The sequence below is a fragment of the Nuphar pumila genome, chromosome 13, assembly GCF_984573655.1.
Source record: "Nuphar pumila chromosome 13, dmNupPumi1.hap1.1, whole genome shotgun sequence".
Lineage (NCBI taxonomy): Eukaryota > Viridiplantae > Streptophyta > Magnoliopsida > Nymphaeales > Nymphaeaceae > Nuphar > Nuphar pumila.
This window is the reverse complement of record NC_143261.1, coordinates 77,417,121-77,489,209: the sequence shown is the minus strand read 5'-3', so window position 1 is coordinate 77,489,209 and position 72,089 is coordinate 77,417,121. Positions and strand designations below refer to the sequence as shown.

The window sequence follows — 72,089 nt, the reverse complement described above, 5'->3', positions numbered from 1 at the left end:
AAATCTGTACTTTTGATTAATTCGGTGAATACTTTTGTAAAAGTACTCAGATCTGGTATTTTCATGTCGTTTTGTTACAGATTTGATGCTGAAATTGTTCTAGGAGTTGAATACTTTTCTATTTTTCTACTTGATTCTATTATTTTCCTATTTTTTGTGTGATGCACTGATATGTATATATATTTTTCCTCATGTCATGCAATTGTTTATTTGATCATTTGGGAATTTCCTGCTGCGCATGCAGAGGCAATGATTACAATACTGCTGTTTTTTGGATACCCATTGCTTATGAAATTGTTTATGTTGTGGGAGTCTTGCTGTTTGTGATCTATGAAGATCTATCTGGTTTTGTTCCCTGATTCTTACTTTTGGCTTCGTTATCTTTATGCATATTTGTCAGTTAGATCCCTTTTCTGCTTTTGTATATCCAGTGCCGCCGTTTTTCTTTCGGATCCAACAGTGTGCTAGTTTTCTCTAATACCTGTAGCAGTAGATCTGCTATATTGGCGCTGATTTAGACAGCAGATCTAGTTTTATTTCTCTTGTTTTTTCTCAACACGAACAGATTTGGAGATGGTGCTTCTCCATTTCTCTGGTGAATGTTTATTGTCAACTAAACTTGTAATGTATAAGGCTCTGCATAGACACCTCTTTCTGCTGTTCTTTTCCGCCTGTTACTCACCTTTTCCTTTTCTAGCGTGTCGGTTATGCAATTGACCTTTGCAATTCTTATTTAGATATCAGAAGATATTCCATCAAACTCAAAACCAGAGCTCAGATCTAAATGATCACTGCATGGACTCTGTTCTGTTGTGTTAATTTATGTTTGGTAGAATTCTTATAGAACTGAGAAATTGCCATTGAATCTTTTTTTTATGACGACTCTTTCAATTTAAGACGTTTTATCAAAGCGTGGGAGTTGCTAACTTCTCATTTCTTGTGCTGATTTTTTGGGTTTGATATTGTAATGATTTTAGGTGGTTGTTTTTCTATTGTATTTTCCTGAAATTTACCAAGGTGAATTTTATAATTTAAACTGAGATGACAGTCGTCATATACTCTCTCATGCATTAGCGGCCTTTTTACATTGTACCTCTGTTTAAGCCAATGCTTTCTATTCATTTTATAGTTGAAGAAAATGGTGAAGATCTGTTGCCTTGGTGCTGGCTATGTCGGGGGCCCGACCATGGCCGTAATTGCTCTCAAATGTCCAAAAATTGAAGTAGTTGTCGTTGACATATCTGTTGCTCGGATCGCTGCCTGGAATAGCGATCAACTCCCAATCTATGAACCGGGTCTTGAAGATGTCGTCAAGAGTTGCAGAGGGAAGAACCTCTTCTTCAGCACTGATATAGAGAAGCATATCTCTGAATCTGATATAATATTTGTTTCAGTAAATACACCAACAAAAACCAGAGGTCTTGGAGCTGGCAGGGCAGCTGACCTCACTTACTGGGAGAGCGCTGCTCGCATGATAGCTGATGTCTCAAAATCCGATAAGATTGTCGTTGAGAAATCCACGGTACCTGTGAAAACTGCAGAAGCAATTGAGAAGATCCTGACTCACAACAGTAAAGGCATAAACTTTCAGATCCTATCCAACCCTGAATTCTTGGCTGAAGGCACTGCAATTCAAGATCTCTTCAAACCTGATAGGGTGCTGATTGGAGGGCGGGAGACTCCTGAAGGCAGAAAGGCTGTGCAGGCTCTGAAAGAAGTTTATTCTCACTGGGTACCTGAAGATCGGATCATCACCACCAACTTATGGTCCGCTGAGATTTCTAAGCTGGCTGCCAATGCCTTCCTGGCGCAGAGGATCTCCTCTGTGAACGCAATCTCTGCTCTCTGCGAAGCCACAGGAGCTGATGTCTCAGAAGTTGCCTATGCTGTTGGAAAGGATTTGAGAATTGGCCCAAAATTCTTGAATGCCAGTGTTGGATTTGGTGGGTCATGCTTCCAAAAGGACATTCTGAACCTGGTTTACATCTGCGAGTGCAATGGGTTGCCGGAGGTCGCAAATTACTGGAAGCAGGTGATCAAGATCAACGATTACCAGAAGAGCCGGTTTGTTAACCGAGTGGTGTCATCCATGTTCAACACTGTTTCTGGAAAGAAGATTGCAGTGCTCGGATTTGCCTTCAAGAAAGACACTGGGGATACCCGAGAGACACCTGCAATCGATGTCTGCAATGGCCTTCTCGGTGACAAGGCGAACATCAGCATCTACGACCCTCAAGTGACTGAGGATCAAATTCAGAGGGATCTTTCCATGAACAAATTTGATTGGGATCACCCAATCCATTTGCAGCCCAAGAGCCCAACTGCTGTCAAGCAGGTGCACGTGGTGTGGGATGCTTATGAAGCTACTAAGGATGCTCATGGCATCTGCATTGTAACAGAGTGGGATGAATTCAAGAACTTGGATTATGAAAGGATATATGAACACATGCAGAAGCCAGCTTTTGTGTTCGACGGGCGCAACATTGTCGATCCTGAGAAGCTGAGGAAAATTGGTTTCATCGTTTACTCCATTGGCAAGCCTCTGGATCCATGGCTCAAGGATCTTCCAACAATGGCATAGAAAGAAAGAATGGGGCTTATAGTATCTTAGGATATTCATTGCAGAACAGTCAGTTAATTGTTTATGTTCTTTGGTTATGGTTCTCTCTTTGAGTATTATCTTTACATGTCAGTTTTTCTTTTGTGGGGTTTGGCCCAGCTGTCTTATTCCTCTATTGGCGGGGAGTTTTTCCTATTGAAATATGAAAACAATACTATTGGACTACCAATGATTGAACATCATCAAACCAAGTATCTAGATCGCTGATTCTTAGAAATGGATGGTGCAGATGACGTGTTTGTGGCCATCTATCTCATAATGTCCCTCTTTATATTTTGGTGGGAGCGTTGGTAGTTAGTGGCAACTTCCTGATTTTAATTATGTACGATCCATGTGATCATGTACCTATGCATGAGCTCATGATCCTACCGAAAGTTACATTAAAATGATGCTGGTGGCACCCACATACTGTTCAGGATCTAGAATAATTAGATCTTCTAGTTCTAAAGCATCGCCTTCACAAGTTTAATAATATGCTCTTGTAATCATATGATTTCTTTGGTCGCTTCTAGGGGGCGCTTTGTTTCAGGCCCTTTCGTATAAGAGTGGACTCTTTCCCGCAAGGGCTGAAAGGAACGCTCCTGCAGGAATCACAGCTTCCCCCTCGGGATGCTCTTTTCCATGGGGTGGGGGCACGTCTTTCGCAGGAAACCCAGTCCCTTGTCCGTACGCATTTCAAACATCTCTTGCATGACACAGAGCCTTACGCCAAGCTGAACCATCGTCCTGAGGAAAGATGAGCTCCATCATGTGGAGGAAAACTAGTGACGGAGAACGTTTCTGACAGCCAGCCGCGACCTCGCCCGCTGGGAAAAGAGAAGCATGACGCTTCTCACAGCCCGAAAACTGAACCACAGAAATCTGCTCAGCGCTCAAGGGCAAGCATCGTGGAAAGAGCATCATCGATAGGATCTTCCCCTAAGGCCTAGAGTGGTTCATCATGGATACTCATTGCGTCTGGAGATCTCTCCAAACCACCACGATGAAATGCTGATTCTGTTTAAATGGACTCTTCTTGCCGGATTCTCAGGAGAAAATCCCTGGAAACAACTTTAGTATCAATTCCCTTTCCAAGAGCTGCGATCCCTGTGGAAATTTGTCACCCTGGTCAAGTTCGCATCTTTTCAACAGGGACTCTTTCTGATCCCATTAAGCAACGCAGAGGATATGGCCCCTGTTTTTTTACAGTGGTCCATGGAGGGTGGCAGGCCGCATCTTAGTGGCAAATCAGTTGGTTTCAGGTAGGGTTATCGGAAGCGCGATACCATATGGGGAAGCATGTTTTCTCGAAGCGCAAAACATGCAGGAAAGCACTAAAAAAATTTGAGAAGTGCGCTTCTCAATTTAGGAGAATACTGCTTTTCCTTCCTCTTATTATTATTATTATTTTTTTTTTTTTGCTTTTCCCTCGCTTTCTCTTTGCTTCTCCCTTGTTTCCGGTTCATTTCCGAAGTGGCTTATAGTTTGCTACCTATGTCACTTTTTGAGACGATTCCAACTTCGCTTCTAAGTCATCCCACGTTTCTCGCTTCATTAAATTTTAAAAGTACTTCGTTTTCCGCATTGCTTCCCACTCTCGCTTTTTCGAACCTTCAATCGGGTTCCCCTGTGGATCAGGCAAAGATGCTCCTATGCACACATTTGTGTAGCAGTACCTCTAAAGTACATCCCCAAAGATAGAAATGGCGACTGTTAATCATAGAATATTTCATCAAGAAATAGTTTACGGGGCAAAGAATCTGATTTTATTCCCACTACGGATCGGCAAACCATTCCTCTGTGACTTGTCCTATCAGCAAAACAGAGATCCACAATAATGAAGTTCCTCCCCTTCAGAACGAGAGTGGAAGCAGGTAAAGCTGCATAGGCGACCCAAATCTGTTCTTAGTCGGAACCGTAGCGATGCTACTCGGAACAGATTCTCAGTCGTTTCTCTCCGATACTAAGAAGACGAGAGATTCTTTCATCGACAACAACTCAGTTTCGGTGACAGATCTTTCTCGGGCACCGGCACCCACTAACCATCCACGTTCTCAGAACATGGCCCTCACACCCAAGCAGGTTATATGTTTCCCCCCGGAAGAAGACGCATTGTTTGCTACAGAGGTCGACGCTGACACGGAGATTGCCACCTCAGCAGGGCCCCTCTTTGCCACGGTGGCTTCAAGAACACGTGTGAAGTGGACTTTCATGATACCAACGGGGTCTCCGTGTGGTTGGTAGGAGTTGTCATTGTTCGTCTCCTTGGTAGTGGAACTCTGCAGGTTCAAACCCCAGTGGTACGTTGAATAGTAAATGGTGGGTATGCCTAACTCGAGCTTGCCAGCAAGAAAAAGAACAAAAGTCTTTAGCCAAAACCATGAGATTGAGGTGTCATCTCCACGGAGGAGCTTTGACAGGCCAAAATCAGCCTCTAGAGTGTTGTCAGCTGAAGTTCTTTTTAAGTTAGCATAAATTTTAAAATAGGACTATAGAAGCGCTGCTCAAATATTCATAAACCAGGTTAGTACTCATATCATTCATCTAGAGCCTAATTAGGGTTTGTAGGACCTCCTACTATTTCTCTTAACCCCTAGGATTTCTCTCTAGATTTAAATTACAACAATTTTACCAAAATTTAATCGAACCTCTGTTCTCTTAAAATTTTTTTAAGTATTTTTAAATATTCATAACTATTATAGCAGTATTTCTTGCAAAATTTTTCTAAAGACTTGAAAAATAGAACTATTTTAACAATAGTTTTGGCATAATTTTCTAAAGATTTCTGAAAAATAGGATTAGTATAACAATAGTTCTCGCAAATTTTTTCTAAAGATTTTTAAAATTTTAAATTATTACAATCAACATTTTGGCAAAAAAGTCTGTAGACATTTTAGAAATTTTAAATTTATTTAGTAGGAATTATGCCAAAAATTTTATAGAAATTTCAGAAAAAATTGATTTCTATAAAAGGGATACTATCAAAAATTTTCAAAATCCTTTTTAGATATTCGAGTCGATTTTTTTGAAAAACATCTATAAAAATATTTATGATGCAAAGTCGTCCAAATTTTTACAACTCGAATTCAAGTTCGAGACCTTTTTCGAATATTTGAGTTATTACAAAAGAAACTCTTAGATTTTTTTTCTTAGATTCTTAAAAAGGACTGTTTAGTATTTATAGGGTAGATACTGTCCCAAATTTAGTAGAAAAATATAATCTAATATAATAGAATATTTACCAGAATACTACCAACAAAGATTCTTTTATTATACCTCAATATACCGGTTACTACGCAAAAATCAAGGTAAGTTATTATACCAAAAACTTGTAATTTAAAATGTTAGATATATTCTGGATACTTGTATCAGAATTATAGATGTAAATTATGTTAGCATTTGCAGACCCTGATCCATGTTCACATGCTTTGAACTATGTTTACATACATTAAATCTTGTTTGCATGCATTAATTCAGGTTATTATGCCTTGAATGCTTGTTATATAGATTTTGCTTCAATAATGATATTAGAGTTTGATGAAACCCAACAGGCTTTGAATTAAAATGTCTAAAGTTATTGTTTATGAAATAAATTATTTTGGACAGGCTATGGCAAATGTTCAAATAACATTTGTTGTCATGGGGCATGTTATGAATGTATAGCATGTGATTATTATTGAAAGTATCATTGTACTAAATTTTTTCCTAATTACAAGTTGTTAAATGAATCATGCTTACAGATAAACTTAAAGTGATTTTCTGCCTTTATTGGCGAAGTGCTTGTGTGTAAAAAGAATCATTAAATGTGTTGAAAAACCTAATAAAAAAATATGTCATAATATAACTATGGCTTACCTTGGAGAATGTAGGTAGTACAAGCCTCGAGTGACATGTGAAAATGTTTTAAAGAGCGATAGATTTTCATGGGTCTCTAGTCACTAGTAGGTTTTGGAGACCGGGGTAAATGATTGCCCTAACTTCTACAAAAGTTTCAAAATGCATCAAAGTCAATGTTTTAGTGGCTCTTGAAAAAATTCTCTCGATTGTAAATTGTTCTCTTTGGAATCCGTACACTAGTCATTTGGGATATTTAAAATATACATGGCATAATAAACCCCCAAATGATCTTAGTTATACGATGACTAGTGCACTGTGCATACTACAAGGTTAATAAATATCGAAACCAAAACTCTAATAATGAATAACTACTTGCAAAATAGTGGACAATGTCATTATTTGTATTAAATACATGAATTGTTATTTGTTTTAAATGCATGAGTAGTTACTTGCATGATATTGAATACACTTGTGCTTATTTTTATGATCTAAATATGAATTGTACAAGTAGAGTTAAATCATGATTTCTGAATATAATATAATATAATATTTTATTTTATTATTACCAGTAATTGGTATTTACTTACCAGGCTATTATAAGTCTGACCCCGTTTTATGAGGAATACAGGTTTAGGTATGGTGTAATTTATATTGTAGTGGATATTGGACATGAGCGACATCAAAGAATCTATATTTTCAAGATCTTGAGATTACTTTAGGATTTATTTTAAATTTTAATCTTAAATATTTAAATTGTTTGGACCTTGTGTAAATGACTCTTTATATAATGCTTGTTTGAATTTAAATTTTGTCTTTATTTATATCATAATTTGTAGAATGTAACCCACCCAAAGTTTTAAACAAAAGCTTAAAACGTGTTCTACCATTTATTTTAAAAGAAAATGGAAATTTTTAATCTTTATGCATTTTTCAAGGGTTTTAAAACTCAAACCGACGACCATCTGATTATATGTAGGGGTGTCAGCGGGTTGGGTCTGGTTCCTACCCAAATGAAACCAAACTTAGACTAGATTTTTGGGTATGTCATTGGGTCCGAATCTAAGTTTAATCGGGTCCACTGTAAGTAAAACCATTCTCGGTCTCGATAAGAACTACATGAACGTTCAAACCCAGACCATATCCGGTAAAACCATATTTTTTGCTATTTTTACATTGAAAAATTAAGGGTCTTAATAGGAACTAGGGTTAGGTCCGAGTCCGGTATAAAATTTAACAAACTATACTTCGGGTCCTCGTATTAATCAAACCTTTAGGTGTTGAGCCTGATCTTAATCGGGTCATCTTATTTATCACCATACCTGAAACCCTATAGGGTTTGGTTCAGGTCGGGTCCGGATAAACGAGGCTTAATTACGTGGGTGGTCTTCCCAAGTTATTATTGGCAACGAACCTAGAGCTCGTGATGTTATAAAGCAGGGGGCTCCTCTTGTCTGGCAAGAGCCGTTAATTCACGCCACCTTGTGTTGGGAAGTTGCAAGTCCGAACCCCAAATGGTATGGTTGTATAACTGGTAGGGGTGTGCCTAACCCCAACTTTCTCTGTTAAAAAAAAAATTGCCTTCCCATGAGAATGACAGACTGGTAAAACAATTAGGTCCGAGCATCTTAAGAGACGACGTAATTCTCTCCCAGCTCATGCAAACAAGCCCTACGGTTTTGAGTCCAGATCAAGTTCTTAACGAGCTAGGGTCGAAATTAACCGGCAGGGAGATGATCAATAGTGGTTAGATATGAATCAAGATTGGATCACAGAAATGTAAATATAAAATTTCGCTTCTTTCAATAAAACTGGTAGGGGTCTGAAGAACGACACCCACCTAACCCCCAATTTCATAAAAAAAATATGAGCTCCATCATGTAGAATGACACCCACCCGTATGCAACAATTTTCTGTGTTTTGTGGCCTAAATACTTTGTGGGCCTGGTCAGTAGCTCTGAAGTTCCCTAGTCCATTCCCTCTCAATCCACCAAAGCTAGCTGAGCTCGAGTTCTGACAAGTTCTACTAACCCAAGCTTGAAACTATCGTTACAACTTGGTTTATAGCTCAAGCCATGTTTAAGGCTCCTTTGTGGCACGTTTGAATCATCGTCCATGCCCGTCCCTGGGATGCACCGAGCGAAGGCACGCACACTAGGGGTGGCAATTTCTGACACGACCCGCCAACCCGACCCGCCAACCCGCCTCTTAGGCGGGTTCAGGTTGGGCTTAAGCCAACCCGTTTAATAAACGGGTCGACCCGCGTAACCCGTTTATTAAACAGGTCGGGTTCGGGTTGGGGGTATGCCAACCCGCCAACCCGGCTGACCCGTTTAATAAACGGGTTAGGCGGGTGGGTCAACCCGCCAACCCGCCAACCCGACCCGTCAACCCGACCCGCCAACCTGATTACCTGCCAACCCGATCCGTCAACCCGCCAACCCGACCCGCCAACCTGACCCGCGAACCTGAAAACCCGTTTACCCGACCCAACCCATTTATTAAATGGGTTGGCGGGTCGTGTCGGGTTACCCGTTTATTAAACGGGTCGGGTTCGTGTTTGCCACAGCTGACCCATTTAATAAACGGGTCGGGTTCGGGTTCGGGTTGAGGTATGCTGACACGCCAACCCGCCAACCCGACCCGATTGCCACCCCTAACGCACACACAAGACAAGTACACAATTACATGGATTTGAACATGGTTAAGATCAAGGTGATCCTATGTCCACGGTATCCCTCACCTCAACACTCACACAGTGGGGATTTAATTTCTTTATCACATGTTTATATAAGATGATGTATAGGGTTCCGTTTGGCCTAGACTCTTTAAAGTAAAAAAGACTCTCTTTTGTGGAACACGTTAAACTTGAGGACTCTTTGAGATATGATGCTTGTGAAGGACTCTTATTGGATAAGATTGTAAAGAACTTAATTGTAGAGTTCCTGTGACCAGGTGTCCACGTTTGGTTGAATGTTTACATCTTGCTGGGATGGTTACAGATAGACTCCATTTTCATTTGCAGCTTCTGGAATAACTGAATCTTGCTGTTTCTAGAACTCTTAAATTACGTGGCATCTATTTGATGCCAATGTGATATTGGATTTGGAGTCGATAACTGGATATGATACTCTAACATCCCCCCCCTCAAACAAACACAAACGGGTCGGGTTGGATATTGAGTTTGAACCTCAATGCCTGAAACTGTAGAACGTGGAGAGATTTGGTGATTATGTTGTCTAGCTGGTTGGATGAAGGAATATGTGAAACCAACCTTTAGATGAGCTTTGGCAACATGATTACGAACAAAGTGCACATTGATTGGCAATGAGGTACATGGTTGATATGTTGTCACACCATACTGAAGTGCACCCACCACACTACGATACATATGGATCGGATCATTGAAGGATGTCTCTTCAGACATGGGCGGATGTGCAGGGTTGGCTGTTTGGACTGGACTCTTTACAATGAAGAGACTCTTAATTTTGTGGAACACGTTAAGCTTGAGAAGTCCTATTTAAGATACATCTTGCTTGGATGGGTTACAGATAGACTCCATTTCATTTGTAGCTTCTGAAAGAATAGAGTCCTGCTGTTTTGAGACTCCTTAATTACGTGGGATCCATTTGATGCCAACGTGATATTGGGTTTGGATTTGGAGTCCGTAACAGGATATATGGTACTCTAACACATCTGTGTGCTCACACAAACGGAGGACACATGAACGCAATATTGGTGGATGCTTATTTAAGTGTCTGTGACTGCTGTGTCCTACGAAACAGTGACAGACAAACACACTAGAACAAAAAAACATTTTTTGAGGGCACATGTACAGGGCGCATGACATTGCATCCTGTCTTATTAGTGGACATGCATGGACATCTCGGTGATCCTGTCCACGCGCGTCCATGATTCAAACACGCCCTTAGGCATACCTGACCAAGCTTAAAAAATTCACATGGCTCTTTCTCAGGTCAGCTAATGTGCAGCTTAGATGATGGCACCATCAAATCAAACTTATGCCCAGCTGATTCATCCATGCTCAGAAACGCTAAGGGTTGAGGCGTGGTACCTTTAGGTGATCAAGCTACTACTTTACAAAGTACTCGGGCTGCAGAAAACATAGAAAATCAGTAAGGTAATGTGTGTAGTGATTTTTTGAGTAAAACATAGAAAATCAGTAAGGTAATCAGTTTAGTGTTATTCCAATTTGAATGCCATTAGCTTAGTTTAATTAGAGTAATTAGCTTAGATTAATTTAAGGTAGCCGATTCTTGTTTTCATTCAAGTAAGTAGTTAGTAATTAATAATATTACGTAGTTAGTTGTTGTTTCAGATTTGACGTCCGTACAATATATAGGTTCTTTTAAATTAGTTCAATTAGTTATTAGTTGATTTATTAAATTAATTAGTTTCTTGAATTAGTTTGTTAGGAATTAGTTTTTGTTTAGTTAGGTAGTTTTGCTATTGTTTCTTTTAGTGTTAGTTCTTTCAAGTTTGTTATTAGTTAGTTCTTGTTTTTAGTTTAGTTTAGTTAATTCAACTCTTGTTTTTGCTGAATTTGTTAGTCATTAGTTAATAAATTCTTAGTTTTCCTCGTACTGCTTTGTTTTGTGTTTTTGTGTTTTGCAGAAAAGCATCGGACGTGCGCTAGAGGCTTTTTTGTGCCTTGAAAGTACCCTCTGAATTTCTCTCAAGCCCTCAAAAGTGCCCTCAGGGAGCCCTTAGAGGGACCATAAAGTAATATGCAAATAAGAAGAGTAAAAGAAAGAGACTACAAAGGACTCAGAGCACTGAAGACACCTTTTGTTTTAATTTTAGAATAAGTTTTATTTTATTCAATTCAATTCATTTGGGGTTGTAATAAAGAACTTTATTTATTTGTTTAAGCCCTTTGAGTAGGGCAACACTCACTTAGTTATTTTATTTAATTAATTCTTTTGCTTTTCAAGGCAATAAAGTGTAGTTAAATTGTGTGTTGAATGCGAAGTATTTTCCATTCTCTGAGATCGACCTAGACTGTACTACTCGTGCGAGCCAGTTTTTATATTTTTGGTGTTTGACTTTCACACTAGTTTTTCCTAAAAATATTGTTTTAAAAATTATTTTCCAAAACTCACACCAACTCCAACCCAAGATCCAGATCCTGACCTAGTCATAACTGAATACTGAGTCGGTCTGAATCTTGGACCTGATTCAAATCCAGACCCGATCTCAATGTGTCTTAGATCAGATCCAATCCATATCATATTAGACCCAGACTTGGAACCTGGTGCAAGTTTTATGAAATAAGTTTAAAAGATATATTTTTGATAAAATATTCTGTGAAAGCCAGATACCAAATAATAAAAACCGGCTTACACTAGGGTGAAATCCGAGTCGAACTCAGGAAACAAGATGAAAAGCTTTGTGTTTCACAAAAATGCAATCTTTATTACCTTAAAAGTAAAATAAAATAAAGTAATAGAATGAGAGTGCCGCCCTCTGTGAAGGGCTCAAATAATAAAAATAATTACAGTCCTTATTATAAACTGACTTAAATTAAATAATCATAAAACAAAAAGAAAAGAAAAAGAATAAACAAAAAGAAGGGGGCTTCTTTTGCTTGAGCTCTAGTCCCTTGATATGCTATCGCGTCCCTCTGAATCAACGAGCTATTAGTATTTGATCGGTAGGCTTCTGTACTCTTTGTTCACTTGAAGAAGGCTCTCTTGAGGGGCCTTTAGAGGACCTTTTAGGGACCTTTGGGGGATCGAAAGGCCTTTCTAAAGGCTTATCGCACAGCCAAACACTTCACTGCAACACAAAAAAGTACAAAAAAAAAATAAAACAAGGAAAAAAAACTATTCCTAAAACTAATGTTAGTCAAATCCAAAACAAAAAAAAAGAATCTAACAAACTTGTAACAAATCAAAGTTTAACAATTAAACTAACATGCAACAAACTAATTAGCTACTATGAAACAAACTAACTAACTTAATTCTAGAAACACGTTAGATAAGCTAATTAACTAGATTCTTAATTAACTAATTAAAAACATGAAATATAAAGAAATCTAGTGCAACAAATTAATTAATTAAACTATTTTTAAAAAAGAAACTAATGCTGAATCATGGATTTAACTAGCTAGTAAGGGAAAACATGGGCTAAACTATGAATTAATTAATCCTTAAACTAAAAATTCAAAACAGTCTAATAAAACTAAAACAACACGTTAAATCAAATAATTTATAAAACAATACTAAATAACTAAAACCTATCCAACACAGTCTAATGAAGATATTACTAAAAACTTGGCATATGCTAACTAACTAATGTTTGAATAAATCAAAACACGTCTGGACTAATTACTTATAAAAAGCGACAAAACTGATTTCACTGCTAAGTAAAGAAAATATTAAAACAACTTAATTAAATGCTAGCGTAAGGCTACACAATGAAATAAAATCTAATATGCACTAATTAAGTATAAAATATTCAGGCTACTATGAAAACTCGTTAAAAATATTGTTACTAGCCTATGACTAATCAATTATAAAATTTAAAAATCTAAAACAATCTAGTTAAACGAAAACATTGATTCAAACAACTTATACTAATCTATACTAGGAATTTAAAGTGTACTAATTAGATCTAAAGACACACGTTAAGTTAAAACTAACTATAAACAGACATTAATAACGATCAAACTAATTCATTATAAGATTAAAATTACTCTAATTATGAAAACGCTGACTAGATGATGCAGCTAGCTTTTAAGCTATTCAGATCAACTTGCACTGCTGGCAGATCAGCCAAGTATGCTTTTAATAGCCATGCGAACTCAAAAAAAAAAAAAAAACTTAAACTTGAATCAGCTATTAATACTGCATTAGATATACACAGAGCTGTGCATTCCAATTTAGCATTAAGATCGCTTTCAAATTTAAGCCATTAGTTGTCAAGAGCATTGTTGAATACACCAAGTTGTTAGAGTAGATAATCAAATGCAAACCAAGGAAATGGAATGAAAAACCCACAAGTCCAAGACCTTGTGATGGAGATGGAGCAAGTTTTGATTAAAACCAAGAAAATGAAATGAAATAGAAATTATGAAACTGGCAGGATTCATAGCTTCAAAACAAATGCCAAATTAATGGTAATTCTTTAAGGCCATATCGATGCCTCTAGGGCTGGTAAATGAGCTGAACGAACCGAGCTTGGGTTGTCCAGGTTTGGCTCATTAAGGGTACATTCTTGCTCGGGCTCATCTCATGAGCTCGTCACAAGCTGAGCCGAGACTCAGCTCATTACAAACCGAGCTTTATGAGCCTACCACGAGGTAGCTCAGTTTCCAAAAAAAATGTTTTGTAAGTATTTTTTAAAGCATGATAATATATAAAATATACGTAATACATATAATACATGCATAAACATATATAATATATGTACTTTTAAGGACGAGCTGGCTCGTAGCTCAGCTCACCGAGCTAACTTTCTTATATGAGACTAATGGTGAGCTGCTTGTCTCATTTCCCAGCTCTAGATGCCACTCAGAGAGAGAGAGAGAGAGAGAGAGAGAGAGAGAGAGAGAGTTGTCTTAATAATGGAGCTGCTATTCTTTTCAATTTTGTAACCCAAAGAAACCTTCGTTTACACTTCTTTATTCACATGAGAGAACTTGTTCTTTGAACAAACGTATAGTATTTGAAGTCATTCAGATGTGGCAAATCCTTTCTTTCCAAACATGGTTTTAATTGCTACAAACTGAACCAGAGCTCGTCAATATGGCATTGTAACATGTCTCCCAAAACTTCAAGAATTTGGCATCAAACAGAGACATGGCATGCGTACAGTACATATTGAATTTTTATAATATTTAAAGATTCTTTTAATTAAATATTTGAAGCTTTATCTTCATTGGCCAAGAATTTCTTATTTGTAGGCATGAGACAATCCAACTTGTACTTGATAAGGTCTAGACTCTCTAGATCCCTTCCTTAAAGGGATCAGACTTGAATCTGCATTCGGCTTTCAGAAACCAATAGCATCCTGTCCAAAACCTCACATGCTATTTTCACGTTGGGATTCTTAAATTAGGTCCACATGTATTCAGACCGGATATGGATTTTCTAAACCTGATTCTCATTATATTTGGATTTGGATTGGAACCTGATCATTATTTTTAGGTGAAATCTACATCAGGGTCTTATCAAAGCACTCCTGATTGTTTTTAAAGAGTCCCTCTCTCTCTATAGCTGCTTCAAAGAACTCCAATCTTCTCTTTTCCCAGAGCTTCAAGGAAGAGAGCTAATGGAGAAGAAAAACGAGCTGCTCAAAGAACAAAGGCTAGGGTTCAAATTCAGGCCCAGTGACCGAGAGTTGGTGGGCCACATCATCTCTGAAAAAAAAAAGATGGCTCTCAATGGTGATGCATATGAGTATAACGACGTTATCGCCAGCGTTGACGTCTACTCCATGGCACCACCTCAACTCATAGGTTGGTTATCTCTCTCTCTCTCTTAGCTAAGAACAAGAGGTTTCGGTGGGGTTATCATTCTTTGTTTGACAAGAAAGATTCCGATCGATTAGGGCTAAGTATCAAGAACAGGGTCAACTGCTAAAGCCACACTTTGAGAGCTTTATTTGTTCTGTAATGGCTGGTTTTAGACGAAAAGCATTAGAGCTCAAAGATGCAGCTGATGACACTTTGGAAATAATAAAGAGAGCATGGCTTATTATCTATACTCTGGTCATAGTTTGTGGTTACAAGGCTATCGCAAGGTCTTTGAAAACAATTTGGAGCCTTGACGTAGATTTACCTAGACATTGTTTATAAGTTATACAAAACCTATTGCCAGGTCTCCTTCAGGTCTGCAAACGGATTTCAGATGACAGTGGTACAGTGGCAATGGTGGATTATATATTTTGTTCTTTTATACTTTTTTTTCCCTTTTCTTGAAAAAAAGAAACGGTCTGTATAATACTATTACATATATGTATTCTTTCATTGTTTTGACTATGATAATGAATGCAGATAAGGCAGTGTATGGGGAGAACGAATGGTACTTCTTCACCCCAAGATCAAGAAAGTATAAGAACGGGAAGCGCCCAAGTCGGTCCGTTGGAGATGGCTATTGGAAAGCCACCAGTGCCGATTATCCCATACTTGATCAGAACGGCCAAAAGATTGGGACAAAAAAGACACTTGTCTACTACCAGGGGAAGGCACCTGGTGGCACCAAGACTAATTGGATCATGCATGAGTTTCGGACGGTCGATGATTCTGAAACAAACACCACCATTAAAAGGGAAGCTGGTGATATGACGGTGATCTCTCTCTCTCTCTCTCTCTCTCTCTCTCTCTCTCTCTCTCTCTCTCTCTCTCTCTCTCTCTCTCTTAATCATCTTGTCCATAAAATCCTGGATAACCTATATGCGATTTTACGTATGCATCTTAGAGACCTTTCCTTTCATCTGAACAACGTTGGTTTCTTCTAATCCAGCGGATCCTGGTTGAACTGTCTTTGTTGTTTGTTGCTAGCTGTCTCTAGTTTCTTTTTCTTTAGCTTTTGTTTTTTCTATATTTTAGTGTTGTTTTCTATTTTGTTCGGTTCATGGGTTCAACATTTTGTTGATCTTCATGAGTATTAATGTTGATCTTATTTCGTCTCTCTCTCTCTCTCTCTCAGCTTTATTTTTTAATAACTAATAATCGAATGTTGTGCAGTTGGATGATTGTGTTCTCTGCAGAGTACATGAGAACAAGAGGAGGTCGAGAAATAAGGTTAGTGATACCAAAATTTTGAAGATAGAGGATGAAAGTCAACCACTAAGGAAGAAACAAAAAGAACAACCTAAGCATGATATTGGCAACCTTGGTGGCGTTCAAGTTCTTTCTATGGAAGGAATTGAGTCCAACATTTCTCTTAATGGTAATGATCAACCACTTGCTTTCAAATGTAAAGAACAAGAATGTGTGGAGCTTCATTATTTGCATAGCCATAATTTGAGAATGCTTCTGTCATCCATGGAGACAACAAGAACTGCATGTTATAATGGAGACACACCCTCAACAAGCACCCAACCAAGTCGACCCACATCATACATTGAACCAAGCTCAGTACCATTGAATGTTCAGGGAATGGAGACGGTAGATCGCTTTGCACCAAGCCCATTTGCGCCAAATAATGATCCCAATTGTTCCATCATGGGAGATATGCCTGAACCAAATCATGTGCCCAGTAGTTCCATAATAATGAACTCTTATACACCAAATTCTAGGCTTTGCCATTCCAACAGAAGATACCCATTTGCATCAAATCAGCAGCCAAGTGTTCAAACAATGTGGGAGTGGGAACCTTTTGCACCAAGTTATCAGTGTAGTGGTTCCACCATGAGTTATCCATTTGGATCAAGTAGCCAGCTTATTGGTACATTAGGAATGGACCCTTTGGCGCCATATCCTCATCAGCGTAGACTTTCCAAGATGAGACATCCAATTGCATCAAATAGTCAGGCTAATGGTACCATAATGCCTCAGTTCACCAACTCATCTGCTTATTGGTTTCATAACTTTGGACAAGGTTTGGTCCAATCATCAGCTGAGTGGTTCGATAATGGCGGACCGAATCCAGCAATCTGGAGCAGCCTACCACATGCACAACCTCTATCAACAACCATTGAGCTGGCTGACCCTGCAACAACAACGCCGAAGCAATCAGGTGGTGATACCGAGTTGAGCGACCTGGCTGGACTGGAGTTGTGTTCTGATGAAGATTTTTCTCAATCACTTACTTGCATCTGTCCTCATTGCCACTGGAGAAATCCTTAAATTTTTTCTTGCTTTGTTTACTACTTGAATTTCACAAGATTTACTTGAGCTCCTGTTTGTTTCTCTTATAATATTCAACTTCTGTTAGTTTCTCTTATAATATTATCCTTCTCTAATAATGTAGTCCCATTACTTTCTACCATCCTTCTTAGGTTACAGACCTTTGTGTTTACATATGCTTTCTAGTTTCACATGCTTCGTCTAGAGTTTTTTGTTTGGTAGTTTGATGTATGATTGTTTCAAGTGATTGTTTAATGATATATGCAATATATATTTTGTTTATTCATTCTGTTTCATCAGTTAAATTGTAATGTATTGATTCACTATCCATTTGATATGCTACCATACTCATTGTCAAGGCTCATTCATGGACCTGAGATTATCTCCTATATAAATAAGTGGCTGTTATGAGACTGAGCAATGCCATATTGTTACATAAGATTAACTCGGTTGATAAACAAATTGCATAGTCGAAAATGGTCAATCAAACAAGAATTAAATGCTTAGATCAATTGTCGTTCATCCGTGAGAACGTGTACAAGCCTCACTAATGGAAATATACATTCTAAATAGTTCAAGGGACAGATCTAGCAGTTTCTCTCTCTCTATGTATATGTGTGTGTGTGAGAGAGAGAGGGGCGGTCAGATTAAGCAGGGATTGGTTGCCATTTGAATAAAGTTAATGTATTATATTAACAAAATTGACTAAAATTCTAAAGCTTGAAAGCACGCCTTTATGCATCAGATCATTAGTTGGTGCTGCAAGAAGAATTTTTACCAATTTTCATGTAATAGTGTTCACATAGAAAAAAGTACAGGCATTAATTGCTAGGTGTGCTCCAAGTTTTGTTTTGCCCCCATGCGCACCCTGCCTAAATCATAACCTTGTAATGTGTACCAAGATTTTTAAAGGTGTAAAACATGAACACCCTCAATTATTTTCAAATTTTTTCAACTAGAAAAATCATAAAGTTACTTGAAAAACACTAATGAAAGTATCATTTTTTCAAAAAGAACTATGTTTAATGACTCCATAATGTTAGATTGAGTGAGGGAGATGTCATTTACCCCATACAAAATGAATGCACACATTACCTGCTGCCTAAGTCACACGGACTTGGCTATAAGGTCGACGCACCCGCATTGACACGCCCTGGCACTGGAGCAAACACGGGTGTGGCTTTGGACACAGGGCAGACATGGTCAACCCACCGGGGTTGAGTCCGACAACATTTTGGATTCGATCAACTTTGATCGAGTCCATTTTTTGTCCATTTTAAAAATTAATTTGGACTCGGGTCGAGTCCAGATCTGGATCTGACACAGATCCAAAACAGTGGAGGGGTCGGGGCTCGACCCTTAAAAGGCACAGGGGGAGGGGAATACCCCCTCCCAAATTCTTCTTATAGAATTCGAAGGTTAGAGTCCTCTCTCATCCGAGCTCTAGCATGCCACCGACGACCCTTTCCCACCGCCCCTCGACCCTCACTTTTCTCTCCTGTTTCCCGGCCACCCGACGTCGACAGCCCACGATGCTCGACTCTCCCTCCAGCTTGTCATGTTTCGGCATCCCACGCCAACAACCCCAGGCACCATCTCCCAACGCCGATGACTCTCCTTTTTCTGGCCACCTCTCTCTCTCTCTCTCTCTCTCTCTCTCTCTCTCTCTCTCTCTCTCTCTCTCTCTCTCTCTCTCTCTCTCTCGTTGTCTTCTTCTTCTCCCTATTTGCGCAGAGAAGAGGCCAAGCGCTTCCCTGCCATCCCATTTTCGCATGGGAGGGGTCGAGCCCCTCCACGGTTCCTCAATTTCGCAGGGGAGGGGCTAAGCCCCTTCCTACTGCCCTGTTTCCATAGTGGAGGGGCCCTGCCTCCCCGTTCTTTCTGTTCGCAGGGGAGGGATCGAGACCTCTCCTCTCTGTCCTCTCCTTCATTGCCGGCAGGCAGGGCTTGTCGGCCCTCCTTATTGCAGGATAGGCAGGGGCTTGACCCCCTCTTTCCTGCACCCTTTGCTCGCAGAGGAGGGGTTCGGCCCCTCCCTGCGCCTCTTATTTTGCAGTGGAGGGGATCGACCCCTCCTCGTGTTCGACAAGGGGCTTTGCCTCCCCTTGTTGCTCGTTTGCTCAACATGGCAGAGGCATCGCCCCTTCCACACGTGGGTCTTCTGTATAGGCGATGCCCTCCGTCGATTGGGCTTTTTTTGCAGAAGCGATGCCCCTGCCCCTGAGCACCCTTAGGTAGAGATGGTCCTCGCCCCTGTCTCTTCTCCCTCTCACAGGCAGGCAGGGCAAGGCCCTACCTTCTTGCATCTCATCCGATAGAGGCTTCACCCCTGCCGCTTAGTTTTTTCAGCATTGGCTGGAGCGACGCTCCTACTAGTCGCTCGCTCTCCTACAACGCATGCAGGCGCAAAGAGACCTTGCCCCTTCCTACTTTTTTTATTTTGTGTTCAGTTTTCAATTTCACTTTTCTTTTTAATTTTCACTTTTTAGATATAATGGCGAGTTTTAGTGGTAGTGTCAATGCAATTGGTTCAAGTTCTAACTCTGAATTAGAAGTTTCTCAACCACTTTGGAGGCTGGTGATAAAAGGGATAAAAGCTAGTGGTGGTGGCGAGAATATGCAGTTTCTTTGTAATCTATGTAAGACTTCTTTCATTGGTTTCATCCAAGTTTCGCTTTTATGCAGTTGTGGACCATCCAAGTATTGGTATGTAAATCCAGAAGATTTTGACTTGGAGGGAGAACATGATTTGCATACTCTCAATATGGACGACCTCGATATTGTTCTTCCCTATAATTTAGATGATGATGCAGATTTATGATAGGTTTTGTTGTTATCACACTTACAAGCTTCTTTATGTGTTATATTTTGGTAAGTTTGTGTTGTTACTTCAATAGAATTACTTTTTTATTTTTGCTTTAAAGTTTTTAATCTTATTATTGTTATATATATATAACCATGTACCCGTGTCTAAAATTTTTAAAATTGCTTTGCACCCATACCAGCACCCGTACCCGCATCCATGTGACATAGCCTTCTGCACATCTACAAAATGTGTGGACCAATGTAGACTGATAGGTCTCATAAAAAATGTGCTAAAATGACCTTGTTTGTTTGCACATTTTTTCCTAAAAGCCATCTGATTAATGTAGTTTGATGGCTCCTTTTTGGCCTATGCAATGATTTGCACAAACCAACTTTCTCTATCTATCTATATTTTATTTAACAAGTTTCATTTAGCACGTACTCATCTCTCTTTCTCTCTCTCTCTTTATATACACACACACACACACACACATAGGCCACATGTTTGTGCCAATAAATACCTATGGTCAAACCAAACATATTGGATGAGCCTGCAAAAATGGTAACCACTAGCATTCTACCAGTGGTAGTGACCACCGCTAAAGGCGTTACTAACATCCGTCTACATTCTGCCTTCTTTTATTTATTTAATTGTTATTTTGGTCTGTTTATGTAGATAGATTTATATTATAGCTATGTGAGAATTAACATTGGGATCACTGGAGGATACCAATGTGATATTAGGTTTTTCAGGCAATCTAACAATTGATGGTCATAAATGATTTAATACTTTTCAACTAAAAAAATATTTTTTTATCAAAAAAGCATGATCCAAGAATTGATTCTTGATAAATTGACCATGCTAAACATATTTACAATGTTCAATTGAGTAAAATTTGACATACATGGATGTGAACATATTGTTTGCGGTCAATTGTATGTACAATTGATTTTGCAAATCTTACTTTTTTAACAAATTTAACTAGATAGATGTGATTTACATAGTTTTTTAGTGGAGATCAGTTTTTCAATTGTTGAATTCGGACACGAGTATGCTTTTCTGCAAAAAGTGAAGGCTATAAAAGCGCCAAAATTCAGTTGACTAAGTTGAATACATCTCTTGTTTTAGATTGAGTCATAATAACTGGCATCTATGAGGCCAATGTGGTTTTTCCTCAAAAACACATGATCCAAGTGTAGATTCCTCGTAAATCGACAATGCCCAACACATTTATAAGGTCAAAACTACTAAAAAACACCAAAAGAGCAGAAAAATCTATTTAGCATATTTCATTTAGCACGTACCTATTACTCATCTAAAATCCTCATCAATGTCTCGTAATTCAAGTGTGTTACCAATGAAGAAAAAGATTAAAAGGGAGACTGATTTCATAGGAGAGTGTAAAAATTTTATAGGAGACTCTTTATACGATTGATAACAATTACACCAAGGTTTCTCCCTCAATATCCAATGGCAAAGACGTCATCACAAAAAGGGATAGCTTACTTGTACTCTCCCTTGAGAAGAAATAGATCAAAATATTGGCTTCCCGCTAATATTCGTCGCTAATTTATATTGGCCTCCAATTTAGCGACAGATTAGGGACATATATTTATCCATCGCAAAACTGAATTGATCGATGTTTTGCGACAGATTATAATTTGTCGCTACAATAGCGACAAAATTAGCAATAGATGTGTATCTGTCGTAAAACCAAGTCTCTGCGAATTAATGACGACCTCACGACAGATCATGGCATTTGCTAATCCATCATAAATTAGCAACAAAAGTAGCGACAAATATGTTCCGTCACTAATTAGCGACTAGAAAATTGTGATGAAAGTTATCAGTCGCTAATCCATCGCATAACTTTTTAGCAACAGATTACGCACGTCGCTAATCTATAGATTTCTTGTAGTGACTTGTACTTGATAAGGTCTAGACTCTCTAGATCCCTTCCTTAAAGGGATCAGACGTGAATTTGCATTCGGCTTTCAGAAACCAATAGCAGGTAGCCAGATCTTGTCCAAAACCTCACATGCTATTTCCACGTTGGGATTCTTAAATTAGGTCCACGTGTATTCAAACCGGATATGAATTTTCTAAATCCGATCTCATTATATTTGGATTTGGATTGGAACCTGATCATTATTTTTAGGTGAAATCTACTTCAGGGTCTTATCAAAGCACTCCCGATTGTTTTTAAAGAGTCTCTTTCTCTATAGCTGCTTCAAAGAACTCCAATCTTCTCCTTTCCCGGAGCTTCAAGGAAGAGAGCTAGATGGAGAAGAAAAATGAGGTGCTCAAAGAACAAAAGGTAGGGTTCAAGTTTGCGCCCCGTGACCGAGAGTTGGTGGGCCACATCATCCATGAAAAAAAGAAGGCTCCCAATGATGATGCATATGAGTATAACAACGTTATCACCAGCGTTGACGTCTACTCGATCCATGGCACCACCTCAACTCATAGGTTGGTTATCTCTCTCTCTCTCTCTCTCTCTCTCTCTCTCTTAGCTAAGAACAAGAGGTTTTGGTGGGGTTATCATTCTCTGTTTGACAAGAAAGATTCTGATCGATTAGGGCTAAGTACCAAGAACAGGGTCAACTGCTAAAGCCACACTTGGAGAGCTTTATTAGTTCTGTAATGGCTGGTTTTAGACGAAAAGCATTAGAGCTCAAAGATGCAGCCGATGACACTTTGGAAATAATAAAGAGATCATGCCTTATTATCTATACTCTGGTCATAGTTTGTGGTTACAAGGCTATCGCAAGGTCTTTGAAAACAATTTGGAGCCTTGACGTAGATTTACCTAGACATTGTTTATAAGTTATACAAAACCCATTGCCAGGTCTCCTTCAGGTTTGCAAACGGATTTGAGATGGCAGTGGTACAGTGGCAATGGTGCATTATATAGTTTGTTCTTTTATAGTTTTTTTCCCTTTTCTTGAAAAAAGAATATGCATCTTCAAGTCTTGTTTGGTGCAGCAAGATTCTTGAACTTCATCAAGTATAAAAGAAAAATAATAAAAACAAGATACTTGTTGCTTTTCTCTGCGTATTTGTATAATAGTATTACTATTCAAGTCATGAAGTATTGTCAATCTTTGATTAAAGATTCTCTCTCTATATACATATGATTTCTTTCGTTGTGACTGTGATGATAATGAATGCAGATAAGGCAGTGTATGGGGAGGACGAATGGTACTTCTTCACCCCCAAGATCAAGAAAGTATAAGAACGGGAAGCGCCCAAGTCGGTCCGTCGGAGATGGCTATTGGAAAGCCACCAGTGCCGATTATCCCATACTTGATCAGAACGGCCAAAAGATTGGGACAAAAAAGACACTTGTCTACTACCAGGGGAAGGCACCTGGTGGCACCAAGACTAATTGGATCATGCATGAGTTTCAGACGGTCGATGATTCTGAAACAAACACCACCATTAAAAGGGAAGCTGGTGATACGACCAAATGATTTAATACTTTTCAACTAAAAAAATTTTTTATCAAAAAACATGATCCAAGAAATGATTCTTGATAAATTGACCATGCTAAACATATTTACAATGTTAAAATTTGACATATATGGATGGGAACATATTGGTTGCGGTCAATTGTATGTACAATTGATTCAACTTAGTTGCAAAATCTTGAAACGCTTCGCCTTTTATTCAAAATTCAATAATATAGATGCATGTCACCTAACAATAAAAGGGGAAAAAATGAAAATTTACATTGCTGCATGTGATCATGGCATACTTGAATGGAGTCATAGCCATAAAAATTTTTGCTTTACTTTGCTAACCATATGAATGCAAAAAACAACAATGGCAAAAAAAAAAAGCTTCAAGTATATACGCAAAATATAAATAAAAAAAAGAATGACCAATGTGCCAAGCACCCATTCTCCATCATAATCATCATTGTCATAGTTGGTACATATGAACAAGAGAAGGTGTACCTTGGATGTATAATATACAAAATTTAAGCCATTAGTTGTCAAGAGCATTGTTGAATACACCAAGTTGTTAGAGTAGATAATCAAATGCAAACCAAGGAAATGGAATGAAAAACCCACAAGTCCAAGACCTTGTGATGGAGATGGAGCAAGTTTTGATTAAAACCAAGAAAATGAAATGAAATAGAAATTATGAAACTGGCAGGATTCATAATGGTAATGCATGATAGCAAGGCTGGTAGCTTCAAAACAGATGCCAAATTAATGGTAATTCTTTAAGGCCATATCGATGCCACTAGGGCTGGTAAATGAGCGAAACGAACCGAGCTTGGGTTGTCCAGGCTTGGCTCATTAAGGGTACACCCTTGCTCGGGCTCATCTCATGAGCTCTTTACAAGCTGAGCCGAGACTCAGCTCATTACAAACCGAGCTTTATGAGCCGACCACGAGGTAGCTCAGTTTCCAAAAAAATTGTTTTGTAAGTATTTTTTTAAGCATGATAATATATAAAATATATGTAATATATATAATACATGCATAAACATATATAATATATGTAGTTTTAAGGACGAGCTGGCTCGTAGCTCAGCTCACCGAGCTAAATTTCTTATATGAGCCTAATGGTGAGCTGCTTGTCTAATTTCCAAGCCCTAGATGCCACACAGAGAGAGTGGAAGAGAGAGAGAGAGAGAGAGAGAGAGAGAGAGTTGTCTTAATAATGGAGCTGCTATTCTTTTCAATCTTGTAACCCAAAGAAACCTCACCCCGTATGAAGATCTGATCGTGGTGGCTCAGCCTGTCATACCTATGATCATCATGCGGGCGGCATAAAACTCTGAGGCTTAAGACTCCTGCACCTGAAGCCTATGTTGGGCATTGGCTTGCAAAGAGGAGAGACCCCCATGGGAATCGAACACTGACAACCCATTTAGCGGAGAAAGCCCCACCCCACAATGCCAACCCCCCTTGCGGCTAATAATGGAGTTGTTATACATAGTAAATAGAAGGGAGAGACCACTGAGGTGGTATCTCTTGTGGTGAGCGGGGTCTTATTCCAAGATGAAGGCCCAGGTTCGAATCCCTCTGCTACATGGGGCTTAAGAGATATCTGGTAGGGTCTGCCTAACCCATTTGCCTTTCAAAAAAATATAGATGGGCGAGATCAGAGGTGTGTCTTTGAGAGAGAGATCTAGTGGAGAATGTGGGGTCAATATGGCCTTTAGGAGAGAAAATATTCACATATCTTAAGATTTACACGTGTCATGTAAGTGACACTTTATTTTTATTTTTTTAAAGACGACTAGATATTTAATGACTCATCCATATAGATGGGCTTAGATAAATCTTTTTTTTTTAGATAGGCAAGTTGGGGTTAGGCAGACCCACCAGTTATTCAACATTCCATTGGGTTTTGAACCTGCAACGTCCCACCACAAGGTATCTAACTTGCGCTGAGAGCTCCTACCAACCAAGCGGAGCCCCCATTGGTGGCTTGGATAAGTATTGTTTATATTGATTTTTATGACAAATAAATAATTAAAGATATACAAATATGTGTATTTTAAAATATATGACTAAATAACTAAAGGAAACAAATACCCTTTCATATAGTTTAATATATATTTAAATTAAAATATAATGGCTCATCTATATGGACAAACTTATACTATGTTAATTTTAATAATAAACAAGATTAATAAACACATAGAAAAATGTATGCATTTCAAACACATTTTGTCTAGAAAATTATGCATGGGGCTGGCCCAACCCCATGAATAAGGTTTTTTTTCAATGACAAATGAGAAAGTAGTAATTAATGGAGATATTTTAAGAGAGAGAGAGAGAGATTTTCATAAGGAGTGCATCCATTTTATATAGCAATTAGGAGGAAGAGAAGGAGAGAGGGAGAGTGTTATAAGGTAACTCAATGGTTTTTGAATAATTATACGAGTTCTTGTTTGAAAAACTATACAAAGAAGGGCAAGCAAATTTTTAATGACATTTTCAGAAAGACGACAAGGATGTCAATTTGGACAAAGTAATGAATTAGCGTCTGATTTTTTAATGCCTACTACCCTTACTTCTGTTTTTATAATATTTAGGATTAGGATTTAGTAAAATATATAATGGCTAAATAAATTCTTAATTACATTCTCTAAACGCATGACATCAATGTCATTTAGAAAAATGCAATAAAGAGTAATGTTTTTGGCACCCATTACCTTTGCTTCCACTTCTAAGATTTTTTTATAAGTTTTATAAATCTAAAAAGTTAAAAAACTCAATAGAACTTGTATTAAAAGAAACCCACCCATTTATATTTGACCTAATTTACTCATAATCAATTAACTTTTACAGGTCTGCATCTGAGTAATATTTAGACCCTACCCATTTGGTACGAAGCTGCTTTTTTAATTAAGCATCTTAAGTCATATAGGTCCATAATTTTCAGTCATTCATGCATTACATTCATACATACATCATATGCCAGATTCTTGATTAAAAGTCTCCAGTCAGGTGCCCTAGGAACATGGTTCTCTGTCTGCTGGGCACTACATGTCATGCGCATGACATACATTAAATTATCTTTTTAAAATGATAAAAATTGAAAACAGAAAATAAGGGCTTTGGTTTCCACCCATAGGGTAGAGGAACACAAAAGCAAGATTTTTGTTGTTTGTAGGGATGGCAGTGGACCGGGGCGGAGGAGGGGAACAAGGTCTCCACTCCTGCCCCGTCTCAAAATTCTGCCCTCTATCTCAGACTTCATTCTCGCACAGGTTTTGATTTTCATTTTCATCCCAGTTTCATATCTTAATTTCATCCTCAGCCCAAACAGAGCAAGTCATTGTGGAACCTTATTTCTCCTTGGTCCACTATCATCCCTAAAGGTATTTTAGTTATTTTACTAACGGGGATTAAGGACGGAGCGGGACAGGAGAAAACATAAGTCCTTCCTCGCCTCCACCCCGAAACGGATTTTGATTTTAACCTCCATCTCCTTTTCATGTCCTCCATTCCTGGTACAAATGGGGTGAGGCGGGGCGGGGCCCCATTTTCCTCCGATCCACGGACATCCCTAGTTGTTTGTAGATCACTTGGATAAATTTTCATACAAATGCATTGATTTTATATAACAATTAGGAGGAAGAGAGGGATAGTAGAGAGTTGTATATGGTAACACAAGAGTTTTTGAATAATTATTTTTATTTGGAAAACTATATAAAGAAGGGCAAACAAATTTTTAATGATGGATGTCAATTTAGAAAAAGTAATGAAGCATCTGATTTTTAATACCAACTACCCTTCTGTTATTATAATATTTAGAATTAGGATTTAGTAAAACATATAATGCCTGAGCAAATTCTTAATTACATTCTTTAAACACATGGCATCAATGTCATTTAGAAAAATGCAATAAAAGAGTAATATTTTTGGCACCCATTACCCTTGTTTCCACTTCTAGGATATTTAGGATAAGTTTTCTAAATATAAAAAGTTAAAAATCTTAATAGAACTTGTATTAAAAGAAGCCCACCCATTTATATTGGGCCTAATTTACTCGTAAATGAATTAACTTTTACAAGGCTGCATCTTAGTAATATTTAGACCGGCCCCACCGATTTGGAACGAATCTGCTTTTTTAATTAAACATCTTAAGTCATATAGGTTCATAATTTCCAGTCATACTCGAACTCATAATCCAAACACGAACCTAAATCTATACCCGAATTATGGGGTTGGGTTAAGGTCGACTATCTGTTAGACCCGGTTAAAAAATGGGTCTACTTAGACTCAAACTGATTTGCACTTTAACCCATTAACTCGTTTGGATCTTCAAATTTAATTATGCACAAACCCAAATAAAATTAGTTCATGTTTTGGTCAAATTGTTAAACCTGATTCAAAAAATAGGTTTAGTAAGACCCAACCCGAATTATAATGAACCCGACCAGGTTATACCCCTAGCCTCCATATTAGTAACCTGATCTCTCTCTCTCTCTCTCTCTCTCTCTCTCTCTCTCTCTCTCTCTCTCTCTCTCTCTCTCTCTCTCTCTCTCTCTCTCTCTCTCTCATAGGATTCCATATTAATAGTTTTCATTATCTCACCCTCCTTAAGAATTCATTTAACGAATCATTGAATAGCTTTCCTAATTTCTCTCTTTCTACTAAAATGCATTAGCCACAATCAACTTACTAAATAAACATAAAAACCACAATACTATCCACGCCATTTTTTGAGTGTGACTTATCTCTTATAAAAATGAAAGAAGATAAAAATTTAATAAATGGCATTCAACCCAAAACACTGTCATTTTTTAAATGTTGCAATATATACACAACTAGGTTTTGATTCCCAATTGCCCCTCAATGCTCCTTTATAAGTAGTATAGAAATATAGAATTATTTGCCACATCTGACTAAAGGTCACTAGGTTGGTTGGATATCCAATGCAACCGAAAACCAATCCATTGGTAGGGATGGCAGTGGACCGGGGCGGTGGACAAGGTCTCCACCCTCGCCCCGTCTTAAAATTCAAACCTCCATTCCCGCACGGGTTTTGATTTTAACCTCCATCTCCAGTTCAAACGGGGCGAGGTGGGGCCGGACCCCGTTTTCTCTCGGTCCATTGTCTTTCCAAAAGAAGGATTGGGGACCGGGCAAGGCGGGGATTGGGACGGAGGTGGGAAGGGGTGGGGTTAAGCATAAGTCTATCCCCGCACAGGTTTTGATTTTAACCTCCATGCCTCCGGTCCAAATGAGGCGACCCACCCCCACCACCACCACACACACACCTGGTCCACTGCCATCCCTACCCATTGGCATCCCTGCGTACAAGTAGTACCTTGCTTGAAAACCCTGTCATTGTTCATTCGTTAATTTTTGTAAATTCCAGTTTATGCTGGTTAAGTAGAAGTCATCTATAATAGTAACAACAGGCAATGACGAGCCAACAGGGGCTCCGCTTGTCTGGTAGGAGTAGCTAGTGCACGTCACCTTGTGTTGGGACGTTGCAAGTTCAAATACCAATGTGGTACAGTTGTATAACTGGTAGGGGTCTGCCTAACCCCAGCTTGCCTTTCAAAAAAAGACGGGCAATGACGTAGATGATACTATTTTTTAGCATAATGTCATATATAGCAACATGTCTAGAAAATATGGCAAAACATGGTCTATTTACCTACAAAATAACACAAATATGGCCAATTTACCTAAAAAACAACACAAATATGGCCAATTTTTTTTTCTCTTTACAGTTTTTCTCTTTGTCATGCCGTTTGATTTTCAAGCTACAACTAACATGAAGCTTGCTTTTTTCATGCGACAACCAACATTGTACTTGATTTTTCAGGCCACAACTTACATCATGCCTGATTCTTTAGAAGACAAATTAGAAAGTGAGCACCTAATTTTTTAGAATACAAGGGCAAAACTATCAAGAAAATAATCAATTGGCCATATTTGTCATATTTTCTAATTCTCAGCCAATCTTGGCATTATACCCAAAATCTAGTTCCACCTACATCTTTGTCAATAATAAAAAAGGAAAATCTTAAATAATGCACCTAAACTTTGGGAAATAATAAAATACACACCTAAGTTTTTCATATTGTTAAACACACACTTAAGTTTTTTTGTCGTAAAGGCACGTACTGATTTCCATTTGAACCCATTAATCCGTATGGATTTTCAAATTTGGCCATACCCAAAGCCTAACAAATTAGGTCAGATTTGGGTCTAATTGTTAAACTTAATTCAAAAAACGGTTCTAATATAACCCAATCCGAATCACAACCGAACTTGACCCAGTTACACCTCTCTCTCTCTCTCTCTCTCTCTCTCTCTCTCTCTCTCTCTCTCTCTCTCTCTCTCTCTCTCTCTCTCTCTCTCTCTCTCTCTCTCTCTCTCTCTAGCCTCTTGGTAAGATTCTCATTTAAGTAACTTTCCTAATTTCTTTCTCCCATAGGATAGCTTTCTTAATTTATCTCTTTATACTAAAATACATTTAGCCCCAATCAACTTGGTAAATTATTATAAAAAACACAGCACTATCCATGTCATTTCGCAAAATGTTGTGTGACGTGGATATCTCTTAAAAAAGTGAAAAAATAAACAAACACAAAATTCGGTCATTTTTAAAAAGTTATAATATAACTAAATTTTAGCTTCTTTTTATCCCCACATTGCTCGTTTATAAGTAGTAGAAATATAGAATTATTTCTAAAGGTCAGTCTGTTAGTTGGATATCCAAAACAAACCAAAACCAAGTCATTAACATGTATAGTACCTTGCTTGAAGTTTGGACCTTGTCAAGGTTCATTCGTTGATTCTTGCCTTTCTCAGTTTCTGTTTGATAAAAAAGAAGTCATCTATAATAGTAATAACGGGCAATGACATAGATGGCACTAATTTTTGGCATAATGCTATGTATGACAATGAAGTAGAAAATATGGCAAACATGGCCAATTTACCTACAAAATATTATAAATATGCCAATTTAATTTTTCTTTTTACTGTTTAGACCTTTTTCATGGTGATTGATTTTTCAGACGACAAATTACATGGCATCTGATGTTTTTCATGGTGCTTTATTTTTTCAGGAGACAATTTACATCACACTTGGTTTTTCAGGCGACAACTTAGAAAGTGAGCGCCTAATTTTTTAGGCGACGAAAGGGCAAAACTATCAAGTAAAAAATCAGTTGGTCAGATTTTTCCACATTTTTCTAAATCGCAGCCAATCTCGATATTATGCCCAAAAAGTTAATGTCATCTATGTCTTTATCTATAATAAAAAATGGAAAAATCTTAAAAAATGCACCTAAACATTGGGCAATAATCAAATTCACACCTATGTTTTTTATATTGTTAAATGCACATCTAAACTTTTTCGTGGATAATTAAAGAAAATCCCCAGGTTTGATTCCGTTAAAGTTGTTAGAATATCACCAAAACTTTAGGTGTGTTTTTGAAAAATCTTTTTTAAAAATATTATTTGGAAGGTAAATCAGTAATTTTATCCCATTACCTCAACTTGAGTAAATGATAACCAAGTTAATTTGATGAAAATGTGTTTTTTGATTAACACGTCATAAATTTAGGTGTATTTAACAATATATAAGACTTAGGTATGTTTTTTTTATTATTGCTAGAACTTCTTGGTGTGATGAAATTTTTCAGGCTTTCCTAACTTTGCAGCAAAGAATTCCCTCTTATAGGTTTCAAACTCGTGACATCCCATCAACTTGGTGGCATTTATAAGTCCCTCCTACCATATGAGCAAAGCTCGTGTGGACAATTTCTTGGAAAAAAATTGTTAGTTTACTTGGTTTAAGCTTTTGTGGAATATATATTGCACCTCATTACAAAAAGCTACACTGTTTGTAATCAACATATATGATCTATGGTCTTAATCACAGTGAGATTCTCTTTCATGGTTATATTATACAATTACCTTTATTTGAGAGCCTTGAACTGCTGTGTTGTGCTTCCACAATTAGCATATTGCATTGCAGTTTCCCCGACAGGCCAACACCCCTCTTGGTTGTTTGAAAGCAGTATTGTTGCTAAAACATTACATTGAGGACCAATTTCGTAATGCCCCCATTTCAAAACCATTCACAAGAGGGTATTTTGACAACTCCATCCCAACTTCAAATTTTGGCAATGGAAGATAGAACAAAATTCTGGACCGACCCTTGGATGGGAGATCCTCAATCTCCATAGTACCGCCAAATGACATTAGAAATGTGAATAACAAGTCAGGCTGTTAGGTTGAGGTGTGAATATTTCCATATAGTGACAATCATCATTTGAGCAACAGTATATGGAGAGAGTTGAGGCTTCTACGTCCCTGGAATTTTGAAAAAAAAAATAATCCCACCTGTGAACACCCCAAATTTTTCAAAAAAAAACAAAAATTCCTTTTTTACCCCTAGCATTCACCTTCTGAGATATTCAGAAGGGCAATTGTGTAAATATTCATTCATTCTCGGATTCACTGGTTGAATATCCGAAATCCATACAATTTTCATATCTAACCCAATCTCGGATCCAGATCTGATATCCGAATCCGTTTCTGAATAAGGATCTTCTATTTTTCAAAAATTCAAAAAAAATCAATTCTTTGTATTTTCTCAGATATTTTATCTGAATTCAGTCTTAATTCAAGATCCAAACCCAATATTTTTCTCAAAAATTCAAATCCAGACCCGTTTTTGAAACCCAATTTCTGAAATTTAACCCTATATTTTTTTAAAATCCTCTTTTGTAAAAACCTCAATTTTTAAAACAAATATTTTATAAAAATACTTCTAAAGACCTCGTTTGGATCCCATCTTTCAAAAATCCTCGTATTTTCCTTGTATATTTTTAGGTTTTCCCTTCAAAAATATAAAAGGATTTAAAAAAATATTAGCTTAAACCCCTTTTTTTTGAAAAATCTTGTAAATGAACCCTCTTTTCGAAAAAAATTCAAAACTTAAAGGACCTCTTTCTAAATTTTTCTAACGGCCTGCCCGTTATAAAACAAGTAGAGGGGGTCGACTCTCCTTCATCGCCTCTCACCCCTCCATTGCATCCGATCTCTTTCTTCTCCTTTCCTCTTTCTCCTTCTTTCTCTTTCCCATGTTTCTTCTTCTCTTCTTTTGGTTTTTCCCACATCCACTGAAGGAAGTCGACCTCATTGCAGAAGCTCCACCAAGAAGGAGGATCCCTCCCAAGCTCCGTTACGGTAAGATCTTCCCCTCTTTTGATATCTTATGAATTTATTCCTTTTATTTTTCAAGCTTTTGCATTATTAATTCCTTATTCTCCTCTCTAAGCATTCGTTGTTCATCAAAAGCATATCGTATATCATCGAATTGCCTATAGCAATATCGATGTTATACCTCTGCAACAGCATCAATGCCTATTAAAGGCTACAATGCATCGTGGTTTATCCTCTGTTTTAATATATATCGCTTTCATTTTTTTTTCTTCTGTTTCTTTTTCTAATTTTTGTTAAATACATTATGCTCCCTTTTGTTCCCTATTGCAACTTTCCCTTTTCTCGGTTTAGCATCATTACTTTACCTTCATTTGATATTCTCTGCATCATTTCGTTATCTTTTGATCTTCATTCACATGTTCGGTTCAAGAGAAGCATGGGTGTAGCAAATTATTGATTCATCATCTGTTTTCATCTCATCGCATCTTAATTGTAGCTGGAATGTCACATTTCATTCTGCATACATTCTTATCATCTGTGTATTATTCAGCATCATCGTCTTCCCTTCTCTATATCTATATCTGCATTCTGCAAAATACGTCTACACAGTTAGTTTCCATTATGAAACCCACCATGAGCCCCACTGCATTTCCATTTACCTTAGGATCACAGTCATACCCCTGCATTTAGATCACTTGCAAAAACCAGTAAATAATTAAAGATTCATTGCCAAATATTTTGAGATTCTAATGTATAAGAAATGGTGTTGGTCTTGACGTTGGCATGATATCCAGTTTTGCTTGACTAATTTGTCGTATCACATAAATTGATATTGGGAGATTTTTTTTTGTAATTTAACTCACTATACAGTGGAACGCCATGTATTCTCAGATAACAGGAAGAAGAATATTCCGACTTTTGTGCTGAAATATCAAACCACAGTTATAGGCTCCAGTCCAGAGTTACTCTGTCGTGAATCTCACAACATTGGAAGAATAATAGATGTGAAATAAGTAATGAATCAGTGAGGAATGGGAGGTCAGATATTTGGGAAATGTTCGCTGGCGTCCTGGAAATCAACATATCAATATGGAGAAACACGATTTATGGTGATTGATCTGTATTCTTAATAAATGTTAAACTGATGCTCTGCATTTTTTTTTTTACTTTATCAAAACCTGTGGGGTGTTCGATGAACATATCCTGCTCCATGTTCATTCTGATGATGATGCAAAGTTACTGTGAAATTTCAAATGTCAGCGTGGGAAACTCCTCCAATTTCTTGAAGCTTAGACATTGAGGGTGTTAATTTAAAAAAAATCTGTTGATATATGCCTGTAATGTTTTCAGAGAAATTTTGGGATGTCCATCTCGATATGACATCCAGGTAATTTGGTGTGCTTCCACCTACATAAGAAAGAAAGTAATATCATAGATCACCGAGCTCATGTCTGAAGCAGGGTAACATGGAGGGATCACTCCAAGTCTACCATTTTCAGTCATGATAAAGCCATCACATGGCATACCCCTGTTATACCTGTGCTTTTCGGCACAAGCATTCACACTTTTCACAAACCCACACCTATTGCACTTGCATAAAATCCTGCAATTTCCTATTGTACTTTCACATTTCCTGTGATTTAGTTTGATAGCCTCATCTCCTGTTTTGCATTTTATTACTACATTCACTCCCTCATCTCTTGGCATTTCATCTCACCTTGCAGCATACCCAGCACCCTCATTTACTTCACTTGCACAGCATCTCCACAGGGAACCTGCATTTCTTGCTGCAACATCCTTGCACTATCATCCCCTGTGTGTGATTCCTCTGGTTGCAATATATGTATGCAACTTCTGTTACTGATTACTCACTTCCTACAACATCCATCCTCAACCACTTCACCTCACCCTTTCACTGCATTGCCACATCCTATGCACAGCCTCACACCTATGTGTTGCATGTTGCCACTTCATCACCAACATACTACCTACTGTTGTGACCCGCCATTTTCATCCCATTACTAGCCACCTTCACAGCACTATCAACAACCCCACCGCACCTCTGTAGCTTCCTACACCACCACCTCAAGCATCTACATATATGTTGTTGCGCCAATGTCCCCTGTGCACAGCATTGCAGCACACACGCAACCACCTACACTTACCTTGTTGCAACCTCCAGCATATCCATAACACCTTCACTTGTGCTATTGTAAACCACCTTCATTGCTTATCGCCTCCACTGCAATATCACCTACAGCAGCAATATTTTAGCCACTTGCTTGCTGTACAGCAATGTTTATACTACACCCTTCACCCCTCTTCATCACCATTTCCTGCTACAACACTCTCCCCTTTACACCTGTTGCACTTTCACCATGCCATAGCACCCACCTCATTCACCATTTTCTACACCCTCACTACTACACAACACCTGGGCACCCTTCAGCACAAGCATGCTGCCATCTTCACCTATGACACCCTTCATGGTGGCTTGTTGTCATCACCACCACTGCACTTGCAGCAGAATACGTGCACTTCACCTGTCTTCTGCAGCACATCTTCCACAACTCTTCCACCTGAATATGCATTGCTACAATTTCCTGCTATACCTGACACTCACTTTCATTTGTATCTTCACATGTTGCACCTGTATTTTCGTATTACATTTTCCATCAGTATCAACCTTGCCCATGCATGTTCATATGCATTTTATCATTGAATATATGCATTACATTACCTATGCATTCTAAAAATGCACATTTTCTCTTTAACATGAACACTTGTATATGTATCTCCTTAATGGATACATGCACATATATCTGTATATACATTTCCTTCATTGGCATATGCATCCACATGTGTATATACATTTCCTTTGTTAATATAGACATCATACTTAGCCATCATATGCATTTTAGTTCCAATATAACATCTTAATTTCCTTCCATATTTAGCATTTTGCTTTATGCTAACTCTGTTTTGCAGGAATACATGGAAAATTTAGATTCCTTTTCTTATATTAGAGATTTTGATATTTTCAAGTTCAATTCAAAGTTGTAATAATTAGATATTAATGAGAATTTTATCTTTTCAGTTTAGAGTAGAATGTATGAGCATATAGATCTCATAATTGCATGTAATATCTCATTTTATCTTTACTTTTATTTCAAAAATCCACAATGGTGAAACACGAATGACACGTGCACATTTCTGATAAGAGGTAAATAATTCTAAGTAGATGATTCACATTTATGGCCATAGTCAAAATGTGAACAATACTTAGGATTTTTATTTTTTATGGAATAACATTTGACCTTCACTTAGGTCTCTTTTGAAAATCATCATATTTTTCTGAAATATTTTTCCTTTATCAAAATTTAATATGTAAATTAACTTAAGATATATTTGTAGCCATAGTTATGGATATATTAAAAGTTAATTTCATTTTAAATCCTATAAAGGCACCAAAATTTATTTTATTCTTGATTAAAATTTAAATATAGATTATATTATAATATACTTATAACCATATTCATGAATGTATTATAATTCTAATATTATTTTAATTCTATTAAAGAATGAAATATGCTTTTAAATTCTAATTTTCAAATCCTTTCAAAGCATTCATCATTTAGGATAGAATTGCATTCTTTTTTAAATTATTTCAAATCATTTTCTCAATTCCAAGTAATTTCTGAGATAAATTTTTAAATGTAGTTCTCATTTCCAAATTCAATTCAGTTTTCAGATTCTCTTCTGATTTCAAATTTCAAGTTTGAATTCAACATTCTATTCTCAATTCAATTTCAATCTTGATTTTGAAGTTTAAATTCAAATTTCAAATTTCAAATTTCCAAATTCATTTCCAAACTAAAAAATCAATTTCAAAATCAATTCAATATTCCAATTTCAAAGTTCAATTCAACTTTGAAATTTCATTCTGATTTCAAATTTTATTTTTCAATTTCCGATTTCATCTCAATTCCAGTATCAATTTCAAGTTCAACTCTTATTTTTCAAATTTCATTTTTCAATTTCAAGTCTTCCTTCTTCAATTCAAATTTTAATCTATCTTTGATCTCAGTTAGGATTTCAACTTTAGAATTTCAAATCTCCTTTACCAAATCTCAAATTCACTTCAAATCCCAAGTATAGATTCAAATCTCAGTTTTTCAAATCAAGTTCAATTTCTGAATCTTTTCTTCAAGGATATTTTCAAAACTTATTTCAAATTTACTTGAAAAAACCCAAAATTTCTGAAGCATTTTATCAAAAGCATGCATCTTTGCATTTTCATAAGCACAAGCATGATTCAATGTGCATTTAGGATTTCAAAATAATCATTTAGACAAATTTAGGCAAAGCAAAATGCATTAATTCGATCATTGATTCAATTACTCTTGGTAAAGACGTCAGGAACGGTTGAACCTCGTACCGACGAGCGAATCCCGTCTCTCTATCATTTTCTCGCAAATATTTCAAAAACGGAGGTGAGTTAAATTTTCAAAATCTTTTTCAAATAAAGGTCAAGTGAGACCTTGCAAAAGAGTTTCCTTTCTTTCTTTCTTTCTTTCTTTCTTTCTTTTCTCTCTCTTCTTTCCTTCTTTCTCTTTCCACTTCAAAAAGGGAAAAAGGGCTAAAAAGGAAAGAGGGAAAGTAAAAAAAAAAAAAAATTGCAACGATCACACCACCCTCATATGCTATAGACTAGTATGGGAAGAAAAATCTCCCGATTTGCTTCCTTCTTGTGATGACCGACATTGTAATATCGGCCATCAAAATCAAGTAATGAACGAAAGAGGCTGTACTTCCCCCACTGCATGCTTATCAAAAAAGTTATCAACACGATCATACATGATTATGTACCATCTTCTTGAAATGCTTTAAGGGTGTTCATCTTTGTGAACCTTTAGCCAGATAACCACAATCTGTAATAGTCCAGCAAATAGTAATTGGTTCAATGTGTATCGGAACCTCTTTAGAAGGAAAACAAGTAACCAAGGGTGAAACTAAGCAATACCATTTTTGTATTTCTCATTGCTGGACACAAACCTGAAACTAATGTTAACAATCACAGGACCATCATTTGGATTACTCATGTCTAATCTTGAAACAGTGTATGAGCACACGCACGTGCTGAATTTTCATCGCATCTCTGTGTGGTGTTGTATGTGAAGCTAGGTATGGGTATTACTATTGTGGATAAGAAAATGCACTGATCAAACGGATGGTAAACCCGTGTTAACTTCACAAATTTTATTCAATAATATCAAACTAAATAAAAAAAAGTCCACAACCATATAAAGAATATACAGAAGTACCACTTGGCTAGCTTGATACATTATGAAACATACATGTATCTTCTATGCACAGTTACTTGAAATGCAGATTGTTTGGCATCAGAAAGGAGCATGGTAAAAATTGAGACTTTGAAGAACAAGTGAATCCGCCCTCTCCACCAGATTCTTCCAACATTTACACGGTGGCTATCTTTGCGCAAGGTTCCTCAATAAATGTCTCAAACTCCTGAATGATATGTACACATTTTAGCAAATAATCACAAAGCAACAAACAGCCCAACTTTCTCAACTCTGCAATTAGCCAAAGATTTTATAATGTATCCTCTTAGGGACTCCTGATAGGATTCAAATTTTCCAGACATGCAACAATGACTAGGCTACCTGCACTGGTTACCTAAGTTGGTGAAGAATCGCTACTGATTCTATCACCAGAAAGTCAATAACGCTGCTTGCTTGAGCTACTACTCACTCTAATATCCGAGGAAAAATCTGCAAGACTGTCTTGATAATAACAGGCTTGATTTTTTAAAAGGAACATGAGAGAATGAGAATGCATTGCATGTTATCTGAAGACAGTGAAAGTGCTCTGACTTCTCTTATAATGTTATATGAAATTCAGAAAAATCAACGTACAACAGAAAGCTTTCACAATGCAAGATGCTACAGTAAACTAGAGCTGGAAAAAGAAAATCATGCAGAGTAACTTAACAACTGACAGTAAGCAATTCTAAGCACAAAATGAGAGGTTATGTTACCCTCTTGATAAACTATAAAAACAGTTAACAGTTAGATGCACACAATATCACCTACTGTATACAGGATGTGATAAGACGCAGCACTTGGAAGCTTCACAAGTCAACACCCTCATCGAGGCCAGAAGAGTTGATCATCACATTTGAATCAATCTGCTTGTCAAACTTCTTCCTTCTTCGAGATTCAAATTCTTCAAACCCTTCCAACTAAACAAGGAGAAAGGATGACTCGTTACTTGTCAGAGAGGAATTTTTGCCAAGCAATCCAATAGAAGGCAAAAAAAGGACAGTATAGAAAACCATAAGAACCTACTTGCTGAAACTGTTCCATTGAGATCGGGTTATCATGAAGTGAAATATTCTGCAGAGATTTACATTCCTTCAATAAATTCTGAGGTATCTGCACCAGGAAAAAAAAAAGAAAAATCTACTTACATATGGAGCTTTTGTTGACTGAAGTTAATAATAGACAATGCAAAGATTGCAGCAACTAGGTTCCAAAATTTGTGCTGATTTGAACCTATTTGAATGAGGGAGCAACACCAACCTACATTCTGAGGGTCCTTACATGTATTTGACTCTCTATTCATCACTTTTTAGATTTTCTTTGGGGGAACAAACTGCCTTTTCACTTCACCATATGAGGTATACTCAAGGTTGCTAGACTAGGAAGCCGATGCGGGAAACGATACGGGAAGTGGAAGCGAGAAGCGATGAGTTTTAAAATGTATAGGAAGCGGGAAGCGAGGAATAAAAAAAAGCAATATAAGAATTGATTGGGAATATAAATGGAACACAAATAAAAACTAAAATAAAAGTGATTATTCTTAAATTTCATGATTTTTTAGTATAAGAATTAAATTTATAACAAAATCTAAAAATGATGACTGCCAATTTAGAGAAAGCACATGGAAGTGAGTGAGAAGCGTGAGAGAAAACACATAAAAAACACGAAAAGTAGAGTGAGAAAACATAAAGAAGAATAGATGAAGCATGTGAAAAGCATAGGAGAAGCGTGGTAGAATTGAGATTCCCATCAAGTTTCGGAAGCGAGGAGTATCAAGCTTCCGAAGCGAGCTTTCGGGAAGTGGGCTTCCCACCTATCTAAGAAGCTTCTGGTAACTCTGGTGAAAACTACCTCAGGTTTATGTCATACTGCATGATTGTCTTTCTATAAGAAATGCAAATTATAAACATGCGCTAAAACATGAAGATATATATTCAACCATATCTAGAGCAGGAAGCTATGCCTAGATACTGTGTGGACCACAACTAGAAGGCCAAAGACTGTTCTCTTGAAAATCCTCCGGGCTACTTAACCAATTTGGGACCTCTAATAGCCATAAAATTAAGGGGAATATGGATGGAATTGAAAAAGAAGTATTTTCTCGGTTACGGGTCATGGATCTGAAGATCCAGGACCCGTGACATCCACTTCTTCATTAATGGCATTATGTAATATTGATTATTGTAATGAGGGGTATTTTAGTACCCTAAAATTTTGTAATCACTTGTTAATATGAAGGAATACACAGCAGCCGACCCTATTGCTGAAGGGGTATCGGTTTCTCCCAACTTCTCTTTCCCTTTCTCTCTCTCTCTCTCTGTTTTTCAGATCTCACGAGTGGAAGGACCTGGAGATTCAAAATCTAACATGGTATCAGAGCCACGCTTCAGTTGAAACTGGAATCGATCTCAAAGGTACGTCTGATAGATCTATCCTTCTCGATTTCTTCTTCTAAGTCAAGAACATATCCCTCCGTTCCCTATTTTCATTTTTTTTTTTGGTTCACGAACGACCCATTTTTGTCTCCCCACATTCCTTTCTTCTCTATCAGATCTGATATCAATCAGATCTGAAGATAATCAGATCTGACTTCTTCTTCCCACAGTCTTCTTTTCGCCTCTTTCTATTTTTCTTTTACCTCCGTGGTGGCTGAACCTCGGTTCCCCCACAACCTTCTTTCTATCCCCTGAGTAACTCAATCCAGATTTGGATTTTCGACTGCACAGCCTTCTTTCTATCCCTTGAATAACTCAATCCAGATTTTCGACCCAAATACCTAGTTTATCGCGGTTGATAACAGCGTGATCTAATCACGCAGGGTCCTATTTCTCATTCTGTCACTCGCATACCTAGTTTATTGCTGTTGGTAGCAGCGTGATCTAATCACGCAGGGTCCTATTTTGATTCAGCTGCATCCTTAATCAAGCTGATACATTCATTTTCTGTTTCATTCATATCAAATCAGAAATCTGATTGACATTCAATTTCTGTTTCATATCAGCAATCTGAATTAGTTTCTGCAGTCTGATAGCATCGATCTGAGTTAGTTCCTGCAAAAAAAAAAAAACTGCAGGTGTAAGCAGATTGTGCTGAATACTTTTTTAATTCTGTGAAACATGAATTCACTTCCTAGTCAATCAGTTCTTTCTTCCAGTTTTCTCAGTCAACTCGTGTCTGAAAAATTAAATAATGGTAATTTCTTGACTTGGAAGAGGCAAATCATACCTTTCATTAGGAGTCAGGATCTTTCTGGACACCTGGATGGATCTATTCCAGTTCCTCCTGAGTTCCTATCACAAGAAGAAAGGGACAGCAAAGGGGAAGCTACTACTGTATATGTTAGAAATCCTGAATTTGTGGCTTGGATGAAAAGAGACCAAGCGCTTGTTGCTTATATTACATCAACACTGTCACAAGAGGTTCTTGTAGCCATTCCAGATGACTGCACTGCCATGCAACTTTGGAACAGACTAGTTCAGACATACTCACAGGTTTCTCAGGCCAAGATTATGTTTCTTAAAAGAGAATTTCAAATGTTAAGAAATGATTCCATGTCCATCATGGAATACTTGAACAAAATGAAGGTTATCACAGATCAGTTAGCAGTTGTTGGAAGTACAGTTTCTGATAAAGATTTGGTACAGCAAACCCTCAGTGGATTGGGACACGACTATCATATGATTGTCACTTCTCTATTATGTTTACCTGAGCTGCCCAACTTTGAAGATCTGCGCGCAAAATTGTTACAATATGAGATGAATCTAAAGGGATTTTCTGAAGAATCATCTATGCAAACTGGGGCACAAGAAGTTCTTGCTACAGGGGTTACTTATGCACGAGGACGAGGAAGCTATGATATCAAGGGAAAAGGAACACAAGGGAGAAGTAGCCATGGCGGTCGTGGATTATTGCCTACACCCAACTCATATACCAACTCACAAAGACAGAGGCCAATCCCTACTTGCTTTCTGTGTAATAAAAGGGGGCACATCAAAGCCAACTGCTGGTTCAATCCCTTAAATAAAGGAAAATCAACACAAACTGAAGCAAAAAGAGGCACAGACAGTACAAGGACCAATGGAGAAGTAAAAGAGTTGTTGTCAGCCTTAGCAGAATTGAATCTGAAACAGAATGAGCAAGGTACTTGGTATGTGGACTCTGGCGCAGCGACTCATGTTACTGGTGATGCAGGTAAGCTCCTAAAACTTGTTCCTTACATTTGTAGAAGTAGTATAGTTACTGGAGATGGATCACACCACTCTGTCTCGCATATTGGAAACTCCATCATACCCTTGCCCGAATCTTCCATCAATCTTTCAAATGTTCTTTATGCTCCTAATATCAAGAAAAACATTGTTTCAGTTTCTAAACTTGTTGATGATGTCAAAGCCTCAGTTGAATTTACTCCTTCTTCTGTTCTTGTTAAGGATCTCTACACGAAGGAGACGTTCGCTAGAGGAAAACGACAAGGCAATATGTATGTTTTTCAAGAAGATCCTTCAACACATGTTAGCTCTGCAGATCCAAACTTGAAGCTCCAATCATCGTTGTCTTCTGAAAATCCTACCTGCGTTTTTAGTGTCTCTGAAATCAATAAGCCAAATCTTTGGCATGGTCGTCTAGGTCACTACAGTAGTAGTTTCATTGAAAAGCTTGTTTCGAATAATCTTATTCCCAAGTCAAGTCTAGGAATAAATGTCAATGACAATAAATGTTCTAGTTGTCTCTTATGTAAGAGTCATGTTTTATCATTTCATTCTATCAATAAAAGAGCTTCAAGACCTTTTGAGACTATCTGTTCTGATGTTTGGGGGCCTGCTCCAGTTGCTTCCATGTCTGGAACTAGATATTATCTTTTATTTGTTGACAGTTATTCTCGATATTCCTGGATATTTTTCATGAAACATAAATCTGAGACTTTCAAGTTGTTCCGTAACTTCCATTCCTTTGTCAAAAACCAATTTTCTGAAAACATCCTAAGTTTCCAATGTGACGGAGGAGGTGAATTCTCTTCCATTGACTTTACTAACTTTCTTCAAAGTAATGGGATAAGAAAAAAGGTGTCTTGCCCACACACACCTCAGCAGAATGGGATTGCTGAAAGAAAGCATCGCATATTGTTGAGAGTGCGATGAGCATGATGCATGACAGTAATCTTCCGATCACTTTATGGACAGAGGCTTTTCATTCTGCAGTTCATGTGATAAATCGATTGCCCATGACTATTTTGGAAAACAAGTCTCCTTACTTGTCTCTTTTTGGTATACACCCCAACTACTATGATTTGCATGTCTTTGGATGTTTATGTTATGTTCATGTTGATAGTTCAAGGAGACATAAGTTTCAGGACAAGGCTTTAAAGTGCAGGTTTGTGGGTTATGCTGATGACTATAAAGGGTACAGGTGCTATGATCCGGTGAGCAAGCGCATCAAAATATCAAGAAATGTCATCTTCGATGAATTGAATTTTGATTGTCGATGTACTAGTTCTTCAGAATCAAAACATAGAGTTGAGGCTTATTATCCTTGGTTGAATTATGAACTTCTCTCAGGAGCTAGTGATGCTTGCTCAAATTGCATTCAAAAGGATAAGAAACTTGTGTCTACTGATGGAATGATTGATCATGAAAATACAGACTCAACTTTGAATCCAGGAAGGTATAAAGGTCTTGTCTACACTCGACGAGAAAGAGAGTCACCCACCATAGTTGATTCAGACATGGACGCATCCTCAACATCCAACATTGTTGATACTAGAAGATCCACACGTTCTCGCCATCCAATTGAAAGGTGGGTCAGTTATGAAAATTTCTCATTAGATTTTCAACTCTTTCTAACAGCCTTGAATAAAGAAGATGAACCCACAACGTTCTCTCAAGCATCAAATTCCAGAAGATGGATTGAAGCAATGAATGAGGAGATGGAAGCTCTACATGAATGTGGTACGTGGGATGTCGTATCAAGACCACCTGACAGAAACGTTGTTGGTTCGAAATGGGTGTACAAAATAAAGTATAAACCGGATGGGACTATAGAGCGATACAAGGCGAGACTTGTAGCCAAAGGTTTTACACAGGAGCAAGGAAAGGATTATGATAAAACCTTTAGTCCAGTTGTGAGGATGGGGACAATCCGAGTCATACTTTCTTTAGCCATTGAACACCAATGGACCATTAGCCAACTTGATGTGAAGAATGCTTTTCTTCATGGAGATTTGAGAGAAGAAGTTTACATGGAACAACCCACTGGTTACGCAGAAGGTAATCCTACAAAATATGTCTGCAGACTAAAAAGGGCGATATATGGATTGAAGCAGGCATCTCGATCTTGGTTTGACAGCTTTTCTCTTGAAATACAAAAGTATGGTTTTAAGAAATCTCTTCTTGACCACTCCTTATTTATATTTAAGAACCAAGACACAATTACTCTGTTGTTGATATATGTGGATGATATTATCATCACTGGCAGTTCCAATGAGCACATTGAAGAAGTCAAACATCTCTTGAATCAGAGGTTCAAAATGAAGGACCTTGGCAAACTACGGTACTTTCTTGGAATTGAAGTCGACAGTTCCTCTGAAAAAATGACTCTCACTCAATATAAGTATACCATTGATGTTCTCAATAAATCGGGTATGAAAGACTGCAAGCCCTTGAGCACTCCTAGCGTTCTTCATCAAAGGCTTAGCTCTCAAGACGGAGATCCATTTGATAATCCCACACAGTACCGTAGCATAGTGGGTATGTTACAATACCTCACTTTTACTCGCCCTGATATAGTCTACTCGGTGAATCAAGTTTCTCAGTTTATGCATGCCCCATGTGAAGGGCATATGGAAGCAGTTAAACGGATACTACGATATCTGAAGGGAACGGTTGGGGATGGTCTCACATATAAGCGAAAGACAAATGGGCAAAGTGCACATGAGATCACTATTTATTCTGACGCGGACTTGGCGGGAGATCCAGATGAACGCAGATCAGTATCAGGCTATTGTGTATTTGTTGGGATGAATTTGGTTTCTTGGAGTAGTAAGAAACAAAAGGCGGTTGCCAGATCCAGTACAGAGGCTGAATACAGGTCAATGGCAGCCGCCACTGCTGAGGCTACTTGGGTTAGACATCTACTGACAGAAGTCGGAGAATCGATATCTCGATCACTTCTTCTGTGTGACAACCAGAGCGCCATTAGTATGTCTTTTAATTCAATCCATCACAGTCGTGCCAAACATATTGAAATAGACCAGCATTTTGTGAGACAAAAGGTAGAAGAGAAAGAGATTGAGCCTGAATTTGTTCGAACTACAGATCAAGTGGCGGATATATTTACAAAAGGATTGACAAAAGACAGATTTTGGATGTTAAAAGGCAAGTTGTTCATGATTCAAGATCATGCACAACTTGAGGGAGGGTGAAAAGAAGTATTTTCTCGGTTACGGGTCATGGATCTGAAGATCCAGGACCCGTGACATCCACTTCTTCATTAATGGCATTATGTAATATTGATTATTGTAATGAGGGGTATTTTAGTACCCTAAAATTTTGTAATCACTTGTTAATATGAAGGAATACACAGCAGCCGACCCTATTGCTGAAGGGGTATCGGTTTCTCCCAACTTCTCTTTCCCTTTCTCTCTCTCTCTCTGTTTTTCAGATCTCACGCGTGGAAGGACCTGGAGATTCAAAATCTAACAGGAATATAATGAAATAAGAACCTATGATTAGCTTTTCAGGAAATTCTCCACGTGGCCAAGATAATACTAAGCCAATAGATTTTGATCTCCTTCCATAAGTAGTTGCTTCAGCTTTAGCCACTCGAACTCTTTGGATTGTTCAGAAGATCCTTTAAATCAAATTGATACACGCACACACACACAAAAAAAAAAAGAGTTTTTGTTATTTGTATTAACAGCTAAGAACAAATGAACATGCAATTGGTCCAAATTTGAATCCGATTTTGTGTGATGGTGGTGGGTGAGATGTGGTATCTCCAAGATTTCCAGACTAGAAAACGAAAATGGAAAATGATATAGGAAGCGGAAGCGAGAAGCGATGCATTTTAAAATGTATAGGAAGCGGGAAGCGAGGAATTTTAAAAAAAAAAGCAATATAAGAATCTAGTGGGAATCGAAATGAAACACAAATAAAAAATAAAATAAAAGTGACTTCTTAAATTTTATGATTTTTTAGTGTAAGAATTAAATTTTTAACAAAATCTAAAAATTATGACTGTCAATTTAGAAAACACATGAAACTGAGTGAGAAGCGTGTGGAAAGCATAGGAGAAGCGTGAGAGAATCGAGATTCTCATCAAGTTTTGGAAAGGAGGAGTATTATGCTTCTTAACCGAGTTTCTAGGAAGTGGGCTTCCCACCTATCTAAGAAGCTTCCAGTAACTCTGGGTATCCCTTCAATGATCAAGCACCATTAAAAAGTATCATTCACCATGCCGAGACCAAGCACGTGCACACACACACGTACATAGCACACAATATGTATGTATGCCTATAAATGTGTGTCCATTCCCCAACATGGAATGTAATGACACTGGATAACATGTAAAATAGTTATCATTCCTGAGAGAATGAACATAACGTATGAGAGTTATATATCTTTCTATAGGCGCCTGTTCCAAATCCCAGCATGGAATTTAAGGACGGATTAATATGTAAAATAGTTGGTCCTTCATAAAACATGAGGATAAACATAACGCTATTCTGATACAGTATAGAATGAACACCTAATCTGGCTTCAGCCCATTCTCTTTTTCAGCGGAACGGTCTGCTAATTCTTTGATTCTAGTTAACTAAGTCGTAAGACGGGTCTGAAATAAGAAATAGACCAACAAAGCTAAAATTCTGATAAACAACCATAGAGAACATGCCTCGATGTGTGGATTCATCAATTTCTAACTTGGAAAAACAATCAGTAAAGTTTTTCTTCATGATAAGAAGTGCAGATATGTATATGGCTACAATAATGGACCACTTGTCCAGCATAGCATACATAGGGAGGGAAGAGTCAAGCTACAAATATTAACAATCATTTAACATCAGCTGCTTAAGGAATCCAAAAACTGTATTACTTCAAAGATTCTCCAGACTACTTAATCAAGTTCACAACTAGGAAAATGGACAAGAAAATGCATTATCCCTTCTATAAACAAGCATTAATGCAAGGAGTTGTTTACTGCACCAACTTTTTCCATAGGCCTAGACATAAAAAACATGGCACCATGGAAAATTAGTCAAAGGTGAACATCATGCATATGATGTTGCCAATGAATGTCCATGTTTGTCTATGCATATCTGCATGCTTGAATTCAAGAACATGCATGTGTGTGTGTAACTTAGGAAATTTTGCAATACAGAATGTGTAAATTAAGAATCTTTGCAATACAGAGGCACGTAAGTGGAACTCTTTTCAAGACCATTGGATTCTAATACCCAGTTCTGAAACCGAGGAAAATCCAGTATGCCTGAAGTGAATACCATGCTAAGTAGATTGATGTACTTTAAGCACCTGACCTAAAATAATCTGGGTATGGGCCCAAGCCCAAATGGGATGGGCTAGGCCAAGAAACAGAAATATCATACACACTTGAGCCTAGCATGTGAGCTATCTCTTGGTAGGCTTACCTAGCCACAGATTGTATGGTGGGCCTTCAACATGGAACAAGAATAATAGCACTGGGCCTAGACCTGAAACCATAATCACCTAAGCCAACTAAGGCTTGGGCCTCATCCCTTGCAGGTCCAACTCATGCCTTGACCATCTAGATTATCACAACTAGCCAAACTGACAGACATAGATGGCATGACAACATGCCTGTCTGTTATCCCCTTTGGCACCTGGAAAGAATCAGAAGTGTGACTGAATGCGAGTCTCCAAACCCTAAGTAACTCCCTATAGTTAGAGTCTCTGAGGTACTTGGCAAAGGAGTTCCTCCCCACAAAATTTCCAACCAATGGTGGTGCTGAGGAAATGTGTCGCTCCTGTTGCAGTGTAAAGAGCTGTTAAGAGAATCTTCCAGTTCTAGAATCAACCATTACAGACCAGTAGTGGATCCATTAGAGGATAGCAACAGATGAGTAAGTGAGTTATGCAAAATGATGATAGTAATAATTGAAATCAAGCAAACAACATGCAATAGCTCAAAAAAATCGTTGTGCTAAAAAAGTCAATGCACAAGATGAAATCACACTGTTTCACAAACAACTTGGGCATTCTGATCAATATACCAGATATTTTTATACCTGATGCAAATTGTTACCATTTAAGCAAAGAGATTTCAGATGAATAAGGTAGCAAATTGATAAAGGCAGCTCTTCAATGGAGTTTCCTGTAACATGATGGCATGGTCACAAAGAATAAGAAACAAGAAGTATATTTGAAAGTTCTGCAAGAAGAGCTAAGGAACAAGTAAAGTTTAGTCAACGAAATTAAAAAAAACTAAATTTGTGAAAGGTTTTCAATCACTAGTATGAATCCTCTGCCAGCCTCACACCCAGCCATTCCAGTTAAATAGCTCCAAACTGCTGCAAATTATGCAAGTAAATGCCTATTATGTTTTCACTCTCATGATATGTTAATAAACCAAGATTTATCACAGAATAAGACAAAACTTTTGGCTTCAAATTTAGATGAAGATCATCTAAGTCAAAGACTGTTAAGATCAATGTATTCTTTTGTGTGTATATATATACATATATGTATATTGTTTGCACATATACATGTTTATGTATATATCTTTATATTTATATATAATTATATATATTATATTTATTTATTTATTTACAATAAATATATATAGGGGACTAAGTTAAACAAGTTGAGAGGTTTCTCCCTTTGGTTAATTGAGAGGGAATCTTCCCTCTCTTCCTCAACTCCTTCCTCTCCTTCTCCTCTATAAAATGAGATGTGTGTGTATATCAGTGTTGTTAAAAGCGTTGAGGCGTAGCGAGGCGCTCCACCAAAATCTGAGGCGAGGCATAAGCCTCGAGGCGCAAAGCGTAAGCCTCAAAAAAAAATTAAACTTAAAAAAAATTATAAAAATTATCTAAAATTATAAATAAATAAGAAATGCTTTATTGATGAAGCGCCAACCAACACGAAATAAAAATCTCAAATAAATACAAAAAAAATATGAGATTAACATGTAAAAGTAACATTAATGCAACAACTTGATCTATATAAGTATCTAATTGCATAAATATGAGCATTCATTCAATAAAAAACTAACATTAACAACAAAATGCATATTAGCACTAACAACATCATGTCATAATTAAAAAAATGCATGTTAACATTAACAACCAAATGTTAATGTATTTGTCCAGAATTCTTCAAAATGAGAATGTTAACATTCACAATTACAACTGAAAGTCCCAAAAAACATATAAATGGCCAATAGCTCTATGATATGAATTAGGGCCCAGGCTCTTGTTGTGTCTCGTCATCATCAATATTTAAGTCTTCAATACCATCATCTGAAGAATCCATATAAATAGGTTCTTCTTCATCTTCATTCTCTGACTCTTCATCATCTACACTTTCTTCATCCACGTCCTCAATTACTTCTTTTGCTTTTCTTTTTCCTTCAATAAAAAATCATGTATTAAATATTTATGTTATGTAATTAAAAAAATACATTTATATTCATAGCTAGGTAAAAGGAATATAACTTTACCTCAATCTCTTGAAGACATGTCTTGCCTAGAACCACTTTGTGAAACATGAGGGGAAGTGATTTTTTCAATAGGCACATGCTCAATGGCATTTATGTCGAAGTTCGGATTCAACCATGAATCCTCCAACCAATTGGGATCACTAGGCAACACTGGATCTTCCTTCTCCATAATCCACTCATCGTCTAAGTCTATATGATCTAAACATATAGAGTCTTTGGTAGCCCTCATCTTCATATTTCTCTCTCTTAATTTCATATTGTACATTACAAAAACCAATGCATTCATCTTCTCTTGTTCAAGTCTATTCTTTCATTTTGTATGCACCTATAATTTTAAATCATTGATAATCAAATATAAGATAATTGAACATATAAAAATGTATTTCAAAAATAAAATACAAAGTCACAAACCAATGAGAAAGTACTCCAATTCCTCTCACAGCCCGATGCACTGCATGTCAAACTTAAAATTCGAATTGCAAAATTCATCAACTCAGGATTTTCGTGCCCAAATGAACTCCACCAATCAGCTACATTCAAATAAAATAATAAAAAAATGATAAAAACATTAATAATGTCATAATTAACAAAAACATAAAAAAATATTGACAAATAACAACATAATTGCAAACTTACCAGGACTTTTTAATTTTCTTGTTGTACCAGCTGCCTCTCTGCCAAACAAGTCCTTTGCCTTTTTAAATGCATCGATTTGTGTTGTAATTTTCAACCAAATATTTGCATCAGAAACTAATTTTTCAACACAATCATAAAAGTCACCCATAACTTCTCCATCAGGGTTGAAGTTGTCAGCATAATGAAAATGTAGATTTAAGGCTTATGAAGTTGCAAGTCCCATCGTCTATCAATGATATCCCAAATAGATTTATATTTTCTTTCGACATTGTCAAGGTTTGAAGCAATTTCCTCATTCGCTCTATCCATTGCCTTATACAAAAATCCCATAGCAGGTTCGTCTGCATCAACGAGTCGCAACACTTTCACAAGAGGTAGTGTAGCTTTAATTGCATATGATATGGCAGCTAAAACTTATGATCATTACGAACAATATAAGAAATGTTCTTAGCATCAGATTTCTTATAGTAATTAGATGTTTTAAAATTTGAAGATAAGAACATCGACTTTAACTCTTTCTTATAACACCCAATACTATGAAGTGTAAGATATGTTGTGGCAAAACGAGTGACGGCTGGACGCAGAAGTTCATTCTTCTTTGTGAATTTTCTCATTAAATTTAATACTCATGCATGACTATAAATGTATCTTGTAATTTTTTTTGCCTTTTTTCACTGTATCTTTAAAATTGATATCTTTCCAATATCTTCTAACATAAGATCCAAGCAGTGGGCTGCACATGGTGTCCAAAAACATGTTTTTTCTGCTGTTAACATATTTCCAGTTGCCACATAATTTGGTGCATTATCTGTAATGAATTGCACCACATTACTTTCACCAACTTCTTCAAACAACTTACACAAATTTGCACCAGTTTTTTCCATGTCGCTGATGTCAACGGATTTCAAAAATACTGTCCTAGATGAACTGTTCACAAGAAAATTAATTAAGTTTCTTCCTTTTTCATCTGTCCAACCATCTGTCATAATACTGCAACCAACCTTTGGCCACTCTTTTATGAACTCTTTCAAAATTTCATGAGTACAATCTACATCGTCCTTCAAAATCCACGTTCTGATTTCATGATAAGAAGGCGGTTTTGAACCCTCGCCCATAATTTGTAATAGCTTCTACCATTGCACCAAAATATGGACTGCTGCAAAGATTAAATGATAAGGCATTTGCATAAAAAAATCTACCAATGGCACGACATACATTTTTTCTTTCATCCCTTTTGAAAGCAGTGTTTATTGTGATTTGCCGTGCTTCTTTGTTCACAAAAAGGTCCATAGGACCAGCTGTACTTGTTTTTGCATCACTACCTGATCCACTAGTTTCTTTATTCACATTTTCGCTGGTTGATGATCCAAAATAAACACTTCTCCCGATATCCAACTTGTTTTGTTCTAACTCTTCTTTCTTTAGCCTCTGATCCTTTAGATGATTCTGAAAAAATCTTTTCACGTCAGGTGAAACCGCTTCGCACATGCTTACACCATGCTTTGTGTCAGCTAAGTGATGTTTTAGCCTATAGATGCCTCGTGTACTCTCTTTATGACAGTAATTGCAAATTACATGCCCTACGAGTTTGGGATCTTTAGTAGGATTTGGAACTTTAACTCCATGATCCCATCCTACATCTTTTGCCATTGTTCAACTGCAAAAATACATAACACAAAATATATATTAACATCATGCATTCTGCTGACCACATTACATGAAAACAAATGCAAAATAGGCAATCTTGGTGTATAAGCTATATAGGAATCCTAGAAAAAAACATAAATGAGCAACAAGAGCTACGTTGCTCATGTGTGCCAAAGTAATAGAAACAAAACAATGACGGCATAAATAACTCTTCTGTAATGTAACCGACTAATATACAACATGCTAATTGAAGGCATAGTAGTTAGGAAGTTGCAAATCTATCAAAATATAATGTGAGTTGAAAGGTTCTTTAAGTATTTTGTCCATCTTAACCAGGTTTGGTCCGTTGCAGGTTTTGTAAACCAAACCCATGATTGTGATCTCTTTAGTTCTTTTAGTTGAAAGAAAGCGAAAAGATGGCTACTTGTGCATGTCCAGAGACTAGAGTATTTCTGTATTTGAAGAGGCAAGGAATAACATCCAAAATATTTTGAATCCGTAGTTACTAAACTAATACATAAATACAAACAAGGCTAAAAGGTGACAAGAAAAACACAAGTGACAGCATGGCAAAAAAGTCATTAATAAGACAATAGAAACAGAAGCCAACAGTAAAATATTCATATAATGAACCTACTTTTTAATTTAAATTAGGCTGAGTGCGTCTAGTGGTCTAAATAGTTGACATGATAACCTTTCATAGTAGAGAACCAAAGAGTGATGGGAAGAGTAAAACAATCTCTCAAGAAAAAGAAAAAAAAAGATGGGAACAGTAAAACAAAGCAAAAAGCTAAGCAGATGAAAAATCGACTTAACTTCAAATCCCCTAAGGCCCTAATATTATTTGTCACCTGGAAGTTCAGAGACATCCAATTCATAACAAGAAGTATGGCAGAAGTATATTGCTTGTCATACAATAATCAAAGAAACAAACTTCTAAATTTTTAGCTACAAACTGAAAATTCATATCATGAAGAGAGAATTCAGACTTATACTAATTCACAGACAAAAACATACACAGAATTTTTTTTCTTTAACATCCAAAAAGTCGATGGCATCGGCCTGCTCGTGGTTTCATCATTCTGAGGGCCTTCATGGCATCAGCCTGCTCGTGGTCAGGCTATAACAACACACTTTCAATCCCTCTTTTCCTCCATTTAGTGAAGCAAGCATAGTGTTTTGCATGGCACCCATAACCACATTTAGGTTCCAGTCATCCATATCGCCATTCCTGTCATTAGGACCTCACTGATGCAAGTTGTTTTCATCAAATTGGACCCTGTGTAAGTTATCTACATCATCCATTTAGTGAAGATTGGCATTTGAATAGACAGAATCCGACTTATGTGCAAGACTTTTTGTTGATTCAAAAATCAATAACCATTAATAAAAACATGGTTTTTTTGTTAAAGAACACTTCAAAATAAATTGAAAATCATGGTTTTTTTTGTTAAAGAACACTATCAAAAGATTGATTTCTATTAAATCAACCGTGCTGAACCCATTGATAGGGCCAGATTGATCAAAATAACTTAGTACCAATGAGATCCCAGAGGGAGTTATGACCACAGAGGATGATATAGGGATGAGTGGAGTCGGGTCCCATAAACGTAGGTTACACGGTTTCACAAAGAACAAATGACAAAAGAAGAAGCTGGGGAAAAATACACAGATCTTCGTCGACCCATCACGGAGAAGAAGAAGCAAAGAAGTTTACCTGTCACCGGAAAACGCAGAGGTCGCCGGAATGGACGGCGGTGGTGGTGAGTCGCTGGCCGATGGCGAGTGGTGGCCGGCGGCGAGTGGTGGCCGGCGGGTCGCCGATGCCTTCTCAGCAGAGGAAAGAAGAAGGTGGAAGAGGCGATGACCGGCGACGGGTGGTGGCCGGCGGCAAGTGGTGGCCGGCGGCAAGTGGTGGCCGGCGGCGAGTGGTGGCCGGCGGCGAGTGGTGGCCGGCGGCGAGCAGTGGCGGGGGACGGAGTGGAGAGAGAAGGGGCGAGGGCTTTCCCTCGCCCCGAAGCGCCTGTCTTTTTTAAAGACAGGTTCTCGATCTTTCGAGAATACGGGCCCGGATCCAGGTCGAACTCGGGTCCGGGCCATCCGATTTCTTAATGCGCGCCTCACTTTGAGGCGTGCCTCGCCTCAAGGCGTACGCCTCAAGGCGCATGAGGCGTACGCTTTTGCAATTTTGCGCTTTTTAAGTGTGCCTCAAGGCGAAAAGGCCCTCGCCTCGAGGCGAGGCGCACTTTTTGTGCCTTGAGGCGCGTTTTTAACAACACTGGTGTATATGTAAGTGTGTGAGAGTGATGGGTAGTATTAGGTATTTTATGTTTTGAGAGTTATGTAGTGAGGAATTTATATAATTTTTTCTTTTGTATCTCTAGTATCCATTATGACTAGAGTTATTCAATGTGATTTTTCTTTTGCATTCTTAATGTCCATTATGAATAAAATTATTCATTCACTTTTTCATGTAACCTTTTCACTCTCATGTTTTTGTCCAAATGTTTTATGTTATTGGAAACCATTATGGGGTGCATTGGGATATGTATCATTTTGTCACATAGTACCAAAGCAAGGCATCATGGTTTTGGAAAAGATTTATATTTATGAATGGTATGGATTCAAAGATTGTATTCCGCTATGTATATTTTGTTGTTCTATCTTTATATGAATGGTAGGTGATTTTTCTAAATAGGTTATATTAAAATTAAATGTTTTTCGTTTGAAATTAGAATATGTAAAGATTGTTATATTTTGATATATGAAATATATGTTTTGAATTATGAATATGTAGTGAAAAATGATATTTTGCAATGATATATGATTTCTTGAAACCATATATGTGTTCATGTTTTGCAAAATATTAAATTTCATGTTTGATGTCTCTTAATGTACGTGTATACATGGGCTATCTTGGATGGTTAATATATTGTGGTGTCTCTTAAGGTTATTGTTTAATTATGAGACCAAGATATCAAGCTCTCATAAAGGTCTCTCTATTATCATATGAATGTGTTGTTCCACGTATGGTTGATTGATATGGCTCTATCATTATATATCTTATTGAGTAAGATTATTTTCAAATTAATGACTTGTGGAATTCTTGTCATGTGCCTCAAGTACTTTTTATGAGTATTGAATGATATAAGCATGATTTGTCATCATGTATTCGAATGCATATTTTAAAATATTAAATGTGCTTCTCTATTGTGGTTTGAATCCTTATCTTAGTGGATTCTTGTGTTTATGATTTTTCTTAGAACATTTCCTCAATAATATTTTACATCTCTATGTATGTTGTGTAACCTTAACGGGCTGATTTGTGTGGCTTCTCTCTTACGCTTTGATATTTTTGTATCATGCTTCTTAGAAATTTCATATTTGTTGCGTTAAAATAAAATTTCTTATATGACATATGTGGGTTCATAATTAGAGATGATTACGTATGTTATTTTTATCTTTATGAAGTTCTACATGCTTGCTTTCAATTGTCTCATAGTAGACTTATCATTTAAATCTAACCACATGTCATATGTGTTATTGATTTTTTGTATTTGATGAACTTAGTGCACTTGTTTCTCATTGGTCGATTTATGATCTTTTGAAAGATCCTCATAATCCCATCACCTCTATATAGAGGGCCTATATTAGGCATCACTTGTTATTTGCTTATTCAAGATTGTGAAAATTTGTCATAAGAAATCATGTATTGCATATAATTGCATCAATTAACATATTGTTGTGCACATGATTGCACAAATTTTTATGAAGTTTTTACCTAACTTTATTGGACTTGATTTGAAACTTGTTTTCTCAAATCGGATACTTGATATGAACTCACCTATTTGGAAATTGAATTATGTGAGTATGTATTGCCTTTTTATGACATTTGGATTGTCCATCACAGAATTTTATATATGTCATTTCGCTTGGCCATGTTATTTGTTCAGAGATGTTTGTTGGGGTGAGTTGTGTGCGCCTCATTTTATGTTAGTTTAAATTGTCAACTTGTAGTTTGACTCTAACTAACAGGTGTTTAATCTCTGGATTTGTGAGTGTGTTGTATCACTCATTTGTTGTATGGCCATCGTTATTGTTATGGATGCTTATAACTTTGTTTATCTATTATTTGAAACCATAGTGTTTCGAAAGATTGTTAAAATTGATATTCTTATTAATAACATTAGTGTGTTTACATTACAAAATTTTTTACCTTTAGTGTTTTATCCTTGTTATGCCTTTCATTTAAGTGTCATTATATATAGACAAGAGATGTTTATCAATGTGGTGAGGTATGTGGACCAATTGAAACTGATGTTGTTTATAAGAGATTTTGGTTTATTAGTGTGGTGAGGTATAGGAAAGGATACGAACGCGGTCGGGGTAGGCCTAGGAAGACATGGATGGAGGCGATAGGAAAGGATATGAACGCTTTGAACCTCACCGAGGACATGACATTGGATAGAAATGATTGGAGGAGAAGGATTCATGTGGAAGACCCAGAATGATTTTCTTTTTTTATTCATATCGCCGACCCCAATTGCTTTGGGATGAAGGCGTAGTTGTTGTTGTTGTTGTTGTAGTGTGGTGAGGTATGTGCACCAATTGAAACTAATGTTGTTTACAGCTTTACAATCATTTGTAAGGTGAGTTGTGTGCACCTCTTGTGGATTGTAGTTGTTTTATATTGTTAGGGAGCCCTGTTTTGCCTGTGCATGTTTTATATTGTTAGGGAGCCCTGTATTTCCTGTGCATGGTCACATAAATGATTGTTGCTGGCATTTGTGATTGATCTCTTAATTTGTATTGTGAAGGAGCCTTGTATTGCTTGTGCATGGTCACAAAGATGATTGTTGCTGACACTTGTAATTGTGTTCTTGTTCTAATAGCTTATACACTTAAAATTTAAAGTTTGGAGGTCTAGTGAGGTGATTTCTTGTGGTGGTCAAACTAGTGTTTTGATTTGCAAAATTCATTCATTATTGTGTATGAGATTTTTAAATCTCTTCGTAATTTTTTTAAACTCATTTCCTCTTTTATGAGAAATGATTGTTGAAATATTTTCATGCATTTTGCATTGCATATGCTTTAGTTGCATGAATTATTTCATAATTAATTGTCTTAAATAATTTGCATAAGGTTATTTCTTTTCCAAGCATATATTCAATAAATAAATATATATTGTTCGTGTTGCCCTTTGTTGGCTCTTTGTATTGTCCCATAGTGGACTTGTGCTTATGCACTCTTATGCTTGTATTGTGCCTTTATGGTGTCCATGTTTGGACTTATATGTGCTTTTGCACTTTGTTTTTGTAATCCCGCATACTTCATTACATGTTTTTTTAAGCATTTCATTAGTGAAATCTCTTATGTGTATACCCATAGTGGCTATTGTGTGTATTTGACACTTGATATTATCTTTTGAAAAATTAATATTTCTTTAGCACTCTTGTTTTGTATGTCTTCCGTTGTGTAAAATTGTCTTATGATTTTAACTCTTCTGTGAGTTATTTATTTAATGATCATGTCTTTTATATGTGTATTCACTTTAAATAATGCATGTTCTCATGAATGATTAAAATGATAAAAAAATTATCGTATGATTTGTTCACATTAAATAATGTCAAATTAACTTTATAGAATGTAGGTTTGCTACCATCCTCTCTCCATAATCTAAAATTATTAATCTTTTAAAATCTTCTTATTATATATGATATGCTAGGGTCGACTCCGACACTAGAAAAGTCTACTCTTGACTTGGGCAATCATTTTGTTTAGCAAGGATCGACTCATGTCTTGTAAGAGTTGACTTATACTCAAAATTGCTATTTATCCATGTGTTTGAAATGTTCATATAGCATGTTCTTTTCTGAAAATCGAAGGTAATAGGTCGTATGTCTGACTTCATGCACGCATGCAATAGCTTACATAAAATTATGAATTCCCATGTAATACTTCATGTTTGCATCAACTTATGATTAAGATCAACCATCAAGCTAGGGTTCGTGAAACCTTAAGAGCAATATGAATACGTATATATGTAAAGCCCGAGAATTCTGATTTGCAAATATATGTTTGTTTTAAGACAAAGTCAAGGTTCAAAGTAACCACAGTAATGTCAATTGAATATCATATTGTGTGTGTGACATATGACCTGTATTTTGTTATGTTCACTCGTACGCATGATATATGTATCCACCTTCGTAGGCAAAGTGCTCGAAAAGGGCTAATGACCCTAGAGCAATTCTGAATGATGAATAAGGCATGCATATACACACACTTAAAGTGATCCGCCTTTGCAAGTGCAGTGCTCATAAATACGAAAGCAATTACTGAATGGGTGGGTACATATCATAGTTGGGATTTTTTGTGAGCTCTATTTACGGGTTCTCAAGCTTTGATGATATTGAAAATTCTAAAAACCTATTTAGAGCATATGATTGAAGACAAGAGCAGCCCTTAAGAAAGCAACGAATAGAAGTTCTTGATGAAGACAAATGATGTTATTTTATGTAAAGGGTTATTTGTTTGTATTTGCAAACTTACCATAAGTTTGAAGGGGGTGTTAAGATCAATGTACTCTTTTGTGTGTGTGTGTGTATATATATATATATATATATTGTTTGCACATATACATGTTTGTGTATATATCTTTATATACATATTACATGTATGTATTTGAATATTATATATATTTATATTTATATTTATATTTATATTTATATTTATATTTATATTTATATTTATATTTATATTTATATTTATATAACGGCTTCTAGCCGTTGGGAGGTTTCTCCCTTTGGTTAATTGAGAGGGATTCTTCCCTCTCTTCCTCAACTCCTTTCTCTCCTTTTGTATAAAATGGGATGTGTATGCATCTAATGGGTAGTATTAGGTATTTTATGTTTTGAGAGTTATGTAGTGAGGAATTTATGTAATTTTTTCTTTTGTATCTCTAGTGTCCATTATGACTAGAGTTATTCAATGGAATTTTCCTTTTGTATTCTTAATGTTCATTGTGAATTAAATTATTCAATCACTTTTTCATATAACATTTTAGCTTTCATGTTTTTATCCAAATGTTTTATGTTATTGGAGACCACTATGGAGTGTGTTGGGATCCATGCCATTTCATGACAGATAACCAATTCCAAATCATCATATTGTTTTGTCTTAAGAATGAACCTATGAAAAACATTAAAAAATATTGTTGATTATTTCTATGCATTCAATAATAAAAAAAGAACACCCACCATAAAAGCAAAAGGATCACCAAGATCTTTTCATTACCGATAAAAGGTCTTGTTTCTTATATAGAGATACTAAAAAAATTAATATGTGCATATTTGTTGCACACAAACCTCATGCCTAGCTAAGATTCTGGTCCTATTGGTTCAACGGTAGGACCAAAATCTTAGATAGGCATGAGGTTTGTGTGCAACAAATATGCACATATTAAATTTTTTAGTATCACAGAACCACATATTTGACAAATTAGACTTCCGTCACTTACTAAATGAAAACTTGAAGGGCAACCAAATATATGGCTAGCAATTTCACACAAAGTTGTCATTCACTAAATTTGTAGTGATGAGCAAACAACAATTGTCCAATGTCATTCAGCCCAGGTAAAAAGAAAAACTGAACAATGAGATAGTACCATTGGCTTGCAATTCTTCCAAAGAGAAGCAGCTTCCGATTGATTCAGGAAGCATCTTCAGCTTGTTGTTTGACACATTCAACAGCAAGAGCTGCATAACGAAAAGGTGAATTGTGGATCAGCAATAGAGTTCAGAGACCTAGTAAAATGCTCAAAGGTTAACATGTGAATATCAGAAAAGTAACATAATTCTCCAGAATAACTTATATCATGCAATCTCACTAAACTAAACCTCTATAGAAATATCATGAAGCCATACATACAGGGCTGTTACTAGGATAATAAATACTCATCAGAACACATACATAAACAGAATACATTCATTGTTTTTTTTTATTTATCATGGAAAAAACACCGCTATGGTTTGGACATTCGTTAGCAGCCCAGAGGTTTTACGTTGACCATGGACCCGAATCAGAGCCCATAGTGTAAAACTCCATGAGTACTCCCCCACTGCCCACCAGAGATAGTTTCCCATTTGGCTTAGACCTTGCAGCAAAGGATGTGCACCCCAGGTATTCAACTTCCTTCAACTTGAGTTGAAGGCCTTAAACTGATCCACCCAGCCAGGTGTACAGAGTCCTTGTGGGCTACATGCATTGTTCTTAAGTCTAACTTCTTTATCCATACAACACAGATATATGTCAAACAGTTGAAAACATGGACGAAATTTCACGTAACAAACTCTTATTACCAAACAAAAGCCAACCGCTTATTTGGGTCATATTCAAGAGTACAATTATCACTCTAATAGCAGGAGAATGAAAGAGAGGAGAGAAATAAGGTCAATTGCTGTTGGAGATTCTGCCACAATGACCACTTCAGTCCAAGACCATTTTATTTGCTATACTCTGTCATTCCAGTGCAGTTTCTAGTCTTTACCCATGAAACCCACTACATTCCTCGTGATAACTACAACAGATATTGCATACAGTAAATGGTCTATAGATAAGATTCTACTACAGCAACAAGTTCAGTCCCAAAATCTCTTTTATCTGTAACAACTGCAGTTTAGTACAGTTCCCAGTTTCATCCTTAATAGGATTACCTGTATAGCAATGACATAACACATACTACATAAAGATATACACAGAATATGGACGTAACTAATCTAAAAAAGTATGGCAAATCTTTGTTGTAGTGGACATCACTAGTTGCTCCTCTGTCCTGGTAAGTCCTATCATGTTATCTTTCACTTCCTAATGAGCAAAAACGAAGGTTGACTACTTTGTTTTTATCCAAAAGAGAACTGAAATTATAGATGACACTTCACTTTGTGTCTTTTTGAAGTTTGCAATAGTTTTTTACCATGTGAAATTAAACTATTGCCAATGTGAGGTGATTTTTAGCCAGTAGGTTTTGTGGATAAATTTTTCAGCTTCAGAATTTAATGTTTATACTGCATTGTTCTTATTTTACCATGAGAGCAAACTGCCCTCCATAAATATAAAAAACACCACATTCAAGCTTACTGTATGCAGATAAATCATGTTTGGACTTCTTGCATTCAGATACCCAACCAAATTTGTATCAACAAGGTGGAAGGAGATGAACAAAGCAAATCAGAGTACATGTCATCCCGGAAATCACGTACTAATCTTCATGTGTTGAATACTAACACAAACAATAAGGAGCATGACAGAATTAGAATATGAAATAGTTAAGTGCTAAAAGCCCAGATACATGTAATCTACTCTCTTACATTTCGCAAGCTCCCTATAGTTTCTGGCAAACACGACAGCAGATTCCCCGCCACAGATAGCTTTTCAAGACGGACAAGTAGTCCCACTGCACTCTCAGAATAACATTTTAATATGTTAAACCCAGTGCTAAAGGAAGCAAAGATAAATGTCAAAAACATACAACTGGAGCTTCAAATGCTAAATAACTCCTTATCAAATGTGGTGTCAACAAAACTAACACTTTAAGGATAAAAATGTTCTCAAAATCCATACATTCATCTGGCAAGCTGCTAATGTGGTTCCCATCTAGTATGAGGATTTTTATTGACTGGAGTTTCCCTATGTTCTGTGGAAGCCGCTCAATAAGATTATCTGCTAGAATCTGAAAACATGAAACCTCTGTCAATAATTTCTGTTATAAGACACTGTAACAGAGTTTTTTATACAAATCTGAGCTATTTCAAAAGCGAATTTTTGACAAAATGATAATGCTAGTCTCACCAAGCGCTGCATGTTGCTTAATTTATTGATCTCGATGGGAATATGAACTGCAAAATTTCAATCAACTGATCAACACAAATGGTTGAATGAATTACTGGAAAAAATACTCTCTTTGCAAAAAATTGTGAAAGCACGGAAAGATTTATCATAGGAAAAACAACATTAGAATATGAAACAACCTAAAACTGCATCAGCAATATCCAAACGTTCTGCTGAGAAAAGAACTGACCAACTACCAGATACATTTATAGGAACAATTAGTTTTGCAATAAAAATGAGAAGTGCACACTTACTTGCATGACTGTACAGTCCATCATTGCCGGAAATGAGAACATGTACTAGTATTGTATGAGGTACTCGTACAAGTACGTGAGACTTTAAAAAGTTTCACGCACATTTTTACTTGCATTGTCATATTGATAGGCCTTCAAAAAATTTTGAACGAGTTTCTAATAACACTGACATGTTTTTACAATTGGTAGGAGTTTCTGAAAAACTGATACAAGGTTAAAAAACAATATTCCAATATATATTTTCATAAAAGTGCCTAAAACCCAAAATAGTTAAATATGCATATTTAAGCAATCATTATTTTAGTATAATTTCTTAATAAGTCATAATATTTAAAAGTCCTAATGAAAATAGTGCTTCATATTAATGACATTATATTTGCATCTAGCAATGTTGATAGGAACAAGTTTAATACTCATTTATAATATAATAGAAATGAGTTTCTACTAGAGATGGTACAAGTCTCCCAAGAAATTGGGACGAGTTTCTTAAACATTTGATACTTCAATTTATGGTTTCCAAAATGAGCTTGACACCAATATCTAGTACTGGTATGCCTAATATGCAATATGGTATGGTGTACCAAGTACCATTGCAACTATGGTGAAATCTCTGTGTTCCTATGAATATATATGTTCCTAGACTCACCCAAATCCAACTTGGGTTGGGGCCCCCAAGAAGAGGCAGCAACAAGATAGCTTAAGCTTAGCTAGAGTTAAGGGTGACCCAAACACAAAAAGCATAATTTATTTTGTGAAATTTACATATAACATAAGATAAACTGAGGTCTAATTAAAAATGATGTTTAATAAGATGTAACAAAAGTGGGAAAATCAATTAAATTGGAACTTATCCAGAGCAATGTTAAAGTTTTATGTTGCCAATGCTTACAAGTAGGAAATTTTCTTGTCGTTGTTTTGATATTTTTACAAAATATGGAAACTTTTCAAATTGTTATAAGATTCTTATGGGATCAAGGAGACTATAAGAACTTTGAAATTTTAGGGTAAATTTTCACTTTTCAGATTTTCTAGTAAGATAAAAGTCCAGAACTGTTTAAGGTAAATTAAATGTTCCATACTCCATTCAAGTACTTTGGAAATTTAGAAAAAATAAGGGCTCAAAATTTCATGTTCTAAGAAAAACAATGACTCCATGAATTTTGCTTTAGAAAGGAAGGAGAATTCTTGGAATTTTGATACTTCTAAAACCATATTGGCATTTAACTTATGCAAGAGCTTCTAATACATGGAAAAACAGTCTGTTTCTTTAGACTCTTACCCCCCTTCTACATTTATTTGAAGTTTCATGTTATTAACTTTCCCCTAGTTTTGCCAATGAGGGCTCTGCTCATCTGGTAGGGCCAACTTGTGAACATCACCAAGTTGACAGGACGTCACAAGTTCGAAACATGCAGGTGGCATTCTTTGGTGCAAGGACGAAGCTGGGTGTAGACTCCAGTGTGCAGGGAGACCTAAGGGTTTTATAAGCCAGTGTGAGGTCAGTGATGGAGGGGGGGTTTCCTTGGCCTAGCCAAAAAACTTTCCCCTAGCTTCTAACACTTGGAAAACAAATAATGACATTTCATTAACTTACTAGGAAAAAACTTACTATGTATTGTAAGTAATAAACCTTATATGGCTGACATGGATGTACATGTGCACATGTTTGAATTTCTGCATATCATGCTAGAGTGGGGAGAAGCAATAAAACAGTACCTATTTTATTATGAGTTAAATCAAGAGTCCGAACAGATCTCTCAAGGTCAATAACTTCATTCGGAAAAACCTGCACAGTAACATATCCATGACCGGTAAGCTGCAGTCTTAAGAAGAGATATATTGCTTCAAATTTCACTATGATTTAACAAATTGAGGTGCTTGAACTCATTATCTTGCTAAATGAAAATGACATGTTAATGATTCCTTATGAAGAGACCAATGAGCGGCTCAAGGAAGCTCAGTGAACTGTTTGCACTTCACATAGAAACAAGAGTAGTATTAAAATGACCCAGAAAATCTGTTAGCCTCAAAAGAATGCATTTGATCACATAGAAACTGAGGTTTTGTCCACAAAACCACAGGTTCTAGCAGTGCCCACAGCTGATAATGCAGGAACACCTTTCTTAGAAGAAAGTTGGTCCCACAGCAGTGCTGCTACCTACAACACATCCCATCCACCTGCCAAACCAAATCAAAGGTGGATGTATACCCGTGATAAGTTGATAACCCAATCCACAAACTAAAAGTAAGCATAGCACAAATAAACAGAATGGATTGTTCATCCAACAGTATTGTCATTAATGATCACCAGACACCAAAGTATGATAACAATTACAATACCAGTGTATGAGTCACAACCACAAAGAACCAAGTATTTGTCATCCCAGATTCAGTCAAATCAACCAAGTATTGCTCTTTTGATAGGATTGTGCATATATATATATATATATATATATATATATATATATATATATATATATATATATATATATATATATATATATATATATATATATATATATATATATATATGTCACAGGGATTCGGCCAACCAGGTGCCGCACCCGCGTTGACGCGACGCAGGTGCGCATGCGGCACCCGGTGCGGTCAACCCGACCCTGGGTGCGGTCAACACACCCAGGGTCATTTTTGTCCAGTTTTTAGACTAAAAAAAATCCCCGATGAAAAGGGTTGCAAAGAGGAGGATTAGGGCAAATTTTTTTTGCCCTAATCCTCCCTTCGTCTCCTCCTAAAGTCGAACCGCTCTGCAGAACCAGGTATGCCCCCGACTCCCTCTGCTCTCCTCCTCTCCTCTCTGACTCCCTCTTCTCCGTCCCTGCCTTGGGAAGCCCTCGCCGCATATACTCAAAACATATCACCCTATTCAAGTTTTTTTTTCCAATTTATTACAGAATACATTCTGCATGCAACATGCTTCTGAGCTCTCGTGTGGAGTTAGGGTATCGTACCTTAAAAGTGCTCAAGATCGTTAAGAAATTCCTACAGAGATGTTCCAATGCGAACGGATACCCGAGAACACAGAAAATCCAACAGTTGAGTCATTCTTCAGGCCCAAATTATTCTTCTTTCCAGCAAGATTTTCCACAATACACAAGAGTTAAAAAAGACGTTGAAGGTGGGTCGGTTGCTAACAAGAGAAGGAGAGAGAGTGACGAGAAAAGGGAGATGAGAGAGTGTGGTAAAGAGTATGCTAAGAGGAAGAGAAAGAATGAGGTTTTTCTTACATTTAACCTATTTAAACAAATTTTAATTTAACATAAGAGGGTTCAATGTGTTGTGAACCGAGAGAGGGTGGGACCACCTGGTCCCTACTCAGCAACAGTTGTCTCATTTAAAAAACAGCAATGCCCTCGTAACAAAAGAAGATCCCTGTCATGCTCTTTTCATACCAATCTTACCCTTATTTTTATTCTAATTTATAATTCTGCCATTAACATGAAAAACCAGCCTCTTTACAAAAAATTTCTGTGTCCATATATATATAATTTTTTTTTGCCGCACCCCCGCACCCATGTGACATATATATATCAGAATCAATGGAATATAGGAGTGGGTATGCTCCTGCTCCTAGCAGAAAAGCTGGGCTGGGCGAAAAGGGGGTAAACTCGATCAGATACAACCACAGCTACCTGTGCTGGTTCTGCATCTGGATAGGATGGATCTCCTGCCCTAGCAGAGAGCTGTGAGTGTAGCCTTCCTGCAAGTTTAGCTGAGTGTGATATGCAAGCTGTAACTGCGAGTTATGCCCAGCAAAGTCTTAATGTCGACCCTACGCTACAATTCTTCTCTTTCTTATGATATATCAATTTATAGTTATAGAGAAAGATCCTTCCTAAATGCATCTGTGATCTTATTATGTTATATGATACCGCTTTCAGGATTCAACGATGCCAACTAGAGCTAGTGGAACATTCAATATACGGTGGAGAATCTCCTCCCATATTCCACTTTGTCCTGAAGAGTAACTAGGACCAATTCAGTCATGTTTTCATGTTTTAATTGAACACTTCTCATTTTTATTATGATCAAGGGAGAAGATTATTCTTTTTGCCAGACATATATAGATCAAATCACGATCTTATAATCTTATATATATATATATATATATATATATATAAGATCGTGATTTGATTTACATATGTTTAATGTGCAAGTTCCAGACATCTTTAAAGAACATATTTGGGTGTGTTTTTTACTTAATCTAAGCCCATAAATGTGATCTCTATGATTTATTTAGTAGAAAATATGTATTAGTTTACAAAAAAAAAATCAACGGTTTATATTACATCAATATCTTTATTAACTAAAAATCAAGAATTCTTGTTAAATTGATTTGATCCAAAGCATGGTTCTTAGTGAATAAGTAATGATAAACACGTCTATAGGTTTGGATTAAGCAAAAAACACAAGTGCGTTTTCTTAAGGGGTCAGGGACGGTCTGGGAGATAAATGATCTGGAACCTACACATTATATATATATATATATATATATATATATATATATATATATATATATATATATATATATATATGAGGAGAGAGCACAATTCTATCAAAAAAAGCACAAAGATTGATCTTGAACGACATTTGTAGACTTAAACTCAGCGAGAAGTCCCTTTGACCGAAATTTTCGAACACCAACCGAGTATTTCTTACATCAAATTCTAAAAATCATCACAAAACGGCAAACACGGCAACACCCACAGAATCCAACTTGACTAAAAATGCTAAAATCATGTACCACCGACCTATCTCGACCAAAAAAATCGAAACCCCAGAAACAGAAAAGCCTTGATCACACAGAACCAACAAAAAAAGTTCCTTAACCGAAAATCACCATTCTCAAAAAACATCAAGACCCATATCAGAAGAAATCAGGATTACACAAAAACCATCAAAATTCTCTGACCCAGCCGCGAGTTCTTCCCCCAAAAAAGCCACAAAGGACCGTGTCTTCGCAATTCAAGAACACCCATCATTCAGAAAACCAAGGAACAAACATCCGAGAAGAAGAAGGGAAATCGTTTACCTTCAATTTGGAATCTCTCATTGCTACTATGCCCGTTGATCGCCATCGTGACGCCCTCGAGGCGCTCACGCTTCCCTCTCTGCTGGCACAACACCCCATTTTCCCTTCCTCCTCGTTCCAAACCAAACGGGAGAAAAGGGAAACAGGAGAATCGAAATTCCCGAACAGCCTGCCAATGAAATACTCGACGTCAAAAGAGTTTGAGGAGAAATCTTCGTGACTACTAAAAACTTTCATAAGTCAAGCTGGTTAAACATCTCACTGCCACGTTTTATTCCGGGGCCATTTTCTCTCTCCATTACTACGTGGCAGCAAGCTACGGAAGGACCTTTTTTTTAATACGATATTTTTTTGTTTGTATTTTTCTATATTAAAAAAGTTTTTGTTTTCGGTTCGGTGGTCGAGCTTGGTGGCTGTGAACTTGAACCGGTTAGTTAGAGTCAATATCGCAAATGTCCATGTAGACTTGGTAAAGGAGTCAAACCAACCAAGCTCAGCTCATTTTAGTTAAACAAGCTGAGCTAGATCCTGCCCGTTTACAAAAAATAGCATATTTCTTTAGATTTGAAAATAATAGAAATTAGGCTTTAAACTTAGAGAGCCCAGCTCAAAATTACTCATTTACAAAATAAATATATTGTTTCAAAGTTGTAATCAATAAGATTTTAACGATAAACTTGTTCCTTGCAAGCCAAACGTTTCACTAAGGTTGACTTGGTTGAACTCGGATGGGACCCACCTAGGCTCAACCACAGGTTCGTTTTACAAACCAAACCATCAAATTAATTGATTATTGGATCTGTCACGGGCCTACTTCTTCAATAGGCCAGTGCGGTGTGACGGTCCTTCCTTATCATAGCAAGCCTTATGCTCGCTCGCTTATCGTTGTGGAAGCTTTGATCATAGAGAATGCAAGAGAGCGAGAGATAAAAAAGAGAAAAAATTTGCAGTCACTCGAAAGCAATCACAACGAGGGTGAACAAAAGAAACTTCAACACATTTGCATTCATGTCGCCTCCTAGGCATTCACTCGCCTAGCCCTGAGTCACCATAATTGGTTGAAATCACCTAATGTGATCCTTAGGAGAATTAACCCTAACCCACACGCACCCCTGTGCATTCAACCGCTTCGCGTGAAAAATTCCGACAAGCTAAGAGGTCCTTAACCAAATATCCAAAGGCAACATCCTTTGATCTGTTGGCAATGCTTAACCAAACAACGCTCCACATCTGTGCTGCCATATAGTGATGCACTAATGATGACATCATTACCTATCACGTGTCATGCTACCATCGCACATCACTGATCAAGCCAATGCATACCGCACATTCCTACACTTGATGCATTTTCTACTCAGTAGAGCTCTGCACTGCACATGCCCTATTTTGAAATCTCAATCCAGGACAGGATCAACCTAAGAAATAATTGTCAATGGAGGCATGAATGTGCCAAGGGGATTCTCATGCCTCTCAAGATTTTTTTTTAGAGAAAATAAGTAAACAAAAAAGAGAAAAGTTCAAGGAACTCAGGAAAAAAAAGAATTGCCACCTTTCTCTTGTTGAATTTGAATCAATTTAGGTATAACACATGTTGCTGTATTCACCCTTTGGAAGTGTTACTTCTACGAGTATATCGATTGGAATATATTATTCCTCTTTTTATCAATAGAAGCTCTTTCTCAAATTGTACATGCTTCTTTCAAAGCATACAACTTTCTAAGGGCCTATTTGGAATCTTGGCGTTGTGGTGGGCATTTATGCATTTGAGGAAGTGGATGATGATATCTAGATATTTGGACCTTATATGAATTGTATGATGTACAACATGAATGAATATATATGAATCCAAATCTACTGACTCATGCTACGATCTTCTACATCTTAGGTATCCTCATTTTGTCATCTGGCTTATGTTCTTCATGTAGTACTCAAATTGAATGACTACATCGATACTTCCATTCCACATATTAAAAGGTAATGTAGGAGATATTTATATTTTTTCTTCCAAAAATCTTCAGAATTACCACTCCTTAGCTTATATATATATATATATATATATATATATATATATATATATATATATATATATATATATATATATATATATATATATATAGGGCACAACAAGCAAAAAATGCCACTCGGTGACTCATAGGCAATGGCTTGGTTAAGGGAATCTATGAGAGCCATAGTGAAAGCAAGTCTTTGTAGGGCAATTGTCACTAATGGACTGAACCCATGTAATCTATCCATGACCAAGATAAAGCTTGGGTGAAACTAAGTGGAGGTCTAAATCGACTAATGTTGAAGAATCAACAGACAAGTTATATTTATCGGTGAAATGCCACTCAAACCCACAACTAGTTGGTTCTCCCAAAAATGCGTTAAGGCGCAACAATTTACTAGACATCTAGGGGTAAAGCACTATTTTGGTGCAAGTAGCGAGAATGATACCAAATTGAGGCAAACTATGAATGCTAAATATGACCCCAAAACAAAATAATATGGCTCAAGGTCGACCAGTGAGATGATTGGGGATAAGCTTCATTGTCGAGAGAGAAACAACCCAGATCACCAGCTAAAGCTCCTAAATGGCCGCTGAGTGATAAAGGAGGTAGGGGTGTAGAGGCTACTAGGAGGTTTGCCTAAAAGCAGCTACCCTTAAAAGAGTAGGTAATAGCTCATTGATTGAGTGCTCTTGTGTTGAAGATGAGCGACGTTAAGCAATCTACCAAAGCTATGGGATGTAAAAATGCATCAATATGTGAGTGTTCTACCTTTGAGTGAAGCACCCACATGAGCAAGTGTGGACAAAGTAAAAGCGAGAATGTCGAATTGAGTAACACAAACATTTTCAATAAAATCCTCTTGTAGAAGTATTTTATCAATGTTTTCAGTAATATTTATGGATGTTACTTGAACTGTTTCTCTTTTATCCATGTTAGCATTTCTTATATAAGTTATTATATCAGCAATAGTGTCTCTACCCATGTTGAACTATTATTTTTTTCCTTGATATAATAAATATGTTTCTCCTTTTTTTCTTTTTTCATTAGAGGTACAAGTCCGAGACATAATCTACTAATTGATCCATTTTAAAGACCTTACTGTACCATTGTCGCTTCTACTAGCATTCATTAATTATAATACTTTGGAAGCTAATGGGAACATCTTAGTGAAATTTAACTATCAATTCATGAGCAATCGAATAAAAAACTTGAGTGCCTTTTGTATTTCCTTTTTGATCAATGACAATTGCTACATTGTCATCATACCATATTTTCATACCATTGTAGTGCTTGAGTTCTTTACATGCACGTACAATTTCAATTATGATTACTTCTGATTTTTTCAAGAGCATATTTGGCACTACTTCTTTGATTACAACAACAATAATGTCATTGATATGAGCATATCAGTTATTACTAGTTATTACTAGCTCCTATGATTCTAATACCCATCAATTTTTGAGCTTTGTTATTGTCTACTACATTCAAATGGATCTAAGGTTGAATCATCCTTTTTTATTCAAGTTCTTTCAATGCAAGAGGTGAGGGAAAAAAAATATCCAAAAATAAGTAAACCATCAATTGTAGAGTATATTTTTCATCATTTATAAATATCTTTTTGGTCTGATACCCATGTCCCTCAATAAGGAATTTAATTCGTATAGGCATTTTGCATGCAGCTAGTTACATACCGACTCCAGCTACTGTTTTGGAATACATTATTGTGGTAGTGGAAATGATAGATTTGCTTACTACATTACAATACCTCATTCCTTATACAGAAGCCGCAGCTCTGGCTGAATTTGTAGCTTGCAATCTGTTATTTGTTCTAGTATGTGAATAAATCACTAATACAATCCAAGTAATAAATGCCCGGGTTTCCTTGGGGTCCCAATTCGGATAAGATCCCCATGTCTCCTTATTCCATATTGCTCCTAAAAGAATACTCATGTATGGTATTTGAAACTTCTTCCTAATTATATTGTGAATCTTTTAGATAGACCTCTTAAAAAACAATAACAACAAAAAAGTAAAGTGATTTCATAAAACTTTCTCTACTATACATTATATATCGGTTTAGTACACACACATCAGTCATTATTCATGCTTAATGTGAATTAAAAAAAACATACACGTATAAAACCATAGCAGGGACGAACAATCAGAGAGAGAGAGAACATTCACCATTCAACATTACCAAAATACATCCAACAGAATATTGGATGGGAGAGACAAAAGAGAGAGAGGGGGGGGGGGCACTGCAGGGGCGAACGGCCAATGTCGAGAGAGAGAGAGAGAGAGAGAGAGAGAGAGAGAGAGAGAGACCAACCACAATAGGGGCAGATGGATGGCATCGACAGAGCCTCACAGGGAAGGCGGAGGGCTGGAGAGAGAGAGAGGGAAAAATCGAGGGTGGGTGGGATTGGGAAAATGCATAACCAAAGGGCGGGGTCAGCCCCTTTGGGTTGGGCACCAGTGCCCATGCTAACTTGATCAAGGTGGGCACTACCCATGCTATCAGCAGGTCGGGTGGGCATGTGCCCACCCTTTTGCTAACGTGGCTCCACCCCCTGGGTGTAATGTTGGGCAGCCTATCATCAAACAGGGATGTTTGATGTATGTACGTCGTTGATAGTGTGTGCGGCATGAAAAGATTTATGGGTCTGTAGCAGAGGTAGCTTACCACCGCTAAAGCATGCAATGGCGTGTCAATATGATATGGATAATGATGGGAATAGTGTCATTCCCATGGTCATTTCTGAATTCGTTGAAACATATCCAAATACAGAATTAGACCCAAATTCTGCCAAAGAACTTAAAGGTCAGAATATTCCAGAAATCTCACATGTTTGAAATC

General features: G+C 37.0%; 2 protein-coding genes across 7 annotated transcripts in view; one reads left to right on the top strand and one right to left on the bottom strand.

Moving 5' to 3' along the window:
- Positions 1-2,789, top strand: part of LOC149818806 (UDP-glucose 6-dehydrogenase 5) — a 3,446-nt gene extending 657 nt beyond the window's left edge. For both annotated transcript variants that reach the window (XM_089986518.1, XM_089986517.1), the window contains exon 2: positions 1,130-2,789. In XM_089986518.1, the coding sequence (XP_089842644.1) occupies positions 1,139-2,581 (1,443 nt within the window). In that variant the 5' untranslated portion in view covers positions 1,130-1,138 and the 3' untranslated portion in view covers positions 2,582-2,789. The remainder of the gene's footprint in view (positions 1-1,129) is intronic.
- Positions 2,790-37,940: 35,151 nt separating this feature from the next.
- LOC149818805 (Leucine-rich repeat (LRR) family protein) lies at positions 37,941-67,370 on the bottom strand. 5 transcript variants are annotated; one of them, XM_089984900.1, is made up of 10 exons: positions 67,224-67,370; positions 63,890-63,959; positions 61,881-61,927; positions 61,653-61,761; positions 61,400-61,485; positions 59,698-59,788; positions 48,319-48,404; positions 39,090-39,176; positions 38,831-38,983; positions 37,941-38,250 (listed from the first exon to the last, which is right to left on the bottom strand). In XM_089984900.1, the coding sequence occupies exons 1-9, from the start codon at positions 67,320-67,322 to the stop codon at positions 38,873-38,875; spliced, it is 786 nt and encodes a 261-aa protein (XP_089841026.1). In that variant the 5' UTR covers positions 67,323-67,370; the 3' UTR covers positions 37,941-38,250; positions 38,831-38,872. The 5 variants fall into 5 exon arrangements, 4 of the variants coding, with proteins under 4 accessions (XP_089841026.1, XP_089841025.1, XP_089841028.1 ...); XM_089984899.1 differs by having other exon boundaries at positions 38,835-38,983; positions 67,224-67,367; XR_016427225.1 differs by lacking the exons at positions 37,941-38,250; positions 38,831-38,983; positions 39,090-39,176; positions 48,319-48,404 and adding exons at positions 49,525-49,659; positions 49,752-50,076; positions 50,163-50,281 and having other exon boundaries at positions 67,224-67,366.
- Positions 67,371-72,089: the final 4,719 nt, after the last annotated feature.

What these genes read in the sequence shown, in the direction of transcription:
- LOC149818805 (XM_089984900.1), bottom strand. Translation starts at nt 67,322, where the DNA reads ATGGGGTGTTGTGCCAGCAGAGAGGGAAGCGTGAGCGCCTCGAGGGCG. An exon ending in TGAGAGATTCCAAATTGAAG is followed by an intron (nt 63,960 to 67,223) that starts GTAAACGATTTC and finishes GTTACTGTGCAG; the next exon opens with GTTTTTCCGAATGAAGTTAT. An exon ending in TAAGCAACATGCAGCGCTTG is followed by an intron (nt 61,762 to 61,880) that starts GTGAGACTAGCA and finishes TCATGTTTTCAG; the next exon opens with ATTCTAGCAGATAATCTTAT.